Source organism: Triturus cristatus, chromosome 4_1 (assembly GCF_964204655.1).
Source record: "Triturus cristatus chromosome 4_1, aTriCri1.1, whole genome shotgun sequence".
In the NCBI taxonomy this organism is placed as follows: domain Eukaryota; kingdom Metazoa; phylum Chordata; class Amphibia; order Caudata; family Salamandridae; genus Triturus; species Triturus cristatus.
Window position 1 is genome coordinate 581886543 of NC_140585.1, and position 72089 is coordinate 581958631.

Sequence of the window (72089 nt, forward strand, 5' to 3'; positions counted from 1 at the left end):
GAGTAGTAGCCCGGGGTGCAGCAGGCACACAGGATCGCAGGCAACACCGCTCATGGTGACAGCCTGGTGGCGGGGTGGGAGGCACCGCCCTGGCAGACACGTTGCGCATTCCGGAAGAGAACCACGCCCAGAGCTATGGGCTTTTTATTCACACCTCTATGCTGGCCTGGCATACGCCTGGCCAGCCCACTCTGCACACGCTTATAGGGGGGACGTCACAAGCTACATTTCCACAATCTTCATCACTGGCTGAGGTGACATAGTTGGGTCCACTGTCCACTACACTCCAAACACCAGCAGTGCATGTAGATATAGATATGTCTGTGGTCTGCCAACTGCAGTCTGTCCAGCACATCTCCACCACACTTGGCATTGTATACATTCTTATTCATGGGTCGCTTGCCTCATTCGCACATGCCTGGTTCCCACCTCTCCCCACATTCTGCTATTGTGTGGCTGAGGTGCCATGCCATTGATGGCTCATGTACATGGCTAGCCCAGGTTGCCACAGTAAGTTGTGCTGTCGTGTCTGGTGGGTGGGCATGTTGTTTGGAATGTTGTATGTGATTTTGTAATGTGTGCATTGCCAGAGTTGTGAGTTGCATGATTGTGGAGTGGAGGTGTGTGGTGTGTTGATTTGGTACTTACCAATGAGCAGTGCATTCCCATAGGTGCCATCCTGGAAGCCCTGGTTAATGATGGACTGTCGGAAGATGTAGGAATCATGCACACTACCTGGGTAGTTGGAGACGACATTGGTGAAGAGTCCCCAGTGGTCCACTATTGCCTGCACATTGATGGCATGCGTGTGCTTTCTGTTGCGGTAATTCTGTGCAGTGTCGGCAGGGGGCACAAGTAGGACATGTGTGCAGCCGATTGCCCCCAACATGTGTGGGAATCCAGCTATGGGGTATAGTCCTTGCTTGGTCTCCAGCTGTTACTGCACATTGTGGGGGACGTATAGGTACTGGGGTACCAAGCTGATGATGGCATCCAGGACAGGTGTGAGGAACTTGGATGGGGCTGGCTGTGAGACTCCTCTGACTCTGGCGGTTGTTGGTTGGGAGGTACTAGAGGCCAACAGGTGCAGCACAGCCAGCAGCTTTGTCTGAGGTGGGATGTTAGTTGTCCGCTGTGTTGGTACCGTCAGCCTGTTGGCAATGATATTCAGGATGTGGAGGAATGGTTGTCCTTTTGAGCCTGTAGTGGGCAATGACATTGTCTGGTGTTAGGTCTGTGAGGCTGGTCCGTTTCCCGAAGGTCCGCTGTCTTTATCTGCACTGCCTCTGTGGTGGTCCGGGGGGCAGGGAGGGTCCGGGGGGGATGGCGGTCCTGGGGGTGGTGGCGGTGGGTGTTGTGGCCCTGTTGGGGCTCCAAGCTGCATGATCAGTGGCTCCATGGCATCTGTTGGTCTTCAGGTATGGCTGTGGGCTGGACTCCCTTTTCTGGTGCAGGTTGTCGTCCGACTTTGCACCAGGTCAGAGCAGGAGTTAATTTCCTGCTTCTAACGCACCTTATTGCCTGTTTTGTGGTCTTAGCGCCAATCTGGCTGGTCGTTTAGAATGTTGAGGTGTGGTGTTGTCGCGGCTTTTTGCTCAGGAGCTCTTACTCTGCATCTCATTAGTGAAAGTTACCGGGGTCATCTGTGGCGATGTTTTTTGCGGATGATATCGCAGGTAAACTGGTGGTAACGGCTGTTAGCACTAGCTTGTGAATGGGGTGAAACTGTTATCTCGACTTTGGCTGTGATAAAGCGCCGATAACTCGGCGATTGATCCTTGAGAATATGCCACAATATATTTTGCAGGTCCATCTGTGATTATGTTCCAGTTAGACTTCCAGTGTCCCTCTGAAAAGTGCAGGTTTAGAACAATTTATAAACCTGAAATGATTGTGACCCACTTACTTCTCACTATTTACTAAGAAACATAAAGTATATCTGGTAATGATCAATCCTGATAGAGACTGCCAAGAATACATTTAAATATGCACTCAAGAATTTGCCACTACAAGATTTAAAAGGAATTATTAACTATTAAAGCCCAGTTTTAATGCAGATTTGTAAAAGTGCGTGTTTGTATATGTAAAAATAATAATGAAACTATTAAATGAAATGCACGAAAAAAAGATTGACAATTGACAACGCATTAGATGGCAATCATTAAATTCAGCCAATGTTGGAATAAATCTTCGTTAGAATCCCTCCCTTCTTAATCTCAAGCCAATGTCTACATTACCACCAACATGCTGTAACACTGAGTTTCCTAGATGGTCTTTAGCATGAATACCACCTGTTATCCACAGTTAGTCACTGTTTTCTCAATCTCTGTAGTTGTTATGCTGTAATGCTCCTGAGAAGGAGACAGATAGCACCAGCCCAATGCCAGTGCATTAACTTCAAGCCGACTGTTTGTGACTTTGGTGCATCCTCAAATTGAAGACACTTGTCTCACCCCAGAAACACCGTTATTGAGCTGATATACTGATTCACAACATTACTGAGAGAAAAGCATGCCTCGTGACTTGTGATGTAAGGTGTAGCAAGAAAAATGTTGATTCTCTTGAACATTTGTCTTAAATTGTTGTGTTTCTTTCTTTATTATATTTCAGGAATAAATAACACATGAACCATTAATGCAATATAGACTTTTATCAAATCATCATCATACTGTATGTAGGAAAGTGAATTTATGTTGCAGTAACCCTCCCACTTTTTGCCAGACTACTGATGTACTTTGACTTGATGTGCCCTGGATCCCTGCCAATCAGGTTCCCAGGGCCTATGTTTTTTCCCCAAAACTAATCCAATTGGCATCTCTGGCCTCAGGTCAGCCCCTGGTAAATGGTACTACAGGTACCCAGGGCACTGTGACCAGGGAAGACCTCTAAGGGCTGCAGCACTTATTGCGCCTCCCTTAGAGGCTCTGTCCCTTTACACACACTCACTGCCTTTGCAGGCTGCGTGTTTTGATGCAGAACAAAGTGAAAAGCCGAAATAGCACACATCCCTGGGTACCATACCTACAACCCACTGCCCTGGCATAGATCAGTCACCCCTCGAGCTGGGTGCCTTATACCAGTGATGAGGGTAGGGGTACATGAGCCCTGTACCCCTACAGTGTCTAAGTCCATTCTTAGACATTGTACAAGTACAGTGCTGCCATTAAGAGTATATGGTGCTGGGAGCTTGTCATTACAAACACCACAGCACCATAATGGCTACACTGAAAACTGGGAATATTGGTATCAAACTTCTCAGCACACAGAGGGCATTTTAGAGATGCCCCCTGAAAAACCACCAACCTTTGGTGGGTTCCCTGACTGCTACAACCCAGCCTGCTACCACAAGACATGTTTCTGGACCCCTAGCGTGGGAGCCTTCACTCCCTGAGCCCAGAAACAAAGCCTTTCCTGGGCAGAGGTCTTCACACCTTCCCCAGTCCAGGAAGAGCCATCTGTGGCAGGGGAGCTTCAAAGGCCTGGCAGCCTTTGTAATGCGACCCACAGCCTCTCCTGCTATCAGGAGCAGGCCCCCTTCCTGTCTCCCCTCCTTTTCGGAGGGAAGACAGGCGGGAAAAACTGGCCAGCCCAGAAGGTGTGCCCATCTCTGCCAACTCCACCCCTCAGGTGGGGGAGACGAGGTAAAGTACTCTCTTTTTTGCCCATCATCTCGCAGAGGACAGGCACTCCCCGGTTAGGATTAGAGATTGTGCTCATTCCCCCACGAGGGGGTGAGCACACCAAGGGTGTTGTCACAGTCAGGTCAGTAGCCTATTGGCTACTAACCTCGAGATCCCTAAAATGCCCCTAAATACAGTATTTAGGGGGCAGCCCTGAACCAAGAAAGCAGATTCCCGCAACCTAAGAAGAAAAAGGACGAAAGAAGACGCCCAGCAGAGTAGACTGCAGAGAACAACTGACTTGGCCCCAGCCCTACCGGCCTGTCTGCATTTTCCAGAGATCAAGCATCAAAAATAGTCTTGTCCTGCAGCCAGCGACCTCCAGAACCCTGAACCGGATCTCTTGTGAACAGCAGCTCTGTTCAAAAGAAATACCAAACAAAGACTCCGAGCCTGCTGAGGAAAAAGAAACCCGACACCTGTAACCACCACTGCACCCATCACCTACAGCCCGAGTTCAAGTGGCCCACCAGTCCCAGTGAGGTCCCCCAGCACTCCAGAGTCTGAGTCCACCATGGGTCGACCCTTCCAGGACTCCACGACGTCGACTGCAGCCTCTGCACGGAGACCCCCCAACCGCGAGTGGCATCAGTAAGGTGAAATCCTACCTAAAAAAAACACCCCTGCATCCAGCCGCCCTGCGCCCTGGAGGAAGGAACCCGAGGTGCACCTACGTCCCCGAGCACTCCAACTTACCTGCCCAGCTGTTGGTGCCTCCCGGAAGTCTTCCTGGACCGAGCCTGCAGCTAAAAACCAAAACCGAAAATCCCCATTGAAAACAACAGGGCACCCAATGCCAAAAAAAAGCACCCTGCACCCAGCTGCCCCTGTGCCGCTGTGGATGCACTTTGTGTGCTAAACCGGATCCTCCTTTGCCCTGATCTTCACATCACAAGCTTGGCTCCCACAACCTTGTCGCCTGCTCACCAGCAGCCACCAACTTGAGGCCCCTTATCCCTCATTGGATAACATTGGGCCTCAGCACTCTGCACACAGCCGCCCTAGTGCCGCTGAGGGTGTACCTAGAGTACATCCTTGACCCTGGGGATCCCTGAGTCTACCCCCAGAAACTCAACTCCCACTACCACATTCTTACCTCAAAACCGATAACACTATTTTCCACCATAGGATCACATTGACTGTTTTTCTTGGAAAAGTTTCCAAGTGTGGAGCTTGAAAACCTAAAGATATTCTTTAAAATTGTACTATTTACCCAAACTGATTTTACTTACCTGTTAACAGAAAATGTCCCAGAGTAGTATCCAGGCATACTACTCTGAGTAAGAAAAGTAATTTAAAAAGTAACTTACCTGGTTTTTTAATGAAAAGACCATTCAAGTCTAGGTACTGTATTTACAGAGTATTGCATTTCTCTGCAACCATCATGTAAGTTAAAACAAAGTGCATGTACAATTTCAATTCAAATTGTTTACAAACTGCATTACTACTGTAAAGTATGTATTGCTTACCTGTGTCAGGCTTGCTGGGTTCTAGAAAATAAAATAACTAAAAGGATATTTTTATACAAAAACAATTGGTCTGAAGTTCAGTCTTTGAGTGTGTGAATTCATTTGCTGGCTAAGTGTGTACAACAAATGCTTAACACTGTCCTCTGATACTGCCTTACTGTTCGACCACACTACCACAAATAGAGAGTGAGGTGCTATCTAACATTACCTCTGCCTACCTTTTGGGGATCCACTGGACTCTGTGCACACTATACCTCACTTTGGTATAGTATATACAGAGCCAGCTTGCTACACTGTACAAAAACACACATTTTAAAATATGTAAATAAAGACAAAATTTTTTTTTAAAAAAGAATAAATCTTTGCATTGAGGGTACAAAAAGCAAGAAAATGACAAATAGCATGAAATACTGGAGTAACTTAATTATGTTGAACACCATGCTTGCTATGATTGTTCTTAAACTGGGTTTCCCTGATTCCATTTACTGTTATATGCTAACGTTCGAGGTGATAACCTAGCATTCAACTGAAGCTGGTGAATAGTGGCACATCTCAGCACCATCATATTTTTCTATGGCCCATTGCCTCCCCAATCAATGCATCTGCCTTTACTTGACCCTTCATGTCTCAAATAACCTTGTGATGCTATATCTCATAGGTATTCCATTTCTTCTGTTTGAAAAGTTATACTAATTACCTTATCATGAGTTGCCTAGTACACCCCTGATGATACTGGACGCGGCATTACTGATGAAAAATGGCATACTTGTACCTGTATCAGTTAATTACCGGTTTCTATAAAATGCAACATTACATGGGAAAACTGGTGTTCCTGACAAATTCCTACATCTTATTCTCTATTTTGGTCAGATTTCCAACTGGACATTTAGCCTGCTTGTAGCAGGTAAAACAATCTTGTCTTACTGCCGAACTTCAGCTGATGATTTCAGTTACTGACCAAACTGGGATTATGGTCCGCTCGTGATGGAGTCATTTATGTGAACTATATGATATTATTCTCCCTTCATGTAGCAGAGTGGGTTCTACCCATGGGCATCCTCTTCTATTTATTTAGACCTCTGGTTTTTAAACCTCTGTTGTGAAATGGGGCCCCTAATGGAGTCTTACCTTCTTAAATGTTCTGTTAAAAAGATTTGAACAGAAGCTTTCCGTGTCCAACATTTAGTATACGGTCATCTGCTGTGGACAGCAGGATAAGGGTCTCTGAAGAGGCTGCATATGACACATTTACACACAGGAATATATATGTAAGCTGAGTGAAGAAGACCTTTCCTGACCCACCCTGGAGTCTTTGCACAGACAGATGATAGAGGCTAAACGGAATTACAACATTCCTGTAATAAATTGGGTTATTAGTTAAGAGGGATAGAAACTCCTCTCAAATAATAAACACAATCCTTGTCAGAGTAAACCACAAAAAGTCACTAAACTAACTTGTGCCTAACACTCTGGTATCTTGGCACAAAAGCAGTCAGGCTTAAATTAGAGACGAAACGTCAAGCATTCATGCAGCTCATTAATGGTAATAAAGTGAAAATACAACACAAGAAAAAGCTCAAACCAATTTAGGAAATTAGAATAAATGTTAATACATAAAATAACAACAAAACAAATTAAATCCAATCAGTGTAACCAGAGATATGATTTTTAAAACTTTTTAAGTGAAAATTAGCAACTAAAAAATCAAAGCGTCATTCGTGGGTATTAAGTCGCACAAGACCGGATCAAAGTCAGAAGTTAAGGCCACTGTGATGGAGCGTGGGCCAGATGTAAGGATTGGGCCTGGTCCCGGGTTATCTTTTGACATAGATTAAATTTAGGAAAAAGTTCCTACAATGGTACAGTTTCACCAGGGCAAGGAACCAGGCTGTATCCGAGGACAAGTCGTCAATGATGAAGAGACGCTGGACAAGATTTGGTGAATCCTTTGATGAGGGCAGGAAAGGCTCCCAGTGGGTGAAGCTTAATTTTCATGCCAAGGAAGTCATTATCATCAATGGGTTGCTGCTTGTCGTTGAGCATGTTAAAGATTTCTACCTTTGGACTTAGAAGTTTTTCTGGAATTCAGATTCACACAGCGGGACAAGGCTGCAACTGCATAGGGCTCCACGGTGTCGGATACTGTAATCAGGAGCTCTTACTGAGGAGGATTTGCTGCTGTGAAGAAGAATGTAGCAGGACCTGCAGCATAATCAATCCCACTGGTGATGGTCCTTTGTGGTATCGGCTTGCAGGTAGGTCCCAGTCTTTGGTCAGTTCTCAGAGCAGTTTTTCCTGAAAAATTATTCAGTGTTATTTTGGTAAGAGGAGGCCACATTTAGCACCAAACCAAGGGTTCAGGAACTGATGGGCACCACTTGAGATTAGAATTCACTCCATCAGGGGCCAACAGCAGCATGCAGGTAAGTTGCAGGGTCTCTTGAGTTTGCTCACACAGGATGCCAGCAATCTAGCTCTTGGAATCACTCTGGTGATCTGATTCCAGGAGCAGTCATCCTTCCTTAGGCAGCAGGGCAGTCCTTCCAAAAACAGGGCAGTCCTTCCAACAGCAGGGAAGCTCTTCTTCTGAATCTTCTACAGGTCCTGAAGTGATTGGAAGAATGGTTCCCGGGGTCCAATATTTAGACAAGGTTCCAGCCTTTGTGTGTTGGGGAACACCCTGTCCTGCTCCTACATCTGGTTCTGGTTCTGGAAAGTTCTTGCAAAGCTCTTTGAAGTGTAAGTGTAAGTGGGGCAGGGCACAAGTCTGCCCCAGACATCCTGGCAAGGTGGCCCATCCTGTCCATGCCTAGTTCCCTTTGTGTCACTGTCAGGGAGGAATACACAAACGCCAACAGCTGAGTCATTCACAGTTACGTGACCCTTGGACACTGGCAGAAGGCCTAATTGGTGAGGCAAGAAATTCCAACTTTTTAAAAGTGGCATTTTCATAAGTGGGACTTAATATCCGTGGAGCGCGAATCAGGGGAAAGACTCACCCAGTGACCTGTCCAGTGTGCTGCTGACATCGCCGTTCTCCCTCCCGCTGCCGCAACCGGACATCCAGCGGCCGTCACGTGGAGGGAGACTACATTACCCAGCCTGCCCTGGTATTCAGTGACGCTTTTCCCGCGCCCGGAGGAGAGATTTAAGCCTGCACAGCACCGCGTCGCGGGATCGCGCGCGGGTCGCGCCGGGCGAAGCCCGGGCAAAGGGCGGGCCCTCTGTGGCCCTCCGAGGCCCGAAGAGACTGGACTGGGCCAGGTACTTTGCAGCTGTGTTCCGTACAACAATTATAACTCATAGCTGTTTATTATTACATGTTCTGGTAGTCTATTTGAGGGGGTTATTTATCCCACTATATTTGTGGGCTTAGCGGGCTTGCCTTGGGTGCAGTCCCTCTCTTCTCTTGCCTGATTGTAATGACTGACGTCGGCAAATTACCTGCCCTGATGACTAAGGGCAAAGACGAGAGGCATTTGCACACCACAGGCCCTATGGATAGCTATCTTATTAAAAAAGTAAGTCAGATTAACATTGATAGGAGGGCCTCCTTGGGCAAGGTGAGTCCCATTAGACTTCTTGAAGACATAACCCCTCCCTTACTGGCTCCGACTATCATGACTAGTAATATCTCTTGTGGAGCAAATAAGAGTACCACGATTACCGCTCAGGTGCATAACGCTAGCCATTCTAGTGCTACTTCACAGCTCCCATTGCCACCTGCCAAAACGGCTAGAAAATATACAAAGGTAAAACGCAGACATAGGGGGAAGCACGCACAACAAAGTTCAGCAACCCTCAAACAAAAAGTTTGCTCCCTAATACAGTCTCCCTTGGATAATAACCCTGCTTCAGGGCATTTGGATGCAGTGCCATTTTTAACGCTCCAATCAAATAATTCTCCTTTATTTCCTACTTCACCTCGTAAATCTGCTGTTGAAGATCTTACAGGGTCAGGCGTGGTTAATTGTTCTGTAACTGATTCCCCCTTAAACACGCCCATCAATGCCTCTGCATCTCTGCTGAGCTTTTGCTCTAGCAGTGTTGATGAAGGCTCTCCAAATTTGCTCAGCTTTTCTCCTGCCTCACCCCCTATATTAACTAATGGGGAATTTAAAGGGGCTAATTGTGACAATGGCTCTGAAGATTCAACTTTAAAATGGCTATCCGAGAACCTGAAGAAAATTATCACCCCAATTTTGATGGATACGATGGCCCAAGTGTCTGTTCTTAATCTGCCTCTAAAGACCAATTATGGTTGCACGACTGCGACCGACACTTTGGCCGAAATCGACCAAGTGATGAAACCCCTAATACAGCCCCTTCTGGATAATATTTCATTATTAAACACTCGCTTGGATTCTATAGAGAAAAAGCTGGCAGATAATACTCTTGCTATTTCGGGCTGCGTGTCAGGTTTAAAAAACATCACTTCTTTTTATACACCCGCTAAAGCCTTGACAAACACTAGCTCTGGACCTCCAAGCCATCCTACTATTTTACCATCTACTCAGAAGGGTTACTTGCCATCTCATCCTCTTTCCCCTATAATACCCACACTAACGAATAACATTGCACACAGTAAGACATCTGATAATTCAAAAGTCAATCCAAGTCTAGACTCAAAATCAGTCCCACCACAAAGTCTTGATAATCCAGCCACTAAAAACTTTGGGATTGGAAGTGACCTTAATAAAGACTGGCAAAATAGCGCAATAGTGGACCTTCCTCCTGAAGCTGCCCCGTACGTAATCATTTTAGCTGGCGTTCCCAAGCTCCCTATTGGGACTAGGGAAGATTATCAAGGTCTTCGGAACAAAGTTGTTTACTGGTTGCGTAAAAACAGATCCTTGCCTGCTTATATTAATGGGGAAATATTGCACGTGAGGCGTTGTGAATGGGTGGGGGTGCGTCCCAAAGACAAAAAAGGGGACGTAATTATTGTGAATTTTAAAGATCATAGGGCAGTTAGGCACATTGGGGACTGGTATGTCCACAGTAGTAGTGATGCTATTTCTACACATTACTTGAATTATTTTTATCCATATGTGCCAACTCCATCCCCTATGAACCAGGCGGATAGATGGCAGACAGTCACTAGGTCTGCTCGTATTCATCATGGTCATAGCTGGACTCCCTTTGTACAACCTCGTGGTCCATACAATCACCATCAGTACTTCAGACACCCTTACTCCTTGCATAGAGGCCCGAATAATTATACATGGGACGGGAATGACATTGCCCCGTCCATTTATAATTTGCCTACTCAAAATCATTTTGATGTTTTTTCAGGTTTGGAATTTGTGGATTGACATAGGAAAACTGTATGTGACAATTTTTCCATTAGGCTAGGGCCTAAACTCGATAATGTCCCGTTGATCCCCAAAGTTCAGGCCCCCTTACCTCTTACTGAGGACGCTACTCCGGTACAAATTACCCAGACTTTGATTAATGACAACATAAGTGAGGTTAGCTGTAGTAACACTCACAAGGCTCTCTTCTTACTCAAACCAAACGTTGAGGGACCTATTGGTGCCTCTACTTGTACTCAACCTGAGGAAACAAAGGTATCTTCCTCCCAAAGTAATCAAGGTACTAAAGTAATCAGGAAAGCCTGTACATTCTTATTCTGGAATTTGGCCGGTTTAAGGGAGAAAATCAACAATCCATCATGGGGCTCCATTATTGAGGGCCATGATATCCTGGCTTTCCAGGAAACCTGGTCCTTGGATCCGGTAAATATTAATGGATACAGAAGTTTTTTCACCCCGGCTGTGGGGAGCACCCATGGAAGAGCTAAGGGGGGTCTACTAACCTTAGTTTCCAATCAGCTTAAATACGAGGTCATCCGGTTTTCTTCTAAATCTAGTTTTTATCATTTAATAATTTTAAGGAATAGCAAGGGACTAAATGTCGCTGTAATTAATTTCTATAATAATATACCAAGGAAAGAAATCCCCAGCGTTCTATCCACGCTGAGGGATGATATACATTATGAAATAGACAAAACCGATAGAGAAGTTATGTTTGTTTGGGGGGGGGATTTTAACTGTAAACTCTGCACTAAAGGTAAACAGGGTTTATGCGGTTTAACTATCGAACAGGAAACAAAATCAACTCATTTTGAACATTCTCTGATTGGGCATTTACTAAATGACATATTGTTTATGTATGATTTAGGTTTTGTAAATGAAATTGCTCAAATGCCCTCTATCTTTGTGCCAACTTTTGTCGGTAGAGGAGCACTGTCTATTATTGATTTTATTATTGCCTCTAATAGCTGTCGCCACAATATTATCAAGTTCAATATTATAGACCAGCCAGTGAGTGACCATCTGCCTCAGATTATGGAAATTGAAAATCTTTTTTTGGACCAACAAACGGACGCGCCTTCGCTTCATGTAGTTTCGGACGTGGTCCTTGGTAGACAAAACGGGTATAGCTTAAAATGGAATAAGGTGGTCCCGGAAAGGTTTTTAGATAAATTACTGGGTATCTGCTCTACCAGTTTCGCCACATGCTTGGACGATAATTCTAGTCCTGATTCTATAATTGAACATTTTAACTTAATAGCTCTCACTATTAAGGAAGATTTATGGGTTGTGGCAAATGATAGGGCAAAGGGTAAAAGGAGCTGGTTTGACAACGCTTGCACCAGCTCCTTAACCTCCCTGAAAAGAGCTATCCACCAAGTACCACGTAATACTACTGAAATAAGAATCTGCAGGAAAGCATATAATGAAGCCCTAACAAATAGGAAAATGGTTATAAAAAAGGAGGCCCTGGAAGCGCTATGCGAAGCGTCACAACAGAAGGATGCGTCTGCCTTCTGGAAGGCTGTTAATACCCCTCTTCTTTATGATAACACCAAGGCGCGTATAGAAAATGCCATCACTGAGGAGGATTGGGTTATGCATTTTTCTTGTCTTTATACACCGCATGACAATCTTCATATTACTGATATTTCTCCCGGGGTCCATATAGCGGACAAGGTAGTTAAACTGGTTGTTAATTTGGAGGAAGTCAACTTGGCTTTGAATGCAACGAAGGGTGGCAAGGCTGCAGGGCCTGATGGTATCCCTGCTGACCTGTTTAAAGATAATGTTGAGCTCTGGGGCCCCATGCTTGTGCAATTATTTAATGCAGCTCTGGCTAGGGGCCTAAATCCGTCCTGGTTCACCTCCGTGATTGTACCTATCTATAAGAAGGGCGACAGGCAATCCTGCGCCTGCTACAGACCAATTTCTCTATTAGATTCGTCCGTCAAGATTCTTGGGAGAATCATTTTGGTCAGACTGCAAACCTGGGCAGAAGAAAATAAAATAATGAGCGATTTACAATATGGTTTCCAAAAGGGTATTGGAACTCAAGAACAGTGCCTAAACTTAATGATTATACAATCAAAATACCTGAGGATCAAGGGGGAGCGCCTCTATCTCACATTCATCGACCTTTCATCGGCGTTTGACTGCGTCTCCCATGCTAAATTATGGACCATTTTAAGAGAGATAGGCGTGGAAGATTCCATTGTTTGTTTCTTGAAGAATCTTTATTCAGGTGCCTCAGCTTCGGTCCGCTACGGCCGTGAGGGTCAATGTACAAGGTCATTCCAGGTTGGCCGGGGCGTTCGCCAGGGCTGCGTCCTGGCACCCTTTTTATTTTTGTTGTATATTAATGGCCTTGAGCGTCATCTTCTGCGTGATCGCGGGGACATACCTAGGGTTGGGGGGAGGTTTATCCCCGCACTCCTGTATGCGGATGACGCGGTTTTAATGGCCCGCACTCCCGTGGCTTTACAAAATTTGATAAAATCTTTTGAGTGCTTTATGTCTAGTCTAGACTTAAAAGTTAATTGCACTAAAACTTTTTCAATGAACTGTGGCACTAAATCTGGTAATCATGCAAAAAGAATGTTTTTAAATAACGTTCCATTGGAATCTACCTCTATCTTCCCATACCTTGGCGTACTGTTCCATGAAACTGGGGCATGGTCTCACGCGGTAAAGGCAAGAACTCTCCTGTTTCAAAAAACTACAATGGCCCTAATGAATTTTATTAAAAAACTGGGAAAGAAACCAATTAAGGAAATTTTAACTATTTATAAAGCTACATGTACCTCGGTTGCTATGTATGGCTCGGGCCTCTGGGGCCACACTAACATTGATCTACTTCAGAAAGCTGAGAATAGGTTTCTGAGACATGTTTTGAGAGTCCCCCAAAGTGTCGCGACCTATATTTGTCATTCTGAACTTGGCCTAAACTATATATCTGATTTGATCAGAATTCAACCTATTCTTCTGTGGCACAGGGTTTGGACAACTGATGAGTGTTCCCTGAATCGAGCCATCCTTCAGGATGTTATAAAACTGGAAAACGTGGACCGTTTAGATTGGCTAAACTACATCAAATCATTTTTTGCCAAAATTGGTCGCCAACACCATTTTGCAGATCCATCCTCAATGGAAGGTTTATCCAGGAATCTTCTGTCCAAACTATCCCTGGATTACCTTATAGAAAATAGAAGCCAAGAGGAATTGAAGAAAAAAACTGTGTCTCTGCATTTTCCCCTTCTAACGAGCAGTAGCCTGCAGCCTTACTTAACTTTGCCGATGTCTAATTATGAACGTTTTATCCTGACTCGTTTTAGATTGTCTATTGTTTTTAGATCATTGTCTTTTCCAGTTATGAATTCTTGGCCATCGAGCCTACCACTATGTCCGTGTGATGACTTTTCATCCCAGTCAGATATTCATATTCTGTTTTTCTGCACCTTTTATACCTTACCTCGTAAGACATATATTATTCCACTCCTCAAAGAATGGAAAATTAACAAATGTCGCTTGGCTTTCTTAGAGCTTCAGAGAATGGACACTGTTCTTACTGTTACCGCAGTTTTAACTTATTTAAAAAACGTTTTTAAACTTAGGAAATCACTGAGTCTAGATGTATTTTAAGTTTACCTTTCTCCCTTTTATATCTTCTTGTGTCTGTATCTAAATTGTAATTTAATGCTGTAACTTTCATGGTTTTTTGTCTTTAAAACCGAATAAAGTATTCTTGACTTGACTTGAATATCCGAGTTTACAGTTAAAGAGGACTTTAAAATAAAATGTATTTAAGTCCAAACAGCAGATCTCTTTTTGCCCCCAATTCAAAGTTAGCACTTATTAAATGCAATAAGGAAACCCAGTGTTACTCAATGGGAGAGATAGGCCTTAAATCAGTAAAAAACAACTTTAGGAATTTTTCACTGCCACAACATGTAAAGCTTAAGTATCCATGTCCTATGCTTTAAATACCATCCACCCTGCCTTAGGAGCTGTTAGGGACCTACCTAGTGCATAACGATTAAAAAGGAAGGTTTAGGCTTGTTGAAGGGTTAATTTTGCCAGATCGAATTGACAGATTAAAACTCTACCACAGGCTGCAGTGGCAAGCCTGAGGCATGTTTTTAGGAGCTACTTTAAGTGGGTGGCGCAATGAATAATGCAGGTCCATTGGTAGCATTTAACCGACAGGCCCTGGATACATATAATATTATGTGCTAGTGACTTACAGGTATATTAACCCGTTTACCGCGGCGCAAATTCTGCCGAGGTGAGGGTGAAATAATGAGTGGGCGTAGTTCAGTCGGCCCCCGGCCGTCCTTTGCACACGCCCACCGTGACGTCGGACGGCCGGGGGCCGGCCGATGCATTGAACAGGTTAATAACCAGTACCCATCTAGAAATCAACCCAGGAAGAACAAGAGTATGCACAATGGTTGATGTTGGAAAATGGCCCTCTCTGAAGGGTGACCTCAACATTTTCTACCTTCCTACTCCTCTTTTTCTTACCTCATTTTTGTTGGTTTCAGGACTCTGAGTACTTTATCCCTGCTAACCAGTGCTAAAGTGCATGCTCTATCTCCTCTAAACATGGTATCATCTGCTCACACCCCATTGGCATATTTACTTTACTTATAAGTCCCTAGTAAAGTGCATATCATGTGCCCAGGGCCTGTAAATTACGTGCTACTAGTGGGCCTGCAGCACTGATTGTGTAACCCACTTAAGTATCCCCTTAACCATTTCTCAGGCCTGCCACTGCAGACTCAGTGCGTGCAGTTTTAAACTGACATGTTAATCAGGCAAGTTATGTCTCTTGCCAGGCTCACACCTTCCTTTTTAAAACATATGTCACCCCTAAGGTAAGCCCTGGACAGCACAAGGACAGGGAGTAGTGTATTTAGGACATGTACTTTTAGGTTTTACATGTCCTAGTAGTGAGAACATTTTACATTTGTGTTTTACTTCTGCAAGGCCTATCTCTCTCATAGGATAACATTAGGATTAACTTATTACATTTTATAAGTGCAATTTCCATTTGGAAAGAGATTGAAACACAATTCTGTTGTCTCCGGAATCACAATTTAAAATCTCAATTTATGGTGAAGGCGGATTTTAAATAGTAATTCTCAAAATGCCACTTTTATCTTACCTTAGTCATTTGGTGCCTCCTGCCTGTCTCTGAATACATGTCTATGGTGGGTGACAGCTGGTCTTTGTGCATTCCCTCTAGACAGTCACACACAATGGGGACTTAGGTTTGACTTGATGGGCCTTGGGCCATTGACTGGCTTGATGGGGGGATAAGCACTGACTCACATCTGAATAGGCTGTGTCCTGTCCACACACAAAAGGGTTGCATACTCCCCTGTAGTGTGCCTGGAACTAGGGCAGGATTGTTGAGAAATCTGTGCACTTCAAAGACATCTCTTTGAAGTCAACCCCCACTTCAAAGGCACCACTGGGTATAAGTACTAGACCTCTGACCCTACAAACTCTGCAACTACTGCACCTGTGAAGAAACTCTGCCAGAAGGAAGGACACCTGTGTTGCTACAAGGACTGCCACTCTGCTGGAGTGCTGCTCTGGAAGAAATTATTTTTTGCTGTGCTGCTCTGCTGCCGGCTACCCTCTGCCCCGCTGAGGAAGAACAGGACTCTTCAACGTGAACCCAGACTGATCTATAAGGGCATGCTGGCTTGCCTCCTGTTTTAAGATTCAAGGATATCAAAGTCTAATCTCCTGTGCCTGCTCCATTGGAAGTGGCTCCAGGTGCTTGCTTCAGTGGAACTGATGCATCCTCTGCTGCGTGAGCAGAATCGACAAATCGCTGCTGTTGCAGAAACAGAACCGGCACATCGCACTTGAAACCAGCACATCTCCATTGGAACTGACGCTTGGAACCACTGCATCAGCGCAGCTGCAGTTTGAGACGATCGACACATCCCTCGACTGCATGTAGAAACCTAGCGTATCGGCTTCGTAACCAACGCATCTCCAACCCTGCGCTTTGTCTTTGGAACCGGCACATCACGATCATTGCATGTAGCAAATTGATGCAGCACCTTGACTGCGGGATCGACAACAACAACTTTTGTTCTGTGGGCGATGCGTGTCTCCTGTATCAAACATGCAGTAGATCACGATTGGCCTGAACTCTTGACTTTGCCCCCATCCAGTATGACCAGATCACCCCATAGGTACTTATTTATTCTAAGCGCTACTTTTCACTTTTAATCTTTAGAAATTCATATCTCGAATTATACTTATTGGAATTTTTGTCATTTTAGACATGTTTTATTCATAAAATCATAACATATTTTTCAAAACTGATGTGGAGTCTTTTGTGTTTTCACTGTGTTACTGTTTGAAGTGTTGCACCAATGCTTTACACATTGCCTCTTAAGTTAAGCTGGACTGCTCTGTGCCAAGCTACCAGAGGGTGAGCATGAGTTATTATAGGGTGTGTATCGGACTTACCCAGTCTAGGATTGTGGTTCCTGTTTGGACAGGGCGCATACCACTTCCATCCAGAAAATCAATTTTCAACAGTGATGGATAGAATGCTTAAATTATTCTGAGACACTCATAACTAATTGTGGCTGCATCCTCCTTCTTCATTATTTTGGACGCCATACCATCCTGGTTTGGACCCAGTCATGTACAATCAGCCTTGACCTTCCTCCAATGGGAACAGTACAGCCTGAACTGCCAGGCCAGGCCTCCATGAACTGGAATGCAAACAATCTAAGACTGGTTTAAGCTTTAACAAGTGCTCCTCAGATGGGTTTAGCTTTGTTTCGATGGCACAGTGTGTATGGTACCCAGGTCTAGGCATACCCATCCACTTAGGGTGTCACACTGAAGTATATAAAAAAGTTTTGAATGGTAGGCTTGAATTAATCTCGGACAGTGTCAATTACTAGGCATCACATCCCAGTCCATTGTTATTTTACACACCATGCCAGTTTGTCATCATTTTTTATATGCTTCAAATTCATTCCAAGATTGTCATTTAGGATTTGAGAGATCACACTAAATTGGGTTCTTACTTCACCAGTTACAGAAAGCTCTACTTCCTTTTCTAATCCCAAATAGGAAAAATGAGAAGAAGTCTGCAAAAAAACACAGGGAAGATCAGTGTAGCTACTGACCCCCTGCCAGGATTGACGAGGTGAACTTACTCCAGATTTACAGATTTATGACTAAACTCATTGGGATCTACTGATGTTCTGTGCATTCTTTCCAATGCCATTTCCTTCCTCAGGATGTCACAACCATGGAATTTTATGCACAGAGAAAAACCCATATGTCTGTTAGACAAGCATAGTTGATGAAACTGGAACAAATGCACCTACTACACATGGTCTGGAGTTTCCTGTTTTCACTCACTGTGCAAGTGCAGTTATATAAATGCAGAAAATACTGTGGCACAGATTTGCAAAGATTTTGCGTCAGGCTTGTGTTACTTTTTAATGCATACTTGAATGAAAATCCACATTGGTATATACAAACCAATGTAAATGGTGATTTGCATTAGTTGTAACCAAAAGTACTGTAACATAGTGCAATGCACTGCCCTGCATTACTCTGCGTCAAGGAGGCATTCCATGGTTGGTGCATGGGAATTCCTCTACATCAACCCATAAATTTTGATGCAAGTTCATATCTGCAAGAACTTGTAGACATTGATATGTGCAAAATCCTACGCCTCCCTAATTTTTGTTTCTCCTCTTTTGTAACTCTTTGTATATGGGTTGCATTCTGAAGGAGACATACAAATTGGAAATTGCCTTTAGACATAGTTTTTTGTGGAGGAATGGCCGCCTTAGTGTACAAAAACCATGCTGAACACAACACACACCCTTGCACTGTGGCGCAAGAGTGTCTGTGTTGGAGCATGGCTGCAGTAAGTGCAACAGCTCAGGGAGAGAGTAAAACTGTGCCAATTCTTTGTAGATAATTGGAGTTCTGCTCTCTCCTGTAGACACAATGTAGTCCAGCAACATTGCTTGTGTTCTTCATAGCGTCAAAGCTTTGTAAACCTGGGTCTGCAGGTCTCCATGAATGGCCCATCCCTGATTTGCCAGAAACGGTGGCAAAAAAGTTGGTCTCGCTATAATTAGGTGGGCGTCCTCCCTACTACTAAGGTCGGCCCATCTCTCACTTGTTCATTATCTTGACAAAACAAAATAGGATTTAGTATTATGATGTGTCCGCAAGGTACTACACTAATCTTTCACATTGCAACTCTCTTGAGGACAATCATTTTGACAGACAGTTCACTGCATATTCTGGTGTCAACATGGGCTTCTATTGGAATTCTCAAGGGCATATTATCAAGCCCATTATTGCCGCTTTAGCGGCAGTTTTCTGCCGCTAAAGCGGCGATAATTTATAATTTTAACGCCGTGCTTGATAATATGCCCCTTGGCCCGAAGGCATTGGAGTGCTTTACCTGAGCACTGGTTACGTTACACCTGAGCACCAGTTACCTTACACAAGGGCACACACATTTTTGGTCGGCACTGGGTGAGTTGCCCAGAATCGCAGGATGTTGAGCCACATCCTCTGGATGCAGCGATGATTGCTGTTTTTCACTGGATTAGAAATAGGCATTTTGAAATAAAGTATTACAGTGCAGATTTGGGGCCATATTATCAAGGAAGGGCGATAACATTATCGCCGCTTTAGCGGCAGGAAACTGCCGCTAAAGCGGCGATAATGGGCTTGATGATATGCCCTTGTGAATTCCCATAGAAGCCCATGTTCTGGTGTGAACCTGGGCTTCTATTGGAATTCTCTGCGGCATATTATCAAGCCCATTATTGCCGTTCCTTGATAATATGGCCCTCAGTTTTTACACAATGTGGCGCTAGTATCATAATAATTTGATAGGGACTAAACTCCCTTTACTGATCATTTTTGTCAAAGATTCATCAAATCTGGTCCAGTTATGCTCCTAAAAGAAAAAAAAATAAATAATAAAGCGCTAGGTGTGACCTGGAGCGGTATTACAATAAGGGCATTGTCAGGCTCAAAGTAGCCGTTTATTTTCCAAGCAGCGTCTGCCAAGTTTTTTTTCAGCCGTTCAGACACACTGGGAACCTGTGTTTAGAACATGCTTTCTGCCAATAGCCCAGCTTCCTGATTTAATTGAATTAATCCTTGACAAGCAGGGGTCTTCTTTGAAGTCTTGAAATTAAAAACAGCTCACGTGAGAGCTAAATTGTATGGTCTCTCTTGTTTAATAACCTGAAAATCGCATGGTTAATCACTTGCTTATTATTTCACCCCATGAAAAGTCTCTTTTCTCAGACACAGGTCATCAAAATAGATTTAAGTAAACCCAGGATCCTTGACAACCAATTGTTCTTTAAATATTTACAAGTATAATTTTTTGGACTGATAAAGACAAGTTTCGGTAGCGAACTTGACTATATCAGTGCGAGTTGCAGTTGCACGTGGTTATTGATCACATCAAAACAACAAGTATTGGCAAAGGCAATAGATTTTACCTTTAAAATGCATGTGCCCACTTTTTGGGAAGCCTTATGTTTTTTTTTGCATTGGTGTTGTGATGCTCATCATCTTTCATTTTTACTTTACCATTCTAAAATGGCTGTTGGCCAACTTGGAACGTCAGTGTAAAAAAAACCAAAATAGCCACCTGTGTGTCACGAGGCATGTATGCGCTTATATGCAAAAATCAGCCATCTTGGAAAGGTCCGAAAATACATCTTTATAGTCCTGCAGCCATTTTAAAATAGCCAATGGCAATTCTACATAAGTCAAACCCTATATTTGACTAAACTTACACATGCTCAGCACTAGCATGCCCTCCCAGGTGATTGTGTGCTCTATAAATCTGCATAAAATATCATATTTATGAATGTTGAAGAACGGGTGGGGTGCACTGGATGAGTGAGTGGGAGGAAGTGGGAATTGAAGCCAGGGTATGTGAACGAAGAAAGACATTATTTTTAGAATATCCACATCTGCAAATTGCTACAGGCTTATATCAATGCTGAAGGGCAGCTCTGTTAGCCTGTGCCTAAAGCCAATTAATCGACAGTAGCCAATGGCTGGAAGGAGCTGGCCAAAAGCCCTATTCTGTATATTCATCTGTATTTATATGTATGTTTTGTCTTGTATATTTTGCGGTATATGATATTGGATGACAAAGCTTTTCACTAGACCTCTAAATCTGCCAGTAGGTTAGACCTGAAAAGGAGCCTGGGGAGACTGACAAGTAAATATTGCAACCAGAGACGATCACAGTCCCACTGAGCCTTAGCCAATATAACAGAGCATTTCATCTCAATGGGGGGCAGCATTACAGTCCCAGAACACGCTAATCTAGTCACATCAACAATGTACAACAAAGCATTACCCGAAAAGAAATAAAAACTGTATTAGGTGATTGTGACAAACTGGGTTTCTGGTTGAGGGGGGTGAAACCCTACCCAAGCAAAACCACAGTCCTTGCCAGGGTGAACCACTAAAAGTCACTAAATTAACCTGTGCTTAACTCTCTAGTAGCTTGACACAAAAGCTGTCAAGCTTAACTTAGAGGCAATGGTTAAAGTATTTATACAGCAATCAAACAGTAGTAAACTGCACACACAAAACAAAACAAAATCCCAAACTAATTAAAACAAATATGTATCAATTTTAAAAAATTGAGACCAAAACAACAAAAATCAAACTAGTAGAACTGTGATATGCAATTTTAAAGATTTAAGAGAAAATGGCCCTTAGAAGTAAAGATGGCCATCTGGTTACTCTTTACCTGGATCAAATCGTAAGTTTAGACCTGCTGCTATGGAGTCCAGGCCAGGTACAGGACAACGTCTGGTCAACTGAGATAGTACATTGTGTCCTTGGAATCAAGATGCAAAGTCTGTGTCTGTGTCTGTGTCAGCCTGCTCCATAGTGTGTCAAGGAGCCATCGAACAGGAGGTCGGTGGTGTCGAAGCCATGGATCAGAAGCTGTGATGTGGGCATTGCATAGGGATGATGAAGCCATTGGGGCTGTGTTTGAGAGACTTGTCATGTTGCATCGGTTCATATGAAGCCACTGAGCTGGAGCTGGCACTGTGGGGTTTTTTGCTTGACTGGTGTATAAGCTCTGGTCAAGCAGCAATTACAATCAGGGTAAGGCACAAGCAAAACGCAAATTAACCTGTGCTCACCCCTTTGGTAGCTTGGCATAGAGCAGTCAGGCTTAACTTAGAGGCAATGTATAAAGTATTTGTACAGCATTTCAAACAGCGCCACAGTGAAAACACACCACAAAAAGGAGCCCACAACAGTGTTAGGAAAATAGAGTAAGTTTTAATGTATAAATTACGACTAAAACGAGAAAAATCTAATCAGTAGAACTTGAGATATTGAATTTTAAAGTGTTTAGTAAATTTGGCGCCAGAAAGCACAGAGTGCTATTGGGGTATCTGGTCGCGCCAGACCAGGTTAAAGTCACAAGTTTAGGCCGACCATGATGGAGCATTGGCCAGCTACATGGGACCAAGTTAGGCCCATTGAAGTACCTCAAATCCTGGTTGCGGTGCATTGCATGGATCCACATCGAAGCTGCTTCATGCAGCCAAGGCAATGGATCAGTTTTGGGATGTGGCAAGGCTGCGCTGTGACGTCCTGTTGTATCGACGTCAAGGATCTTGACAACACTTATAAAATGTAATAAGGTAACTCCAATGTTATCCTATTTGAGAGATAAGCCTTGCAGTAGTGAAAAACAAATGTAAACGTTTAGAACTACCAGGACATGTAAAGCTTAAAATTACATGTCCTACTTTTTAAATACATTGCACTCTGCCCTCTGGGTTGTTCAAGGCCTACACCATGGGTGACATTTGTGTACTAAAATGGAAGGTTTGGGCCTGGCAAAAGGATTATTTTGCCAGTTCGTAAAAGGCAGTTTAAAACTTCACAATAGTAGGCCTGAGGCATATTTAAAGGGCTACTGAAATGGGTGGCACAATCAATGATGCAGGCTTACTAGTTCAAGAAACAAAAAGAAAGGTGGCTGCATTGATTCAATTCAATTTACTCAAGGACAAGTTACTCAATAAACTCAGCATGTGTATTAATTTCACAATTCAGTAGACATAAGTATTGTATTTTTAACGTCATAGAAAAGAAAACTACTCATCTTTAACATCAATCAGATGTACCACACAAAAGACAAAACACGATGACAGTACATTCCTATGCTTGATAATAACAATGGTGTAACAAACACAGTGCAATAATTATTGTACATTCATTCCTAACATAACTAAGGGTGCTTTAAATTCAACAAAAAAGTGGTGAAAAGTGCTGGTTTATGTAGAAACACACATTGAAGTCAATTGTTTTAACCAGTCCAAAACTTTTTGGCCAGAGGGTTATATCATTTTTACTCTAAAATATTGTGACTCTCTTGGTACTTTCATTGGGGTTCCAAGATCGTGTAATATAGATGGATTAATGATTTTACACTCTCTTTTCCACTGTCCACACTGATGAAAAATTAATTAAATCCACGAAGCGTTTCGAACCATTGATGGCTGGGGTTCTCATCAGGACTAGGGCGGGTGATATCCTTGTGTTACTTGTATTGTCAAAGGAAGGTCAATTACATCCTTGGATACATTGTACACATTGGAAAATTCTACTCAGAATTCAGCAGATGTCCTTAGTTTTAGGTACTTTAGTTCCTGGATCGCAGGTGCCCTCATTTTGCAGAGTGGAATTGCCAGTAGCATTTAATTTACAGGCCCTGGGCTCATGCTGTGCACATTAGGAGGGACATATAAGTAAGTTAAATATGCTAATTGGGGATAAGCCAAATATTATCATGTTAAGAGGAAAGAGCACATGCACTTTAGCACAGGTTTTCAGTGGTAAAACGTCTGGAGTCTTAATACCAGCAAAAATAAAGTCAAAAAAGGGGAGAAGGAGGGCAAGAAGCTGGCATGAAACCCACCCCAATCTGACCGGACTAACAGTTGGGATGCTTTGAGTTGCGTTGGTTCCAATGAAACTGCCCTTCAGGAACCTCTTGTATCTTGACTTCCCCCACATCTTGTTCTGGAATGTCTTTTCTTCCACTGCCATGGCTCTGAGGGGTCTGGGCTAGACTAATGTGAAGTCTTTTGTGAGGGTTCCGAAGTAGCCCCTTTAAAGTGCAAATGTGATAGGTGATAGCTCTCCCCCTCCCATGCTGACAAGAAGGCCCATCCTGGCAGTACCTAGCTCCCCTTTCTGTGACTGTCTGAGAGAAATGCACAAAGGCCAACTGCTAACTACACATAGTCATGTGACCCATGATACATACTGCAGGCACCAAACGGTTAGGTCAAGAAAATGCCAGATTTCTAAAAGTGGCATTTACAGCTTTGTGATTTAAAATTTGATGTTATCATTAAAGAGGGTTTTAAATTCATTAGACACCAAACATGGCATTCCTACGTGTTCCCCCCAAAAGTTATATTTTATTAAATGTAATAAGGTAACCCAATGTTATCCTATGTGTTAGAAATGAGGGTCTCTAGTTGGCAGATGTAGGTACCTTTGTCCAAGTAGGGACCCTTCCTCCCCTCCAGGTTAAGAGGGGCACACTTCTAAAATAACCCCTGCTCAAACCCTTGGTGGCTTGGCACAAGCAGATAGGCTTATCTCAGAGGCAGTGTGTAAAGCATTTGTGCACACATACAATAATACAGTGAAAATTCTACAAATGGACACCACACCAGTTTAGAAAAATGAGTAATCATTATCTAAACCAAAACAAGACCAAATACAACAAAAATTCACAATACAATACTGTAAAAATAGTTACTTTGCAAGATAACCTATAAATTGCAGAAATAGCTGAAAAACACAGTTCCTCTGAGCCGGTGCTCTGTGTGGGGCTACTTTGATGCTGGAAACAACAGAGTCTAACAAATCCGGCTAACTGTATCAGTGCGGGGTCAGCTACAGTGTAGACAGACTCGATAATAGTACCTTTACTCATTGCGGCCTGCACAAATGTACGAGCCAGTCAGGGGCAACTGTTGTGGTTGTGTGGTGAGATGGAAGCATTGTAGCGTGTGGTGTCCTCACAGCTCGGTGCAGGCAGCGGCTCATTGACAAAGTTGTATGACCAAGGCTTGCGTTGCAGAGTGAGACGGTGGTCAATACAGTGCTAGCAGGTCACGATGTAGAGACGGACCCAGTTGATGTGTGAGTTAGGCAGCTACAGAGTCGGTGACGTCTGTGCACCCTGTAGTGAAGTGGTGCCCACAGTACATGGTGCAAGCAGCAGCTCGTTGATCGAGTCGGTGAGACCAGGGTTGCATTGCGAAGCAAGGCAATGCTTCTGCGGGGCCTTCAAGACACAGAATCATACGACGGAGTCAGTGGCAGAGCTGGTTGCCTTTGTCTTTTGCGGCAACTGAAACCAGCGGTTTCGGAGACAGTGCCCAGAAGGATGGTGAGGTCTTTGCAGTTCCTGAGACCTCTTGAACAGGGGGCAAGCTCCACTTCAAGACCTTGAAGATACATTCTAAAGCAGGATACACACACAGTTTCTCTCCGTGGCAGAAACAGCCACTGCAGGCCAACCCCAGACAGCACACAGCAAAGGGGCAGTACACCTCGTCTAGTTTCTCCAGGTCCTCTCCTTGGCAGAGTTTTTCTCGAAGTTCAAAAGTGATCTAAAAGTCTGGGATCAGGGCCCCTCTTTTTATACAGTAAAATCCTTTGTTCTCTGTGGCAGAGAAGCTCTTTGCCCAGTCAAAAGCAGTTCTGTCCTCTCTGGTGCAGCTTGCTGGCAGGAGGTGGAGACAGCATTGTCCTTGGCAGACCAGGCTCATTCAGGTGTGAAAGGAATCTCTTCCCCCTACTCTAAATGCAGCACACGTCTATTCAGCGCACCCCTAACTCACCCTGGAAAGGCATGACACACCTAATGCCCCCAAGTGTCTGAACAGAATACACATCCCCAACCTGTCACTCCAAAGCCAGACAGTCAATACTCCTCCTAGCAGAGGCACACTGGATGGCTAAGCGAGAAAATACCTACTTTCTAAAAGTGGTATTTTCGAACACAGAATGTAATAATCACCCTCACTAAAAGATGCCCATTCTATCCTATGGGGACAGATAGTCTTACAATAGTGAAAAACGAATTTGGCAGTAGTTCACTATCTGGACATGCCACATACACCAGGGCATGTCCTACCTTTCACATACACTGCAACCTGCCCACAAGGGTACCCTTGGCCTACCTTAGAGGTGACTAACATGTAAGAAAAGGGAATGTTAGGGCCTGACAAGTGCGTGCACTTGCCAAGTCGACATGGCAGTACCAAACTGCGCAAAGATCCTGCAGTGGCAGATCTGAGTTACAGTCACAGGCTGCTGATGTGGGTGGGACAATCAGTGCTGAAGGCCCACTAGCAGCATTTGATTTACAGGGCCTTGGCACACACAGTGCACTGTACTAGGGACTGACTAGTAAATCAAATATGCCAATCATGGAATCACGAAGTCATAACAACAATTTACAGGGAGCACTTGCACTTTGGCACTGAACAGCAGTGGCAAAGTGCCCAAAGCAACTAGACCAGCAAAAACAAAGTCCAACATAAAGCAAAATAAGAGGAAGCAAAGGCAAAAACTACAGGGGAAACCCACATCAATGGTGCTATGTGTAACAATATGGAAGAGGTAGGTCTTATGGTAGTGAAAAACCAATGCAAAAGGTTTTCACTACCAGGACATGTTAAGCATAAAAGTACATGTTCAACTTTTCAAATACACTGCACCCTGCCCTACGAGCTGTTTAGGACATACTGCAGGGGTGACTTATATGAATTAAAAAGCAAGGTTTAGGACTGTCAATAGCTTTACTTTGCCAGATCGAAATGGCAGCTTAAAACCGCACACAGGCTGCAATGGCAGACCTGAGACATTTTTGAAGGGGTCTTTAAGTGGGTGGCACAATACATGCTGCAAGCCCACTAGTAATATTTAATTTGCAGGCCTTGCGTACATGTAGTGCCAGTTTACAAGGGACTTACAAGTAAATTAAATGTGCCAATTGGGTGCAAGCCAACTTTACCATATTTAGAGGAGAAAGCATAAGAATTTTAGTGCTGGTTAGAAGTGGTAAAGTGTTCAGAGTCCCAAGACCAGCAAAAATTATTTGGCAAAACAGGAGTAGGGAAGGCAAATTATTTGAGGAAAAATCATGCCACGGATGTCATAACACTCAAAAAACTAGAAGAACAGGTAGACCCTTGAGGTTTCAGTCCATTGGTGACTCGGATATATGCTGGATGCCTTGACTTTCTGCACCACTTTCTAGCGATTGCCCACTATTTCTGCCTTAGTTAGATGCTTCCCTTTGACGTGACACCTTCAACGATCCTGACTCGGACTGGCAGCTCTTAGTTTTATGACAAGCCCTCTTTCAGTATACTGCTGTTGCATTTACGTTTTTGCAGATTTACTACTGGATATTCTCCTCAATGAAGATATCTTCTGCTTTACCCTCAAGTACAGCTCTGAACACTTATTGTTTCTCCTCAACTCAGATTTGATGGGTATTTGATCCTCATGTCCTGTATTCATTATCTCTAGTGCAGTTCTAATAACAGAGGCATAGGATTCCCAGGTAAACTCAGCTCAATTATCATTGGTCCTGATGATGACCTGTTAATTCCTCTGAGAGTCAAAACGCTGTCCACATCATCACGGTAACAAAGACTACTTTTGGAAGTTGTCTTCTGTTGCAGAGTACAACCTAAAGAATTACGTGGACTTAAGTAAGTTTATGTACTATTCTGATAACGTTGTGCTGTCTCTTGCTGTACAGTTCAGGGTGATCATGTTTTTCTTGCTATTTACCTCCCTCACTGGCATAGCATGCTTAGGTTTTTCACAATCAGCACATATGCAATTGCCTATTATATTGCTGAATATTTTTTCTTACTCCTTTATTAGTGCCAAAATTAAATAATTATTTGTATATATTTACATGGCCATTTCTTTCTTTAAATGTCCTTTTCATTCATTGAGTGTTGTGATATTGTAAGTGTTTCACCTAATGCTTTTGGTAATTCTTTTCCAATGATGTCTTGTTTGACTTTGTTTATATTACCTGTACTCAAACCTGTCAAAGGTTTGATGCTGCCCCAGTAGTATGGTGTTAGCATTGTGTCACTGCCCTATGTAACAGTAACGAAGAAAAAGAAGCTGAGAATCTTGAAGCTCGAATATATGTTTCTAGCTAGAGGGCACACTGCTGGGAGATAATGGACAGATTTGCCTTGTTTCGTGATTGATAGAGATATTGTCTGACAGGCTGCTCATACATACTATACGAGCCATCAGCGAGGAATATAATGCATCTGTCGGCATCCAACAAGACCATCATAGAGGGCTTAGTTAGTCAATCTGCATCCTCAAGGGCTGACATAGCAAAATTAACATGGGAAGTAGTGTTTGTGGAAGGAATGAACCTATGTTTCATAGGATCAACCAGGGTTGTAATGACAGGCGTGAGGTGATTAGACAGAAAGCATGTATAACCAAAAAAACGAATTAATTAGTGAAATTGGCTGATATGAGCCATATTTTAGAGTCCTAATTTTTTCTTAAAAAGGCTGAAATATAAGTTTTACACATTATGCAGGTAAATCATTCTGAAATGCTACTCAGTTAAGCAAATCAAGCAGCAATGGTATCAGTATTGTAGAAAGCACATGTTACAATTCCATGGGGATTAGATCAGTACTGGCCACTTTGTCAGCTGCCAACTGAGAAATAGCTCTTTCTGTCTCTCAAGACATTATTTGTGAACCCAAAATACCTTGCTGCCTGTCACTTAGCTTTTGTAGCCATACAGTATTTAGATAGTTATCTATTTTCTTGTGAAAGACAGTGTAATATTCTGTGTAAAAGCTAGAGTAAATCTGGACGATTGATTTGCTGCTATTACTGTTCTTTACCTGAAACGCCAGTAGATGGGCCATTTCTTCACTATTCTTAGAGTGTGAGCGCTGATAAGCCTATGTCTTTCAATAAACCCTGTCCAATATTGTCATAATTTCCATTAAGGGCTTATCTGCAGCGGATTTCGCTCTTGCTATGTTCTTCTCCTGATTAAGTGGGGCCTGATGTCGACTGATATCCAATAACGTCGAGCCCTGTTCGGCTACAGCCTGCAACCTTGCCCCCTGAGGAAATCTGCCTTTCAAAAAAGAGTCTAAGTCTGAATGTAGAAATCTTCATTGGGTCCAGCGTCAGGCAGGATCTGATCGGCAGCAACAGCTTCCTGGGGGCGAAATCTGGACTTTTCCCACTTTGAGCTTTTCCCACCTTTATCGATGGCTTCCCCCGAGCCCTTGTGCTTCGTCAGCCTGTCTTTGCCAAACACTTCTTTAGATCCAGCCTGTAGCCTTGCCCCTCTGAGGACTCTACCTTCTCAAAAAATATAGTTAGGTCTGAATGTAACGCTGTGACCGAGTCCAACCTGTTCCTAGTATCCGACCTCTGCTCTATCGCGGTGTGCTTTATGACTTTATTTTATTTATATATTTATATTTATTTTTTTTAAATCACATCTGCGTACCCTATTTTAGATTTTTTTTCCATTTTTGTTGTCATTTTGTTCAATCAATTATTCTTTATTTTTATAAATTGGAGTTTTATTTTTAGTACTATAAATATTTTCCTATGTTAAACCTGGCTGCTGTGTGCCATAGCTATCACAAGCTGAGCTCAGGTTTGAACTAGTGGGACCTGGACTGGACCTAATAAAAATGTTATGTTATGTTATGTTAATTTATTTTTATAATGCGCACAGCTACCCAAAAAGGGTTTCCCAGCGCAGAGCTAGAAGGAGACTCTCAAGAGAAAACATAACGGAATAAAATATGTTATTGATTAAATAACCAAGTTTTTAGTTGTTTACAAAAGTTTAAATACAAAGGTTCCTTTCGCATCGAAAGAGGGAGAGAGTTCCACAATTGTGGGCCAAGATAGGAGAAGGAGCGTCTGCCCATTCTTGCCAGTCTGATTCTGGGAATCTCGAAGACTTACTGAGTGGACGAGCGCAATGCACGGGTGGGTTGATAAAGGCGTACCAGATTTTGCAGATATTTAGGTGCAGTGCCATTCTTGATATTAAACATATAGCTCAAGGCCTTGAACTTTGTTCGATTTTCCACCCTGAGCCAATGCAGATCTCTCACGGCATTAGAGATGGAAGACATTCTAGAAGTTCTGCAAAGAAGTCTCGCTGCAGAGTTCTGTACCATCTGAAGCTTGCGCATCACATCCTTGTTGATACCCAAAAAAAGAATGTTTCCGTAATCCAGTCGTGAACTTACCAGTGCCTGGACTACAGTCTTTTGGGTACCAGCAGGGAGCATCCAGATGATTTTTCTTAACCATCGGAGAATAGTAAAACAGGTGGCTGCCATTTTTACTGCATGTTGTCTCATTGACAACTTATCATCTATGATGCAGCCAAGATTGCGAACCTGAGAAGAGGGCACAGGTAGAGTCCCCATTTCAACAGGCCAATGTTGCGAGCCCCAGAGATCTGTATTTTTTCCCAGAATGAGGACCTCCGTTTTTTACCCGTTGAGCTTGAGCAAATTCGAATGCAACCGAGATGCAATATTGCGCAGGCCCGCTTGCGGGGTAGACGGTCCAGAACTCTTTTCAGCCGATAAGGAAAAGATGATCTGAGTGTCATCGGCATAGGAAAAGAGTGACAGCCCCGCTTCTTCCGCAATCACGGCCAGAGGTTGTACGTAGATATTGAAAAGAAGTGGGCTTAAAACTGAACCTTGTGGTACCCCATAGGACGAGGGATCAATCTTAGAGGAAACCCTAGAAGAATATACTTGAAAAGTTCGGTTGTCTAAAAAAGAAGACAACCAACCAAGTGCCAATCCCGAGATCCCTAGGGATCGTAAAGATTTAATTAATACGGTGTGGGAAACCGTATCAAATGCGGCACTTAAGTCAAGCAAATCAATGCCACTGTATTACCTGCATCCAAACGTTGACGCAGCATTTCAGTTACGCCAAGAAGGGTTGTCTCCATTGAAAACTCTGCTCTGAAACCAGACTGAGAGGGGTGTAAAAATTTAGATGTTTCAACAATCAGAGACAGCTGGGCGTTTACGTGTTTTTCCAGAACTTTAGAGAATACTGGAAGAAGAGAGTTAGGCCTAAAATTGGTAGGCTGGGAAGGATCTGCATTAGCCTTTTTTAACAAGAGAAGGACCATTTCATGTTTCCAAATTGATGGCATCACTGCCTCTCCAAGTGAGGCATTAAGTAATTCCATAACAAGGTTCAAAGATGGCTGTTCAAATTGCAGAAGCACAGAAGCCGAAAGAGGGTCAGAAGGAGTGCCCGATTTAATACTGGCTAGAATGTTTTTAAAAGAACTTATATTAAGAAGCGCCCATTTTTCTAGATTTATATAAGGAACATCCTCAACAAAGGGACCTGAAACAGGAATAACCTGAATAGGGGACGGAGACTTAGTTCCCTCTATCATCAGGTAAATTTGTTCCTCTTTATTTATAAAGAAGTTAGCGAGAGTGTTGCATTGCAATTCATCCAAAACAGCAGAGCAAAGTTGCGTATCCGAGCCTGCTAGCTTCTTAACCATAGAGAACAAGGTACGAGGGCCAATTCTGTGCCCTCGAAATAGAAGAGGCACCATACTCTGCTCGAGCAGTTTTGCATAGAGTTGGGTATCTTTTTAATGCAATTTTATAAGTGCATTTAGATGCAGGGGAGTAGTTCTTCCTCCACTGTCTTTCCATAAACTTGCACTTACTTTTTTCCATTTTCAATAGCTCAGTAAACCAGGGAGCAGGGGATCGGTGTTTTTTTATTTTTTTAATAGAAGGTGGAAGACAGGTGTTAGCTGCCTCTGTGATCCAATTATAAATATTTTCTATGGAGGTGAGTGATATAGAATCAAAATAAGGGGCGCTCTTAGACAATATTCAGCCTCATGCATCAAGCCAAAATCCAGTCGGTAAAATACCGATTCGCTAATAGCTCCCGGTATTGAGTTAAAAATACCCAATCCCAATGCATCAACCCAAAAGCAAAAATCGCTATTTAAGGAATCCTTAAATAGCGATTCCTTAAATAGCGATAGCATTTAAGGAATCCCAAATTGAGATTCCTTAATTTAAGGAATCTCAATTTGGGATTCCTTAAATGCAATGCATGAAAGTTAAAAAATTAGCGAATTCGCTAATAGGGGGAGCAAATTACCATGAAGATGAACTGCGTGGTAATTTGCTAAAAGTTTGAAAAATGCACTTTTGTGCATTTTTCAAAGTTTCATGTTGCGCACACACATGCCCTTAGAGCATGTGTGTGTGCAACATATGTGCACATATCAATTTCAGGGGTGCAATAGGGTGTCATTTTGACACCCTTGCACCCTTGAAATTGCATGAGCAATTTGCAAGAACCTACTGGTACTCGCTATTTGCTCATGCAATCTCCAATTCATTCCTATGGGCCTGGAGGCCCATAGGAATGATTGGGATGGCATTCCTTAATTGCTACTCGCTATTTGCGAGTAGCAATTAAGGAAAGTTAAGGAATCGCTATTTGAATAGCGATTCCTACATGCATAGCCTTTTGCTATTCCTTATTAGCGATTCCTTATTTTTCGCTAATAAGGAATCGCAAATGGCATTGTTGATGCATGTGCCCCATTAAATTTTATTTTTCAATGTCCAGTTTTGCCCAGTTCCTAGATTGGCCATGTGTGCCTATTGGTGGTATGTTCGGGATTACTAAAGTTGTAAATTCAAATTTAACAGCAAAATGATCTGACCAACATAAGGGGAGTGCAGGAGGGCAATTAATGTGTGATAAGTTCGAAACAATGGGGTCCAGTAAATGTCCGGCTGTATGAGTTGGGCCATTATTACAAAAAAGTAAATTCATTGCAGAGAAATCTGCAATCAGTGTCCTACCTGCAATACAGCGGTACAAAAGGGGGTGGTGATGGACGGAGCATCAGAACCAATCAAACACTCACACCCAGTCAACAGATCTGGGTTTAATCCATCACCGTTCTTTAGCCCACTCTGCCACCCCAGTTCAGACATGGCCATTTGCAAATCAGTCTGACCCTGTGCCTCATGGGAACAGTCCAGCCCGAACTGCCAAGCCATGTCTTTCCTGGACCGGAAACACGCTTCCTAGGACCGGTTTCTGGCATTTCAGCTGTCTTCAGCCAGGCTTGCTTGAATCCAGTGGCAAAGTGAGCAAGGGACTCACGTCTGAGCATACCCTGCCACTTATGGCGAACAAAGCGGTACAAAAGGGGGTGGTGATGGACGGAGCATCAGAACCAATCAAACACTCACACCCAGTCAACAGATCTGGGTTTGATCCATCACCGTTCTTTAGCCCACTCTGCCACCCCAGTTCGGACATGGCCATATGCAAATCAGTCTGACCCTATGCCTCATGGGAACAGTCCAGCCCGAACTGCCAAGCCATGTCTTTCCTGGCCCGGAAACAAGCTTCCTAGGACCGGTTTCTGGCATTTCAGCCGTCTTCAGCCAGGCTTGCTTGAATCCAGTGGCAAAGTGAGCAAGGGACTCATATCTGAGCATACCCTGCCAACTTATGGCGAACAAAGCGGTACAAAAGGGGGTGGTGATGGACGGAGCATCAGAACCAATCAAGCACTCACACCCAGTCAACAGATCTGGGTTTGATCCATCACCGTTCTTTAGCCCACTCTGCCACCCCAGTTCAGACATGGCCATATGCAAATCAGTCTGACCCTGTGGCTGAAGACGGCTGAAATGCCAGAAACCGGTCCTAGGAAGCTTGTTTCCGGTCCAGGGAAGGCATGGCTTGGCAGTTCGGGCTGGACTGTTCCCATAAGGCACAGGGTCAGACTGATTTGCATATGGCCATGTCTGAACTGGGGTGGCAGAGTGGGCTAAAGAACGGTGATGGATCAAACCCAGATCTGTTGACTGGGTGTGAGTGTTTGATTGGTTCTGATGCTCCGTCCATCACCACCCCCTTTTGTACTACCTGCAATACATTCATCATTTTCCAGATGAAGATTTAAGTCACCCAAAACTGAGAAATTAGCCATTTTAAGTAAGAAAGGAGCTATCAAATCAGGGAGTAAAGACACCCAGGGACCAGCTGGGCCCGGGAGCCGGTAAATTAATACCCCAAAAAAAGTGAACTGGGCCGTAAGAGTAAGTTTGAAGAGCGCAGCTTCACAATCAACCATAGGGAAATCCTCAAATTTACAGGAATAACTTTTTTAAAAAAATATTGCTATTCCTCCTCCTTTCCTAATAGTTCTATCTTTTCTAACTATAGCATAATTATCTGGTAGAGCAATAGCCACATCCGGCCCTGAACTTTCATTTAGCCAGGTTTCTGTTAAAAATATTACATCCGGCTTTTCACAGTTCAGCAAATCAAATATATCCTCCTTATGTTTAGGGAGGGAACGACAATTAATATTCAAAATATTATAGCTTTTATTTTTGCTTGAGGCGTGACCTGCTTTTCGCTGGAAGTTGGGACAATCATTAGTAGAACTACTGTGACTCCTCTGCTCCAAAGTACTAAAACAGTACTTGCAACACACACATGAAGTATTCTCCTCTAAAGGACAAAGTATGTTGCAATCAGTACCTATCTTACCACGCAATTCAAGCAGTTGTTCGGAGGAATAATGTATCAGATGCGTGTAGGTTGAAGCAATTTGGGCATAATTCCCGGTCCCGGTCGGTCTCGGATGGTCGCAGACGGGCTTGCCTTTGTCGCGCCTTCGTCGCGGCATTGGCACGGCCGCTGCGCGACCGGACCATGGCTTTTAAATGCAGGCAGAGAACGGGCGGCGTGCAGCGAGTGGAGCGCTGACCTCCGTCAGTGCGTGGCAACTCCAAAATGGCCGCCAGGGACTATTCGCCTCCCGAATAAAAGTAAAGTGCAGGCGGGGTACACCCACCCCAAAAATACAGTACACACCAAGAAATTAGCAGCAGAGTAAGTAATTCATGAAGTAAAAAAGTATTTTTAAAAAGATTTCTCCAAGGTTAAAATTGAATAAAAAGTGTCTCCTAAAAACCTATTAGCAGCAAGTATCATCAATTCCCCCAAACAATTCTATTATTTTCTCGTTTCCCAGCAGTTTCAGGAATAATTCAAAAGTTCAGTAGAGCTCCTTACAAGCGCAGCGGGACCAGCCCAAGCCCCTTAAATACAGGCAGAGAACGGGCGGCGTGCAGCGAGTAGAGCGCTGACCTCCGTTAGTGCGTGGTAACTCCAAAATGGCCACCGGGGACGATTCGTGTCCCGAATAAAAGTAAAGTGCAAGTGGGGTACACCCACCCCAAAAATACAGTACACATCAAGAAATTAGCAGCAGAGTAAGTAATTCATGAAGTAAAAAAGTATTTTTAAAAAGATTTCTCCAAGGTTAAAATTGAATAAAAAGCGTCTCCTAAAAACTTATTAGCAGCAAGTATCATCAATTCCCCCAAACAATTCTATTATTTTCTCGTTTCCCAGCACTTTCAGGAATAATTCAAAAGTTTAGTAGAGCTCCTTACAAGCCAAAAATGGTGACATTACTACTTGTGGTGGACTCCCATGGCCCCAACTAATTAACCTCTTTCTCACACTGTATTCATCTTCCCACATTGACAACCCCCAAACCGCAAGACGCCTTAACATCTGCACCAGCCTTACGGTACATAAATGCAGAGTAAGCCATCCCTTTTGGTCACTTATAATACTTAAGAATGTTCCGGCACTTTAAAGTAGTAAGCAAGAAATAGAAAGCAATCTTTCAAGTGGTAACCACCAATCCCCAAAGGTACGGACTTGTCGCCCTCTCTGTTTCTCCGCCACCATGCCATTCTCTCATCAGAGAGTTAGCCCACTCTGCGCCTGTAAGATTCACTCGCGGTTGGTGCCTGCACCAGCTGCACTAGGTTAACATTACACTGCTTTAGTTGTACAACAGTTCCGGATGGTAATTAGCAATGCGTTTTTTAAACATCTTATAAATGACTGTTTTGGCTAAGTAATACATGTTATATGTTCCATTTATGAAAAGAACTAAAACATTACATTCAGCTTGTTTTGGAAATTAAGTAATGTGACTGTTTTCCATAGTAAACACCCAACAACCTAAACATATAAATTACAGGTTAAATTCTTGAACTTGAAATAATGAGGAGAATTCTGGTACACTTTTTGTACAACATACGCCAGAACATCTTTAGGGAGGCAAAGTACATGCCCTAATGACAGATCCATAAAAACATTCGGTCCTATGTTTTTTGTTCTACTTTGATCGGCCAAAAAGCAAATAAATAACCGGTGCAAGCAATAGGATTCCTTGCCAATGTATAGCTTGCTATGCCTCACAAAGGTTAGACGGGTGCCTCTCATTACTGACAGCTGAGTATTGTTGTCTACACATGTGCAGCCGTTCTAGTATTCACGCTGCAATGCCATAAAAACACGAGACCGAAAGAAAACGTTTAGGCAGCGAGAGAACAAAGAAACGTCAGTATTTTTCAGTGAGATTCAGGGAGATCTCGCTAAGGTGTTTGCTGAGGATGGTAATCGCTGCATGTCGGCCAAATATTCTAATTTGTAAAAGATAAGACTGTAAACAAAGAACAGGATGCTGACACACGTTTTTAGAAACGAATTTGGAAGGACTTCTAAGAAATGACAACATGAAAGAATCACAACACATCAGACAATAATCTAGTTTATATGTTAATTGCTTTTGACAGACAAATCGATGCATGTCAATCTATATAAATCCTAGTCTAAATCCATGCAGCGAAGTGTTAACATTTTATCATGCTATAACAGCCTTGGTGGGAACTCGACATTTGCAAGTCTGTGGAGTAAAAGCAGAAGGATTACAAGCAGCCTTGGTGTAAAAACAGAAGGGTTACTGTCGTAATCAGACCCACAGTTGGTATGCCCGAATCTAGCTCAACATTTTTACAGTATATTTGTTTTGCTACCAATTGGGAAGCTTTCCAACATTCCAATCTTAGTTATGCATTGTTAGGTTGTGAATCTATTTTCAAATAATGTTTCCACCGTTGCACGCAAAAGGCCTCCAAAGATGAGCCGTACCGAAGGATAGTTTCATTTCGTAAAGGTAAGTATAATGCAAAAGTACTTTTTCGAATTTCGATTTTGGAAATTGTATGATATTTCCAAATGTTAAGGAACACGCGTTAAATCCAAAAGAATGTAGAGCGATAATGAAGTTAAAATTGATATTAGACTTCAAGTAGATCCAGATGAGTTTTAGAAATTGCCCAAATAAAATGTACTACAAATGCATGTTATTGCGTGAGTCATTCCACTAAGAAAATGCTGAAGTAACTGAGGGCCAGATGTACAAAAAAGTCAGTTTGCGATTTCCTAATTGTGAATTTCTGCTACTCACAATTAGGAAATCGCAAACACCCATGTACAAATGTGTCTTAGACACATTTTGCAGATTCCCAGCGGGTCGCAAATAGACCTACCTCATTAATATTCATGAGGTAGGTCTCGCTTTGCGACCCATTTGGGAATGGCCTTCACTTGCAGGGATGGTGGACTGCGGTCACCACTATGTCTGTGATTGCTTTTCAAATAAAGCAGTTTTGTTTGTGATGCAGCCCGTTTTCCAAAAAGGAATATGGGATGCATTAAAAAAATTAATATGAATAGCTACCATTTCATTTTCTAGGAGCAGGCAGTGAGCCATGGGACCACTGCCTGCTCCTAAAAAATGTTGGCAACCACATTGCAAGAAGAATGTGTCCCTTCAGCACTCCTTCCCATTTGCGAATGGCTTGCCACCATCTTGAAGTAGGTGGCAGCTGCCGATGTTTTGCGACCGAGAATGTGGTTTTACATATCAGTGCGCCTCGTTATTAGCAGTAGCGGCTCGTGGAGCCAAATGCGATGCAGCGCGCACAACGAAATTAGTTTTATTTATTTATTTGTTTACTTACCTCTGTTCTGCCGTATTCCGTAGTTTACTACCCCCCCCCCCTGCTCCTCCCTCGCCCCGCCCACCACCCCGCAGCACTCCCTCCATGAGTCGCTACTGGTTATTAGGAACTTTTATATGGGATCACTGCAATTTGAACTATGCCTCACAGTCCAACTACACACATTTTAAGCTGCTTGTGCTTTCTACTGGTGACAGTGTTTCACACTGCTAATCTCACTGACACCAGGCTATGTTATGTTATGTTATGTTAAACACTTTTATAAAGCGCACAGCTGCCCCAACGAAGGGGCGTCCCGGCGCTAGCACAGAATCCAGAGGAGGGAAGATGAGATTAAGCCATAGGGAAGAGAACAGTCTTGATAGCTTTGCGGAATGAGGTCAGACAGTCCAGACTGTGGATTGTCAACGGCAGGGAGTTCCAAAGCTTGGGTGCCAAGAGACGGAAAGACTTGCCACCAGCTCTTGATCTCTTAACTCTGGGGACAGCAGCCAGCATCAATTCAGAAGAGCGCAGCGTACGCTTGGGGATGTAGGGGGTGATCAGGTCAGACAGGATCTCGGGGGTAGCAAATTTAAGAATTTTGAAGGTGAGACAGAGGGATTTATATTCAATTCTTTTTGAGATCGGTAGCCAATGAAGGCGACGGATAGCCCCTGTTCCAGAGCATGATCTAGAAAGGCCAAGGATGGCGCGAGCTGCGGAGTTTTGAGTACGCTGAAGACGGTTAAGTTCCGCTTTATTAGCCCCTAGCAGCAAAGAGTTGGCATAGTCTAATCTTGAAAGAATGGTGGCTTGGATTATAAGTTGGCGTGTAGCTGAGTCAAAGAAGCGGAGCGTAGGTCTTAAGGCACGTAAAAGACCAAAGCAGGTGCCAGCTATTTTTTTGGTATGCTCTTGAAAGCTTAAGGTCGAGTCGAACAGAAAACCGAGGTTCTTCACCACCAGTTTGGGGGGGGGGGGCAGGTCCCAGGTGATGTGTACAGGCCCCAGCTAGGACCGCAAGGCACAAGGGTTCGCTCTCCTGTAACGGAATCTATAAGGAAGTTGGCACGGAAACTGCAAAGTACAAAAACAAGGTTTATTAACCCTTAAGGGTGGTCCTACAATCCATACAATACCCTTCAGCATTGCATAGAGTAGCACAAAGAACTTGCGTACACAGTCCCCTTTTATACACACCAGAGGGGCTCATAAGTGGGTGGATACAACATGAGGCCGAAGAACATTACCATTTATGGTCATTCTCGATACTGAATCAATACATAGGCGGAGCCAACACACTTCTTAAGCCCGCGAAACACATGGTCAAGCAAGGCTAATTATAACAGATGTGGTCAAGTCTGGGCATGCGCCAAATGGACAAGAGAGAGCTATTTATAAACTGTTACTAGGCAGATTACAAGAGCAACTAACACAAAGGTCGGACTCTCCTCGTGGCGAACACGTGGCAGCATGACAATACAAAATGGAGTCCAAACTTCGGTCAACATAACGGAGAAAACATGATCTAAAGGGAAAGCATTAATGTCGTCAGTAAATGCTTAATCACATTGCTGTTCTAATTACAACAGACGACCCTTTCAGCATTTACTGAAGACATCCGGCTTCCAAAAATCATCATATATATCAATTATCATCATTCCTTTAACCTCTTTAGCTAGACGCTTCTGATGAGCAACATCGGCAATAGCTTTCTTATCCGGAATGCAGAATGAAATGCATACAGAACAGAACAATGGTCCACATTGAACACACATACAGAAAAAGAACAGAATTGCTATAATAATACAGAGACCAGTTAAGACCTTCCATCCCCAGGCAGTAACCAATGCCCAAAACCATCCAGAAAAGGACCAAGTGCCGTTTTCTGTGTGGATTTCAGCTGCTATTTTATGCAACTTGTTAATGGCATTATAAACGGATGGCGTATGATCAGGGATGAACACACAGCAACTGCTTCCAATAATTTTACAGGCTCCACCTCGATCAGCTAGCATTACATCTAATACCATACGATTCTGCAATGCAACAATCCTAGTTATTTGTAACTCTTCTGTAAGATTCCCAAGAGCAGCAGCAGTCTGATTTGTTACAGCTTCTACCACCCTTGTTAATCTTCGGATCTTCCTACTATTCAAAGCGGCTCCAACAAAGAAAAACAGTCCTAAGTTAAAATCAATATACTGCTGCAAGCTGGTATCAGTTTGATCCACATCATCAATCGATAAAGTACGTTTATACCTATTTACAGTCACATTATTCAACAATTTCAAGTCCTTATGGTAAGATGCTGGTGCTAGGAATACAGGAGGTAATAGGAAGGATACATAACATACCCCAGACCACCCAGCCGGCAAACGGTAATAACCTTTATTTCCGCATACAAAATAGGTATTATGGGACGCTAGGAAGGTACTGTTGTTCAACCCATCAATGTTCAAGACGGTTAGGCAATCACTAACACCAACAGGGATAAAACCCACACTCTGGACACACAGGTCCGCTTGAGCCTGTGCCACTTGGATCACGAATTTGTCCTTCCCCACAGTGTCTCTGGTGTTCGTGAAGATGTAGGGAATGGATTCATTGTCTGGTCGGTACTCTTCCCACTCCCAAATTGTCCCATTCGCTTGTGGATACCCATTCTTGTCTTGATGGCATTCTTTATTAAGTCTAAAAAGCAATCGTCCCACTGTCGGTTTCCGAGTGGCAAACAGTAAGGTGTACCATGCTCTACAAGAGCCATTATGAGAGAAAGGAAGTGGTATGAATGGCGTACCTCCTTTCTTCTGATGGGCCGGCATCATCCCACATATCCAACAGTTCGTAGCGTTTGTAGCAACGTGGGTATGATGCAGCATCTGAATGAAAGTGTTATTCAAATAAGACTGTCGATGCTTCAACTCTTGATACGGCAATGTATAGAAGTAGTGCTCCGCAGGCACCGGAGTCGTCAACACAAGTGTTTTCCGAGCAGGAGTTACCTCCTCTACAAACCATGTTGTTATCCCAACAATAGCTACTGTTAGCATGAACCCCAACGCACAAAGGATTTTCTTCTTCTCCATGTCAAAGGAAACAATACCCTGATATCTTCCTGAAACTAAAAAGTCTGTCAGAACTCTTCCCCTTGGGCAGCGGTTGATTTCTTCACCAGCGGGCCAAGACGGGTGTCGCTACACTAATGCAGGGCTGATCCCCCCCCCTTGCCTCATCGGCTCTCCGTTTCACTAACCCAAGGGCCGTTCTGACAGTGTGTCCCGGTGCTGGAAAACTCACTTCCGTGGTCGAAGATGATATCGCTTTCCTCCAGAAGTCGCGTGGTCCGGAAAGAGCTCCTCAGTGTCACTTGGCTCTGCAGCACGGCCTGTCTCTGCTGCCAGAATTTCTCGTTGATCGGTCAGCACGGCAGACTCCACCAATCCGGGCGGTACCTTTCGACAATGCAAGGAATGGATCCAATTCTTCCTGTTCGAGACTCGCACAGCCGTCCTCGTTGCAAGGAGGACTTGCTCAGGGCCCACCCATCTCGGTTCCAAGCTGTTCGTTCTGTCAAAGACTTTCACCATCACATGGTCACCAGGCCGGAGACCATGTCCTTCACCGGTAGACCGATCAGGGAGCGCCTCTCGGACCTGTTGATGAATAGAAACCAAGTTATCCGTTAACTGTGCCAGATAATCACTCATCATTACACAAGGTACATCATACACAGCCTTAGGCCTTGGTAGACCCCAAATATTCATTGGGCGTCCGAATACCACTTCATACGGCGTAAGGCCAGTTCGAGAGTGCGGTACTGATCTAATTGACAATAACGCCAGTGGCAGGGCGTCTGGCCAAGTCAAAGACGTCGAAGCTTGAATTTTGGCTATTTTAAGCTTCAGTGTACCATTATACTTCTCGACTAGGCCTGCAGACTGAGGGTGAAACACGGCGTGGAACTTCTGAGTGATGCCTAGACCCTTCAAGACATACTTTATAACATCAGCTACAAAGTGAGGGCCATTATCACTCCACAGAAGTCTACAAACGCCATATCGGGGGAAAAACTCCTTCAGCAGCAGCTTCGCAGTAGTCATTGCAGTATTGTCTTTCGTAGGGTACGCTTCAACCCATTTGCTGAAAGCGCAGACCACTACTAGAACATACTTCAAATTATTACAGCGCTCGAGCTGGATGTAATCCATCTGCAGAACCTCAAAGGGTGCAGTAGGTGTCGCAAATCCTCCTGCTGGAGTTCGAGTACCCTTTCCTGGGTTATACTTCAGACAGATCATACAAGTCTGCACCACCCTCTTTGCCGTGCTAGCAATCTCTGGATGCTCCCAAACTTGAGTAAGCAATTTCACTATTGCGGAAGCTCCAACATGTGCTAGCCCATGTGCCATCTGAACCATAGGTTGTACAAAGGCCGTGGGTAATTTCCATCTATCCATTTGCTTATTCCTCCAGCAACCCTCGTCATCCAACTCTCCCTCGCTAGCCCATTGCTCCCGCTCTTTATCAGAAGCGGTCCTTTGCATTTCTCGCACTTCCTCCTTCGCATCACGCCATCTTTCCACCTGTGACTTTACTACATACATGGCAGTAGCACCGGGCTGCATCGCAGTCTCCCGTGCTACTCGATCTGCTAACGCATTCCCTTCTCCAACTTTATCAACTATTTTCCTATGGGCGCTACACTTAACAATGGCAATTTTCTCTGGGTATGTCAATGCGGTTAAAAGATTGTGAACTAACTCTCCATGCATTATCTGCGCCCCATGTGACGTTAAAAACCCTCTCTCCTTCCAGAGTAGGCCGAAGTCATGCGCTACTCCGAAGGCATAGCGGCTATCTGTATAAACATTCACACATAATCCTGTACTGAGCTCACATGCTCGTGTTAATGCTATCAGTTCCGCTGCTTGAGCTGATTTCTGTGGTATGCGTGCTGTCTCCACTATCGTTTGTAATGTGGTAATTGCATATGCTGCTGAAGTCGTACCATCTGGTAGCTTCAGACAGGATCCATCCACCCACAGTTCTCCATCTACATCTGGAAAGGGCGTATCCTGGAGATCAATACGACCCTTTGTTTGTTCCTCAGTCACAAGAATACAATCATGCGCTTTCCCCGCCTCAGGCTGGGTTTCGGGGTATGGCAACAATGTTGCCGGGTTTAGTGTTACGCACCTTTTCAACGTAATATGAGGAGCCAAAAGCGTCAACTCATATCCCGTCAAACGGGCACTGGTCAAATGCTGCGTCTTTGTTTGATTAAGCAGGGCATCAACAGCATGGGGGACTAATACCAACAGCTTATGAGATAACACAATTCCCTCGCTTTGGCGTATTGACACAGCTGTCGCCGCAACCGAGCGAAAACACCCTGGTAATGCTCGGGCGACAGGATCAAGTACAGCCGAAAAATATGCACACGGGCGCTGCTTGTCGCCGTGCATCTGTACTAAAACTGACAATGCACATCCATCTTTCTCATGCACATACAACGAAAAGGGTTTTGCATAATCAGGGGTCCCTAACACTGGTGCTGAACAAAGGGCCTGTCGCAGTTGCTGAAAAGCAGCATCACACTCATCTGACCAAGGGATTGGGATAGGTGTATCCTTTGTCAAAAGGGCTAACAATGGCTTAGCTATGTGTGAAAACCCCAATATCCACTGTCTACAAAAAGAAACGAGGCCCAAAAATGCACGGACATCCTTCTGTGTGGACGGTCTCGGTGTATCCAAAATTACTTGGATACGATCCGGTGTGAGTGCCCGTCCCTCCTTAGACAAAAGGTGACCCAAATAAGTCACCTTTGGTCTACAGAATTGCAATTTCTTCCGAGATACCTTATGATTGTGGGAGGCTAAAAAGGAAAGTAAGGATAGCGTGCTTTTCTCACACAGCTCCAGGGTGTCAGCCGCCAACAAGATGTCATCGACATATTGAATGAGGGCGACCCCCTCGAGTAAAACAAAGGAATCCAACTGTCGTTTCAAAGCCTGACTGTAAATACTAGGGCTTTCTGTGTAGCCCTGGGGAATTCTACAAAAACGATAAGATCTATTGTTTAATGTGAACCCAAAAAGAAATCGGCTATCGGGGTGAATGGGAATAGAAAAGAAGGCATTTTTCAAATCAATCACTGAGAACATGGTCGCCGTAGGCGGGACCAAGGTAAGCAACGTCGTGATATCGGAAACCACCGGGTACTGAGGTATCACGATCTTGTTTACCTCCCTCAAATCAATTATGAACCGATAGACCTTTGCATCCGTGTCCTTTTTCAGAATAGGGAGAATCGGACTGTTACAGATATTATAGGGAACTTCTTCCACTACTCCCACTGCGATCAAATCTTGCACAATCTGTATGAGAGCCTCCTCGCCCTCCTGGGAAATACGATACTGCGGGAGGCGCGGCAACACCGCCCCCTCCTGGACACTAATGTGGACCGGAGGAATCACCATTTGTCCCACATCTGTGTCCGAAGTCGCCCATAAAGCTCGAGGGAGGGTGGCCAACAACGCATCCTCTGATATCGTACACATCCGCTCTGACCGGGGGTAGTTGTCATTTAAGATCACCCTCACACCCTCAGGGGAGCAGCGGATCGTAGCCCTAAAGTGCTTTAACATATCAAGGCCCATAATGTTATCCGGTGTATACGGAGCAAGCAGAAACGGACAGGGCGCAGAAAAAGAATCAACCTTAAATATAAGGGGCTGTGAAAGAGGGCTTCGGGAGAGTGTACCGTCAAACCCTACCGATGTAACCACTGAGCCGGATGGGGGAGCCCCCGGAACCAAGTACCTAGACAATGCACTACGTGTCGCTCCTGTATCTACTAGGAACTGATCAGTAGAACCTAAAACCTCAGCCGATACATAAGGACCCGTCTGATCGACCGGCACCTCAACTGATTCAGACCCCCATCCAACGCATTCCTATGCATGCTGAGAATCATGATATCCTGATCGATCAATCTCCGATACGTGATACTGATGCTGGCGATCAAAAACATTTGAGCTATCTCGGTGCTGCCCAGCGGTATCGAAACGAACATGATCGTTAGAATTCCCTCTAAAGTTCGAGGAACCCCCTTTACCTCTCGGGCCACCCGGAGTATGCCCCTGACGCGAAGCACGCAACACTGGGCAATCCCTGGCCCAATGGCCCAATTGCTTACAATACGCACACTGGTTCCTATTCAAATCAGATCGGCCCGAAGGGGGACCATAAGATCCTCCCCTTCCTCTATTATTACCCCGTCGGGGCGGGCCATAAACTTGTGCCAACATTACCTTAGTCTTAAGATCTTTCGATTTCTTTTCCTCCTGGCCCTTCGCCTCGTGCTCCTGACGCTCATAATACTGAGCGATAGTCAGAAGGGCCATCGGCGTCGCGGAGGACCAGGAACTCTCGCTCGCTTTTAAACGGGCCGCAACTGCCGGTAACAGATTAGCCACATATTTGTCCGCGAAAAGGTGGCGGCCAGTGTCGTCAGTAAGCGACTGGCCACTAAAATCATGAAACGTTTCCTCAAAGCGCGTGAAGAAATCTGCAACTGACTCGTCAACTTTCTGTTTACATGCGGCTAACATATTCCAGTCAATCTTTTTAGGGGGGATAATCGTCTTCAGCTTAGTCACAATAGCAGCAGGGAGATCTAAAATACTCTGCGGCGGTTTCTGCGCGGGCTTCCTCTCCCTGTCTTCATCCTCAAGCTCAGACCACCGGGCCTTAAAGGCAACTATATCATCTACCTTTCGTACAGATCGCCACATATCCGGTGGTAGAATAAGGCCAAAGAACAGGTCTATGTCTGCTAAAGTCATAACGCAAGAATTCAAGGCCCCCTCAACTTCTTCATAGAAGGCCGCTGGATTCTTGCGAGGGTCGGGCAGCGCATTCTTCAGTGCCATAACATCAGCCCTATGCCACGGAGTGTAAACCCAATTATACACGAAATATCCCCTAGCATCGGCGGAGGTAATGTCCGAGCTAGTCCCTGCTCCTTTAGGAGGAACATACAAAGGCGCTGCCTCTCGCATTGGTTTAGCATGCACTACGTCATCCTTATCTGACTGGGAGGTGGATGAGTGGCCCCCTGCTGCAAACGAATCCGACTGCTTCTCCTCCTCCGTTTGTTGGCGTGCTTTCTCTCTAAGGGCCAGCACCTCGTCCCGCAAAGCGAACAACCGTCGAGCCGCCTCAGGAGCCTTAGGGGGAGAAAAAACACCATTACGTAATGCTCCGGCATCCGAAGACACTTCGTCAGGCTCAAGGACACTAGAATATTTTCGGAAAGCAGTAATTACTTCATCCGCGAAATGAGACAGAAAATACACCCTCTCTCTATCTTGCCACGACCCCCAAGTATGGAACAACTCCTCCTTAGACATCTTGCCCTTAAGTGCACGGAGGGAAAGTTTCCGAAGCTCAGCCATATGCTCGGCCGATAACATGGACCGTGTGTCTACCTTACCCGAGGCCGGGCCAGAATCTTGCGGCCGCGGAGCAGATGCGCCAACATAAGGGGGCGGAGAGCGATCTAGCAAATAAAAATCATCATCAGGATTATTAAGGACAGGATAAAGTGGCTGGCGAACAACATATTGACCCGAAACTTGGAGCCTACGCTCTTTCTCTTGTCTGTCCGCCTGCTCTTTGTCCTCCCGACGCTTCGCTTCCTGTGCTCGCACATGATCATTCTTTCGTTGGTCTTTATCATACAGCGCTTTCTCACGCTTCTCTCGCTCACGCACTTCCTTCACCCATAATCGCACACACTCAAACATATCCTGACGAGCACGTCGCTTACACATACACTGTTCCACATACTCAATCTTACGTATATCAAACGATCCATACAAAGGCCATCGCAACTCAGGATCCTTCTTTGTGTATTTCCTCCATACTGTGCTGTACATTATGGAAGAAAGACCATGCTTCACAAACATATCCCTATTAGGCGTCCCCTCTGGGGGAGCCGGAGCAGATTCCTCGAGGTTCAACCGGTTTCCGAAACAGCAGCACCACTTACGGAGTGCGCTGAAAGCAGGCATGCTCAGAAATAATGCAAAATATGCAATATTATAAAAAATGGCACTTAATCGTTGCGCCGTTCAAAGTTACACAACTCTGGAGAAATCTCTCCACATCACCTGCCTATATGTGTTGCAACGCATATATATTCACAAAGACAAATCCAAAATATGACTAGTCATCATCAATCAAACTCAAATAGCCAACCCAGGCTTCAAAAACTCGGAGCAAGTACCGTACAACGGTTCTTACCAATCAAGAGTCCAGATTCCAACTGCCAAGCTCCACAATCGCCCAAACGGCTCTCACGGCAGGACCGACAGAAGAGGTCTCAGTCGATGACCGGCGCCACCCAGACGGTCAGCTCGGAAGGGAAGGAAGAAAAACCTCGGGATGCCAGGGCTAAAACGCCGCTGGCAGTGATCACGTCCCCGGCCAAACTCCTCACCTTCGTCGCGACCAGTCCTTCGAGCATCCGAGTCGCCGATGAGCCCCACGTGACGGGCGCCAATTGATGTGTACAGGCCCCAGCTAGGCCCGCAAGGCACAAGGGTTCGCTCTCCTGTAACGGAATCTATAAGGAAGTTGGCACGGAAACTGCAAAGTACAAAAACAAGGTTTATTAACCCTTAAGGGTGGTCCTACAATCCATACAATACCCTTCAGCATTGCATAGAGTAGCACAAAGAACTTGCGTACACAGTCCCCTTTTATACACACCAGAGGGGCTCATAAGTGGGTGGATACAACATGAGGCCGAAGAACATTACCATTTATGGTCATTCTCGATACTGAATCAATACATAGGCGGAGCCAACACACTTCTTAAGCCCGCGAAACACATGGTCAAGCAAGGCTAATTATAACAGATGTGGTCAAGTCTGGGCATGCGCCAAATGGACAAGAGAGAGCTATTTATAAACTGTTACTAGGCAGATTACAAGAGCAACTAACACAAAGGTCGGACTCTCCTCGTGGCGAACACGTGGCAGCATGACAATACAAAATGGAGTCCAAACTTCGGTCAACATAACGGAGAAAACATGATCTAAAGGGAAAGCATTAATGTCGTCAGTAAATGCTTAATCACATTGCTGTTCTAATTACAACACAGGGATGGAGGCCACCAGTGGGAGTTCCAGAGCTCCCTGTCCTGCCTATGGTTGCACAAAGCGTCTTAAAGTGCCTAGCACTCACAACAATGTCTGCCTGTACATCTTAGCTTAACCACACCATTTTTTCTCTTCCAACTGACATGTTCCAAGCTAGTGGTAAATGTGATCAGTTTTTTTATGTTAATTTTCACAGATGGGGGAAAAGATGAAGAGTTAGCCCTGTTATTCCTGGGTCCCTGTGTTTTTCCCCATTGCAAGGGAAGTAACGAGAAATCCCGGCATTTTTGGAGATTCTGTACCCCGGGAAATTCCACACAGGACTTGCAATGAGGGCCTTAGAGTTACCTGTTGTTGCATACTTTGAATTGGGCAGCAGAGGTTCTCACTTTGTCTATAGCATTCGGTGGCTATCTGTTCTCCATGAATGGACTGAACACCTTCTGTTTGTTTTTTCCAGTATTGTCCTAGCAACATGCAGCTTCACACATCAGTGAATAATGTGAGTTGAGGTTTGGAGCGTCAGAGAAGGACTGAGGAAATGGAAAGAAACTAGTGGGTAGAAGTCAAGAGCGGCAAATCAATAAGACACAGCATAAGCCAGCCAATGAAGAGGAGAGGAAGTGCATGCACATGTTACTAAGCAAACTATAGATTGATAGCTTTCAGACGCACTAGAGATGACAGGGAATGTAAAGGGGGTATAACAGGATGAGACACAGTAATAGAGTGTAAGAGAGTGATGTATGAAAGAAGTGGAAGAGTGATGAGAAGGGAAAACAGTGACAAGCAAAGAAAAGAAGGCACATAGAGTGACATGGAAAGACAAAAGAAAATGGCATGGTAGCCTTGCTGGCAACAGGAAACTGAGACTCAGGATGACAGAAAAGGACAAACAAAGGGATGTCGACAGTTTCAGTGAGAACAAGCATTTGCAATGCAATAGGTCTCGCATTTTTTAGAGATGGGGCATCTTCACTGCAATGCAATGCAAAGGTTTTCAACTTAAGACCATTACAGCTTATTAAAACGTTTAAATATGCAAAGCAAAATCCGTCCTTTAGGAGGGCTGGTTGATTTTGCTCCTGTGATGCTGTGCCAACGATGTAATGCATTCGGCACAGGGTGTGCGATTTAAACCTGAGCTTTTTAAAACAAACACTTCTGGAACTGGAAACTTGAGGGAGGCAATAAGAAGACCCTGGTTCATAAAGCATATGGGTGTAGCTGTATAAGCACTTTTTGGAGTGGTACCAGTTGTGAGACAACAGGCAGTGAGTGGGCGGGGCTGAAGTAAGGTCCGTACCCTATAGTGTGTGCAGTGGTCGAAGTGGGGGGGGAAAAAATGTAGGGGAACTGTGGGCGGAGAATCAGAGGGCGGGAATACCCTGAGGATTGGATCATTGGGCGGAGTTAGAGGTGTGGACAGGATTGGCAAAACATCCCAATCTTTAGTATATGTTTGGCATTTCACTTACCAGCTACAGCTTATTATGTTATGTAATACAACCAAAGGATACACATGATTATTTAATGATTAATATGAAATTCATCAGTGGGATATGTTTCTAATCACAGAATGTCCCAAATATGCTTAAAAGTGGAAGCACAAGCCATTTGTTTCCGAGCTATCGAGTTTCTGTCGTCAGCAATATACACAGAGACAATCAATTTTACGTGTGTAAATCACTGTATAGGAAATTACAGAAGACAAAGGACTACAAGGTGTAGGAGTCACATGACAACCATATTAGTAGGCAGTATAGTTTAATAGTGATTGATCTGGAGAAACACTAACTCAGAATTTACAACTTAATTCCATGATTGGGGGTTCTCTTTAATAATCATTTTCATTTCTATCCAAATGAACACTTTTTGCAACATTAGGATAATCAAAGGCTTAGGGAAAAAACCATAAAGCTCTAGTTTATACCTTGCAGTTTGTATGCAGCTCTTATATGAAAGTTAACATCTCACTGTTCTTTGTTAGGATTTTAACTTATAAACTGTAAGTAGCAAAATGATCTTACTGACAAAAGCAGTAACCCACTGACCTATTTTAAATATGTGCACTTTGTGATGGGCATGGTACATTTTCTTTGCAGCAGGCACATTAACCCTCTGCGGTATCTTTCCATGAGTCAAAACTTCCACTAGAAAAAACTCCGATCTCGCTCTAGGAAGAAGTTTATTCACCGGAGTTAACATGACATTTTTATTATTGCCGAAAATTGCTGTAGGCCAGAAAGGAGGCAGCAAGTGCTTTTAAAACCATAATTTACAACGCCCCCACTCAAAGTCAGCACCGTTGCAGTCACACCGGTCGCACCGCCCTAGAGCCAGCTCTTCTCAGGGGTCCTGTGACCTCAGTGACAGAATCACTGCTGCTCTAGGGTCTGCTACTTCATAGGCCTGCCTGCAAGACTGAAGGTGAACTTCAGCATAGATTGTGGTGGGCAAGCCTTCAAGGTGAACCCACACTTGCCACTGCTAGGGTCCACCTGCTTGTGTTAAGACACCAGGGCTTTTACGGATTTGCGGGGCCTTCTAAGGTCTAGCATGGGAATGTGATACCTCAGGAGAGTGGTGTGGGGGATTATTCATGCATGCTGAACCTGGTTCCCTAGTTCTAAATTTGGCAGCTCTACCCACAGCCCACAGCTCCACTCCCTCACTGAACACCATACTGCCCCACTGAGAGAAATTCACACTGCCTTCAACTACAATCCAATTTGACCTGCTATAAACAACTGGATGCCACTCAATTCAAATTACGCACGAGGCAAGAGCAATATGCTGCCTAAAGGAAAAAGTAACAACATCCAGAAAAAAGCAAACACTCATAGGAAATGAAAGATTAAATAAAGCATGTGAAATGTAAGCAGAAACAACATGGTGAACTTAACGCTTTTACATTTATGCAGAAATCAACGAGTATTTTTGCCTGAAAACTACAGGGCCCAGAAAGGACCCATTTCAATGTCCACTGCTTATATGCTTACAAAACGTAAGCAGCATGGTTTACAAAGACCACATTCGTGAACACAAAGCCGCCGTACACATTTTGTTTTCCAATACACCCATCAACCAGGTATTGCAATACCTCCGGGTTTGGCGCACTTCCCCGGGGGGAGGGGGGTGGGACAGCATCTCACTGGCAAACTCGGTAAAGTGACGCTAATGTTTTTGGCGTTTGAATAAAACCATTCTGGCCACTTTAAGAACACTCCATCCTGCTTTATTTAGTAATTGATTTTCATATTATGAACCTTTTTATTTCAGAGGCCGCACTTCGGAATAGAAAAATGTCAAAACGGCATTTCCAGCAAAAGTTTTTGGTAAGTGGGGAGGAGTTAGACAGACAGAGAGGGAATAAGGGTAAGAAATGGGGGGGCAGCTGCCAACGGCAGAGCAGAATTGAAAACCTTCCCTGTCTTGTCTGGGTAGGAAGCAAGAGACGGAGACCTTTTCCTTCCCTGCTTCCCGCCCGTCCCCGAACAGCCACTAATGCCGAGCCTTCTCTGCAGGCTTTGGATATTTCCTACGTCCAGGGACGTATGTTCAAAATAAAAAAGTAGGGGAACGGAATCTATAGAATTAAAGAAGTAGGGGCACGCCGTGCCCTGCTGATCCCGCCCACTTTGACCACTGAGTGCGTGCACACGTGCTGCACCGTGCAAAACAAAGGCACGCACCAGCGCACTAAGGGGCATATTTACACGGGCTTTATCTCCTCTTTTTTGGCTTAAAACTGTTGCCCTATTTACAAAAGGGTGCTAACATGCATAATCGCATGTTAGCACCCTGTTTCCCTCTAATGAGATGCAAAGTGGGCGTCACTGGGCGTACCCCGGATGGACTACCTTGCAAAAATCGCTGATGTTCACATCGCGATATTTACAAGGCTGTCCCAGCATTTTAGCACACGTTAGTTTTTGGAGAAAAACGCTGTTTTCTCCAAAAACTAACATCTGCTAAAATGCAGGCTTGCCTATCCCTAACATTGGGGTGGATTATGCTGATACGACCCTGTGGGTCGTATCAGCAAGGTTATCGCCATTTTGCAGGGAACATCACTGGAAGACCAGCGATGTTCCCTGCAAAACGGCGATAACCTCGCTATCTCTGGAATTTTTATCGCCCTGGAGAAACGCGTTGTTAATAACGCGCTACCCGGGTGATAAATTCCAGAGATAGCCTGCGATAACAAAATTATCGCTTATCACGGCCAGCGATAATTATCGCTGGCCATTGATAATATGCCCCCAAATGTGGGATTGTGTGTGATATTGTTGCTACAGTAACTTTTTCCCCATGCATTTGCTGAATCTGCAGGTAATAATGATAATTTTTTTGCACATTCTTTTAAACAATCAAATTGATCCTGCTTCAGATGGCTTGCTTTCTCTGGTCACTATTGCCTACTGGATCCACTACTCCGCTTCTGCTGTTCCTCGCTCAGGCATATAGACAATACTATGGGTAAAGTATTAAACACCTCACATTTTCACCTATTAGACAGGCCCAACCTGCTTTGCTCCTGAAAAATTAATTCCAGAGGAGGACAAGCCAATCAGATTTTCTCAACAGGCCAGGTTACTGAATTTACCCTAATTTCCCTACAGCCCAGTCTGCCTCTTCTTTTCACAGGCAACTAAAAGCTTAGTTGAGGCCGAAGTAGTAACCAAGCAAAAACCTAGAATTACAATGAGAACGTGAATGAGACAAACACACCAGCAGCAAATGTAGCATCATCTTCAGTGTCCCCAGGCTGATGCCACCAATTAAGGTAACCCAATAATAATAATGGAGTGTCCCAAGGCCAAGCAGAACCTGGGCAATTAGGAGAGTATATATTAACAATGGGCTCTGCCGTACCCTTACAGCGAGGTGTAGGATTATTTTATTATTCAACTAAGAGAGCCATTAAATGGTGTAAAATAATCAACAATGATACCCACAAAGACAATAAGAAATAGATTGACACTGAATATTTCAATTTTGCACAATATATTAATGTTCATATGCCGTGCTGGACAGTAAATAAACTTTGTGGACAGACGACTGCTACATAACACATGTGGTTAAATACATAAGTGCCATATACAACCTGCATCACATAGAACACAATCCGAAAGAAAAAATCATAAGACACTTGACATTATCAACAAACACAGAAAAGGTATTTCAATTGGGCATCCTTAAATCCTTGGTTACATGTTCAAACGTAAGTCTAAGGGATGTCAGCCCTTAGAATAGATAATCCCTAGAGGGGCTGGTCTCCACAAAAAGAAGCTGACAGTCTTGTGAGGTCTTGGATGTGGCAGTTTGACTCACAAGGGGGTAAGGGACACTCATGGGAGGGTAGAGGGAAAGGTAGACTCTCCGGGGGTTGAAGGTGAAGGCAGGCTCAAGGGGGGTTGAAAGGTAAGGCAGGCTTACAGGGGAGTGAAGGGGAAGGCAGACTCACAGGAGGGTTGAAGGGGAAGGCAGACTCATGGGGGAGTGAAGAGGAAGGCAGACTCAAAGGGGGTTGAAGGGGAAGGTAAGCTCACTGGGTAGTGAAGGGGAAGGCAGACTAACGGGGGAGTGAAGAAGAAGGCAGACTTATGGGAGACGGTGAGATGGAAGGCAGACTTGGAGGGGTGCAAATCCTGGAGTGAGGGCGGAAGGCAGTCACGGAGGGAAGTAAAGTGCAGAAGGAGGATAGGCAGGCTCTTGCGGGGGAGGGAGGCAGGTTTGTGTGAGCAGGGGGAGAGGCGAGCTTGGGGAGAAGTTACTATTATTGGGGGGCGGTGGTCTCAGAGGCAAGGGGCCTTTAAGGATGACATTCTCAACGGCATTGTCCCTCGCGGAGTAGGCATAATCGAGGTGGCACCTTTTTGGCGTGTGGTGAGCAGTGACTGGTCTGGGAAGCAGTGTTTGTGGTGACAGGGGGTCATCCTCACCCTGCAGCGAACAGGTGCAGAAAGGTATCCCGCTTGCTCATGATTCCTCTTAGCTCTTTCAGCCGGACTCCTGTAGCTCATGCTCCTCTAGATGTTTGATCCTCACTTCTTTGGGTCTCTGCTACCTCTTCTTGTCGTTTCCCTCAGTGTGGAACCGACTCTTTCCAGCATCAACTAAAACGTCGATTGGGAGAGGCAAGGCTTCTGACGTTAGAGGAGGTGTGCACGCTGGGCACTGTTTGTCGAAACACTCTTCACGATCAGACGCAGCTGGGCGTGGTCTGTGACATTTCAGAGGTGTGCTAGGCAGCTCCGCCCCTCATGAAACATGCACTTATCCCCTGCACTCCTAGGTCAGCACTGCACTTAGGGACTGTATGCGGGTCGCTGGTCAAACCCACAGCAATACTCCATGGGAGAGAACTTCTCAAAAAAGATGGGACATGCACCCATGACTTAGCCATTTGCAGGCTACGATTTTTAAATGACACACACAAAAGACGATCTAAAGCAAGGGAGTCAGACCCAGAAACTACAGACAACAGACCGCCTAACTGTTCAAGCGCTACCTAGACTTGACCTAAAAATGAGAGGATGAGTGTCAGGAATGGAACTGACTGAAAGGGTGATAGAGAAGGAGAATGTGAAGTTTTTTTTGTATGAGGGAAAATATAAATCAACCACAGTTAGGGCGAGGAATGCAATGACAGCAAAAAGAGTAAGTAATGTCTACAACAGCAGAAAGAGGCAGTGATGGTGTTGAAAACTAAAACAGCGATATGATTAAGCATTCACTAAAGACATGAATTCTCTCTAGTTAAAACATGTTTCTTGTCTTATGTTGACTAATGTCCGGACTCCATTTTGTATTGTCATGTCTCCACGTGCTTTGCACGAGAAGAGTCCTACCTTTTCGCTAGTTGCTCTTGTAATCTGCCTAGTAACAGTCTATAAATAGCTCCTTTGTCCGTCTGGCGCATGTCCAGACTTGACCACATCTGTTATCAGTTAGTCTTTGTTTGACCATGTTTTCGCGGGCTCAGGAAATTGTTAACTCCGCCCATATATTGATCCTGTATCGAAAATGTCCATAAACGGTAATGAATTTTGCTCTATGTTGTATCCACCCACTTATGAGCCCCTCTGTTGTGTAGAAAAGGGGACCGCGTACGCAAGTTCTTTGTGCTACTCTATGCAATACTGAAGAGTGTTGTGTAGGTTGTAGGACCACCCTTAAGGGTTAATAAACTCTGTCTTTGTATTTGCAGTTTCCGTGCCAACTTCCTTCTAGCTTTTGTTACAGGAGAGTGAACCCTTGTATTCTGCGGGCCTAGCTGGGGCCTGTACTCATCAATTGGCGCCCGTCACGTGGGGCTCATCGGCGACTCGGATGCTCGAAGGACTGGTCGTGACAAAGGTGAGGAATTAGGCCGGGGATGTGATCACTGCCAGCGGCGTCTTTTAGCCTGGCATCCCGAGGTTTCTTCCTTCCCTTCCGAGCTGACCATCTAGGTGGTGCCGGTCCTCGACTGAGACCTCTTCTGTCAGTTTGCCGTGTGACAGCCGTTTGGGCAAATTTTGGAACTTGGCAGTTGGAAACTGGACACTCTTGATTGGTAAGAATCGCTCTCCGCCCCCTTATGTTGGCGCGTCTGCCCCGAGGTCACAGGATTCTGGATCGGTTTCGGATAAGGTAGACACGCGGTCCATGTTATCAACTGATCGTATGGGTGAGCTTCGGAAAATTTCTTTTCGTGCGCTTAAAGGCAAGCTATCTCTTACTGAATTATTGGAATTTTTGGACAATTGGCAGGATAGAGAAAAGTTGTATTTTGTTGAAACTTTTTCTGATGAAGTGATTACTGCCTTTCGGAAATATTCTGATGTTTTTGAGCCTGATGATGTAGTATCAGATTCTAAAGCATTACGTAATGGTGTCTTTTCTCCCTCTAAGGTACCCGATGCAGTCCGACGGCTGTTTGCATTGCGGGACGCGGCGTTTGAACTTAAAGAGAGAGCGCGCCAAAAGACAGGGGAGAAGGAGCCATCGGATTCACACGTCGGCGGGAAACAATCGTCTACCTCCCATTCAGATAAGAGCGAACTAGTGCATGCTAAACCGATGCGAGAGGCGGCACCTTTGTATGTTCCTCCTAAAGGAGCAGGAACTAGTCCAGACATGTCTTCCCCCGATGCTAGGGGATATTTTGTGTATAATTGGGTTTATACTCCCTGGCATAGGACTGATGTTATGGCATTAAAGAATGCATTGCCTGACCCCCGCAAGAATCCAGCGGCCTTTTATGAAGAGGTCGAAGGGGCCTTGAATTCTTGTACTATGACTTTAGCAGATATAGATTTGTTCTTTGGGCTCATTTTACCACCGGATATGTGGCGATCTGTGCGGAAGGTGGATGATCAAGCCGCTTTTAAGGCTAAGTGGTCTGAGATTGAGGATGAGGATAGGGAGAGAAAACCCGCGCAAAAACCGCCCCAGATTATTTTAGATCTCCCTGCCGCTATCTTGACCAAGTTGAAAACGATTATTCCCCCTAAAAAGATTGACTGGAATATGTTAGCCTCGTGTAAACAGAAGGTTGATGAATCAGTTTCAGACTTCTTTACACGCTTTGAGGAAACATTTCATGATTTCAGTGGTCAGTCACTTACGGATGATACGGGTCGACATCTTTTTGTTGATAAATATGTGGAGAATTTATTACCGGGAATAGCAGCTCGATTAAAGGCGAGTGAAAGTTCTTGGTCCACCTCGTCTCCGGCATCCCTCCTGACTATGGCTCAGTATTATGAGCGTCAGGAACAAGAAGCGAAGGGGAATGAGGAGAAGAAATCGACAGATTTGAAAACTAAGGTGATGTTAGCACAAGTGTATGGTCCGCCTCGTCGGGGTGTTGAGAGAGGTAGAGGAGGATTCTATGGTCCCCCTTCGGGTCGGTCAGATGTTAATAGAAATCAATGTGCGTATTGTAAACAGTTGGGTCATTGGGCCAGGGATTGTCCGGTACTATATGCACCCCGTCAGGGACGTGGTCAGGGACCGCTGAGAGGTAGAGGGAGCTTTTCGAATTTCAGAGGGAATTCCAATGATCGTGCTCGATTTGAGCCTCACGTGCAGCAACGAGATAGGCCTAATGTATTCGATCGGCAAAATCAGTATCAAATGTCTGGGAATGACCGTTCTGGGTACCATGATTCGCAGCATGCATAGGATTGCGTTGGATGGGGGTTGGAATCAGTTGAAGTGCCGGTTGATCAGAGGGGTCCTTATGTTTCAGCAAATGTTCTGGGTTCTACTGATCGGTTCCTAGTTGATACAGGAGCTACTCGCAGTGCGCTGTCTAAACAATTGGTTCCGAGGGCTCCCCATCTGGCTTGATGGTTACATCGGTAGGGTTTGATGGTACACTCTCTCGAAGCCCTCTATCCCGACCCCTTGCATTTCGTGTTGACCAACTTTCTGCACCTTGTCCGTTTTTGCTTGCCCCGAACACGCCTGACAACATTATGGGTCTTGATATGCTTAAGTACTTCAGAGCTACGATCCGCTGCTCCCCTACTGGGGTACGTGTGATATTAAATGACAATCACCCTATGTCAGAACGGATGTGTGTGGTTGCAGAGGATACTGTATTAGCTTCTCTCCCTCGTACTTTGTGGGCCACTTCGGATACTGATGTGGGACAGATGGTGATTCCGCCTGTCCACATTAGTGTCCAGGAGGGTGCTGTGTTACCACGCCTCCCTAAGTATCGTATTTCCCAGGAGAGGGAGGAGGCACTCATACAGATTGTGCAGGATTTGATCAAGGAGGGGGAAGTGGAGGAAGTTCCCTACAACGTCTGCAACAGTCCTATTTTACCCATTTTGAAGAAAGATACCGATACTAGGGTTTATCGTTTTATTATTGACTTACGAGAGGTGAATAAGATAGTAATACCTCAGTATCCAGTGGTTTCTGATATCACAACGTTGCTTACTCTGGTCCCACCAACGGCGACCACATTTTCAGTTATCGATTTGAAAAATGCTTTCTTTTTGATTCCCATTCATTCTGATAGCCGGTACCTCTTCGGCTTTACTTTGAATAATCGGTCTTATAGATTTTGTAGAGTCCCTCAGGGTTATACAGAGAGTCCTGGTATTTACAGTCAAGCATTGAAAAGACAATTGGATTCCTTTGTTCTGCCTGATGGTGTCGCCCTTATACAATATGTCGACGACATCTTGTTCGCGGCCGACACTCCTGAGCTGTGTGAGCAGTGCACGTTATCCTTGCTTTCCTTTTTGGCATCTCACAATCACAAAGTGTCGAAAAAGAAATTGCAATTCTGTAGACCAAAGGTGACTTATTTGGGTCACCTTTTGTCTAAGGAGGGGCGTGCACTCACACCAGATCGTATTCAAGCAATTTTGGACACGCCAGTACCTTCCACACAGAAGGATGTGCGTGCATTTTTGGGTCTTGCTTCTTTCTGTAGGCAATGGATATTGGGGTTTTCACACATAGCTAAGCCATTGTTAGCACTTTTGACAAAAGATACCCCAATTCCTCTTCCCTGGTCAAATAGTTGCGAAATTGCCTTTCAGCAATTGCGACAAGCCCTTTGTTCAGCACCAGTGTTAGGTACCCCTGATTATACGAAGCCTTTTACACTGTATGTGCATGAGAAAGATGGATGTGCATTATCAGTTTTAGTGCAGATGCACGGCGACAAGCAGCGCCCTTGTGGATATTTTTCGGCTGTACTTGATCCTGTTTCCCGAGCATTGCCTGGTTGTTTTCGCTCGGTTGCGGCGACAGCTGTGTCAATACGCCAAAGCGAGGGAATTGTGTTATCTCATAAGCTGTTGGTATTAGTTCCCCATGCTGTTGATGCTCTGCTTAATCAGACAAAGACGCAGCATTTGACCAGTGCTCGTTTAACGGGATATGAGTTGACGCTTTTGGCTCCTCATATTACGTTAAAGAGGTGTGCAACGTTAAATCCAGCCACATTGTTGCCGTTCCCGGAAACTCAGTCTGAAGCACGAAAAGCACACGACTGTATTCTTGTGACTGAGGAACAAACAAAGGGTCGTATTGATCTCCAGGATACTCCCTTTACAGATGTAGATGGAGAACTATGGGTGGACGGATCATGCCTGAAGCTACCAGATGGTACGACTTCAGCAGCGTATGCAATTACCACATTACAAACAATAGTGGAGACAGCACGCATACCGCAGAAATCAGCTCAAGCAGCGGAACTGATAGCATTAACACGAGCATGTGAGCTCAGTGCAGGATTGTGTGCGAATGTTTATACAGATAGCCGCAATGCCTTCGGAGTAGCGCACAATTTTGGCCTACTCTGGAAGGTGAGAGGGTTCCTAACGTCACATGGAGCAAAGATAATGTATGGAGAGTTAGTTCACAACCTTTTGACTGCATTAACATATCCAAAGAAGATTGCTATAGTTAAATGTAGTGCCCATAAAAAGGTGGTTGATAAAGTTGGAGAAGGGAATGCTTTGGCAGACCGGGTGGCACGAGAGACTGCGATGCAGCCTGGCTCTACTGCAATGTATGTTGTGAAGTCACAGGCAGAAAGATGGCACGATGCTAGGAGAGAAGTGCTGGAGATACAGAGGACCGCTTCCGATAAGGAACGGGAGCAATGGTCCAATGATGGAGAATTAGATGATGAAGGGTGTTGGAGAAGTAAGCAGATGGATAAATGGAAGTTACCCACAGCTTTCGTACAACCTATGGTTCAGATGGCACATGGACTAGCGCATGTCGGAGCTTCCGCAATTGTCAAATTACTCCGGAGATCGCTAGTACGGCAAAGAGGGTAGTGCAGACTTGCATGATTTGCCTGAGGTATAACCCAGGAAAGGGTACACGAACTCCAGCAGGAGGATTTGCAACACCTACTGCACCCTTTGAGGTTTTGCAGATGGATTACATTCAGCTTGAGCGCTGTAACAATCTGAAGTATGTTCTAGTAGTGGTTTGTGCCTTCAGCAAATGAGTTGAGGCATACCCTACGAAAGACAATACTGCAATGACTACGGCCAAGATGCTATTGAAGGAGTTCTTCCCTCGATATGGTGTTTGTAGATTGTTGTGGAGTGATAACGGACCTCATTTTATAGCAGACGTTATCAAGTATGCCCTGAAAGGACTGGGAATTACCCAGAAATTTCATGCAGTGTTTCACCCTCAGTCTGCGGGATTGGTTGAGAAATATAACAGTACTTTGAAGCTTAAGATCACTAAGATCCAAGCTTCGACTTCTTTGACTTGGCCAGACGCTTTACCGCTGGCATTATTGTCAATTAGATCGATACCGCATTCTCGGACCGGTCTCACGCCATACGAGATCGTGTTTGGACGCCCAATGAATATTTGGGGTCCACCGAAACCGAAGTCAGTGTATGATGTACCTTGTGTAATGATGAATGATTATCTGGCACAGTTAACGGATAATTTGGTTTCTATTCATCAACAGGTTCGAGAAGCGCTCCCTGATCGGTCCACAGGTGAAGGACATAACCTCCGGCCTGGGGACCATGTTATGATCAAGGTGTTTGAAAGGACGAACAGTCTGGAGCCGAGATGGGTTGGTCCTGAGCAAGTCTTGCTCGCAACGAGGACAGCTGTGCGAGTCTCCAATTGGAAGAACTGGATCCACTCCTTGCACTGTCGCAAAGTGCCGCCTGGATTAGTGGAGCCTGCTGTATTGACCGACCATCGAGAAATCCTGACTGCAGAGACAAGCCGTGCTGTGGAACCAAACGACACTAAGGAGCTCTTCCCGGACCAAGCGATTCCTGGAGACAGAAGATATCATCTCAGACCGAGGAAGTGATTTCTTTCTGTATCAGGACACGTTGTCAGAACGGCCCTTAGGTTAGTCAAACGGAGAGCCAATGAGGCAAGGGGGGGGGATCAGCCTTGCATTAGTGTAGTGACACCCGTCTTGGCCCGCTGGTGAAGAAATCAACGGCTGCCTAAGGGGAAGAGTTCTGAAAACCTTTTAGTTTCAGGAAGATATTGACTTTTACTATAAAATGGAGAAGAAAAAGATTTTTTGTGCGATAAGTTTTATTATCATTGTAGCCATTGTCGGTATAACCACGTGGTTTGTTGAGGATGTGACTCCTGCCCGTGAGTTACTTGTTTTGACTACTCCAGTGCCTGAGGAGCACTACTTTTACACCCTTCCGTATCAAGAATTGAAGCATCGCCAGTCTTATCTGAATAATACTTTCATCCAGATGTTGCATCATACCCATGTTGCTACAAATGCTATGAACTGTTGGATATGTGGTATGATGCCAGCTCATCAGAAGAAAGGAGGAACGCCGTTCATACCTCTTCCTTTCTCTCATAATGGCTCTTGTAGAGCATGGTACACTTTGCTTTTTGCCACACGGAAACCTACAGTGGGACGACTACTTTTTAGACTTAATAGGGAATGTCATCAAGATAAAGAAGGCTATCCACAAGCGAATGGGACAATATGGGAGTGGAAAGAATATCGACCAGATAATGAATCGATCCCCTACATCTTCACGAACACCAGAGACACTGCTGGGAATGAACAATTTGTGATTCAAGTGGCACAAGCTCAAGCGGACCTGTGTGTTCAGAGTGTGGGTCATATTCCTGTTGGTGTTAGTGACTGTATTATTGTTTTGAATATAGATGGATTAAATAATAGTACTTTCTTAGCTTCCCATAATACGTATTTCGTATGTGGGAATAAGGGTTATTATCGCTTACCAGCCGGCTGGTCCGGAGTATGTTATGTAGCGTTCTTATTACCCCCTGTATTCTTAGCACCTGCATCCTATCATAAAGACTTGAAGTTATTGAATAATGTAACTGTAAATAGGTATAAACGTACTTTATCTATTGATGATGTTGACCAAACTGACACTAGCTTACAGCAGTATGTTGATTTTAATTTAGGATTGTTTTTCTTTGTTGGAGCTGCCTTAAATAGTAGGAAGGTTTGACGATTAACAAGAGTTGTAGAGGCTGTAACAAATCAAGCTGCTGTTGCTCTTGGGAATCTTACGGAAGAATTGCAAATCACTAGAATTGTTGCATTACAGAATCGTATGGTATTAGATGTTATGTTAGCAGACAGAGGTGGAGCATGTAGGATTATCGGAAGTAGCTGTTGTGTATTTATTCCTGACCACACGCCATCAGTCTATAACGCTATTAATAAATTGCATAAAATCGCAGCTGAAATTCATACAGAAAATGGCACTTGGACCTTTTCTGGATGGTTTTGGGCATTGATCACTACATGGGGATGGAAAGTTTTAACTGCTCTCTGTATTATTGTAGCAGTTCTGTTTTCCTGTTGCATCTGTGTTCAGTGTGGTCCTTTACTCTGTTCTTTATGTGTGTCATTTTGTATTCCTGATAAGAAAGCTATTGCCAATGTCACCTATCAGAAACATTTAAACAAAGAGGTGGAAGAGATGATGAAAATTGACATATATGATGATTATCCTAACAAGCCGAATGTCTTCAGTAAATGCTGAAAGGGTCGTCTGTTGAAAACTAAAACAGCGATATGATTAAGCATTCACTAAAGACATGAATTCTCTCTAGTTAAAACATGTTTCTTGTCTTATGTTGACTAATGTCCGGACTCCATTTTGTATTGTCATGTCTCCACGTGCTTTGCACGAGAAGAGTCCTACCTTTTCACTAGTTGCTCTTGTAATCTGCCTAGTAACAGTCTATAAATAGCTCCTTTGTCCGTCTGGCGCATGTCCAGACTTGACCACATCTGTTATCAGTTAGTCTTTGTTTGACCATGTTTTCGCGGGCTCAGGAAATTGTTAACTCCGCCCATATATTGATCCTGTATCGAAAATGTCCATAAATGGTAATGAATTTTGCTCTATGTTGTATCCACCCACTTATGAGCCCCTCTGTTGTCTATAAAAGGGGACCGCGTACGCAAGTTCTTTGTGCTACTCTATGCAATACTGAAGAGTGTTGTATAGGTTGTAGGACCACCCTTAAGGGTTAATAAACTCTGTCTTTGTATTTGCAGTTTCCGTGCCAACTTCCTTCTAGCTTTTGTTACAGGAGTGCTAACCCTTGTATTCTGCGGGCCTAGCTGGGGCCTGTACTCATCAATGGGCAGACAGGAGAAATGAGGAGTCAAACTTTGCAGACCCTAATGAAATTGTGTATTATTTATGGGTATTACATTATATTTACTTAAAATAATTCAGTTGTCCATATTTTAGCAGTAAATATTTTGGTTCTTGTACACTACTTTTTATATTTTTGCGATAGTTAAAAGTGTTTGTGCGCTATTTATATAAGCAATATTTTTGTAGCCTCTATCTTTGTTATTTACATATCTGGTTAAGAAAGTCCATATTTGGTTTCTCAGTTTATATGGAGTGATATTGTTGTAGTTGATATTGTGACATAGAACCCACTTTTATATCTCTTGCAGTCCTTCATTTTATTATTCAGCTGCTGCGTTGCTGTCCTGTACACCAGGAACTTGCCTTTCAGATAACCTGAAACATCACACTTGCTCAGCAAACTTTCTGTTCCTTTAAATGTGGTGGGAGACAGTCAGACCAGGGTAGTGGACGTAATTACCTCTTCCATCCAGATGGATGACTGACTGCCTGCCATCGTTTAAATGAGGCCTGTAGCCTCTGTATTGGAGGTTGACAACTTCTAACTTGACAAGCCTGGAAGCTGGAGTCTGCCAGTTCACACCAAAGCTGAATACATTAACTGCAAGGGTTTAATTAAGCCTTCTTTTGGGCATTAAAAAGCTCTGAGCAGAGTCAACCTGATATTCTTGCGCAAAGTGGTGTGATTAGAGAGGATGGTCCTGGATGGTTAGACCCAGTCTTTGGCGGGGCGAAATCTTTTCTTCGTTTTGGAGCAATTCCCAGGGTTTATTCTAAGGCTCCCAGGACCTCATGGTCCCTAGAGGCGACTAGCACAGGCAAGTCAGGGTCCACATGTCACTAGTGAATTGATCAATCCATGAAAACGTTTTTAGGAACATTTGATGACGCTCTCTCCACACAGAAAGCATACCAAATGACCCATAGTGTCCACTTTTCCATCCTGTGTACAAGTTAGAGCAGATCCATGACTTCCGGTCTTCACACGGGTCACAACCAGCAAGGTTTGATATGTGTTCTGAGGACGTGGAGATGAAGTGCCACTTTTATACAGTTCATTAGCCAGTGGGATTTAGGTACTCCTGAACACATCCTAACGAATCAGAACATTGGTCCTAGGGGTAAACCCCTCCCTCTTTAGCTCCACATCCTGTATGGCTCACTGTTAACTATCCTACAGTGCATCATGGCTAGTACAATCCAACATGGCAGAACCTTTTACCCATGGGTGAGGCTGGTGGTCTAACTATGGGCGTGTCTAGGGAAAATTAGTAGTTTCCTTCTCTTCAACCACACCGAACTGATAATAGGACCAGCTAACTCTCCCACTAGAGTTGGGATGGTTACTGTGCGCCCTGGTAGCAAAAGGCCCCTCTTTTTCTGGTCTCACTTTAGAAGTAACTGTGAATGGACAGGTTTCACCATGGTCCCTTTCCACTTAATGACGTTACTGAGCCCTCCCCTTCCTGAGTGAAGACGAGTTACATACCTCACACCCAGGCCATCCTGTAAAGGACCCATACTTTTGGCTCTGCTCTAGGGACAGTTTCACACCACTTTGAGGGGAAAGCTCTGACAGAAAGGGCAGGTGGAGGCAGGCTAATGCAAATACACCTACAAGAGCTTCTGCAAGAAAATAACAGCTGCACATTTTACTTTTCATGTAGGTGTATCATTCACAAATACAATATAATCTTCACATGGGATTTAGTCAATATTAAAAAATACTGGTTAAATGGGCTCTGTACTTTATTTTAAATCAAAGTTACAAATACAGCATTTTAATTGTAGTTTGTTAATTTTCCTAGAAACAGCTTCAGTCCTAAACAGAGAAAATAGATTTCGAGGGCTTGTCACTTTAAGAACATGCCAATCTAAAAGTCTTGTATAATTTACTTAGAAATACCAGGCACCCTACCTGGTGGGCCACAAGACATACTTAGGTATGGTTTACCTAATATTTCAAAGTGGGCCCTCTTCCTGTCAAATGGTTAGTTGATAGGTCTCCCTGCAGATGAATAAAGTTGGAGAAGTTAGAATAAACATGGAGGTCTGAAGTCATGTTTCATTGGTTGCCAAGAGGAGGGCAACATGTGTGCTTCAGGTGACCTTTAAGCTTCCATGCCATTTGGTATATTTCCTGTACAATGTCCTAGAACCTTAGGAGAAAGTTGAACATGCCAATTTCGAGCTATCCCTTGGTGTATTGCTTTAGGGGTCAGAGCACATACACTGTGAACTGGACAACAGTGGCCTGGTGTGCAGGGATCAGGTACCGGCAATATCAGTCCATAACAGAAATTAAGGTGACCAGGCCCCTTTTCACAGTAACCGTTACTACTCTTTATTGCAGAAAATGAAAAGTCCTCCTTGACCACAGGCACAACCTGAATGACTCACACAAGGTTATCAATAATAACATGTACAAAATGAGGTCCTGAAACTAGTTTTTGTAACTCAAAGATTTTGTTCTTTATTAAACATTTTGGTGCCGATTCCGATCCTGTAAAACTCGGGTACAAATGGTCGTACGGAGCGTATTCTCCATACGACTCGTACCCGGGAAATCCTCCTTACAAACCAGAAAGTACGATTCGTACAGAAATACCATTTCCGTACGAATCGTAAAAAACCTAGGTGCGGCGAAAAAATACCCACAATTCCGATCCGGGACATCGCGTACATGACGTCCGGACGGAGTCAGGCAGCGTTCTACGGACCAGCAAGTACGATTCGTGCCTACGTCACTCCGCACGGATCATTTTTTACGGCAGCCAAAAACTCCTGGGAAATTGAGGACGACGCGAAGAAGGAGCAGCAGTACGCGACGGACAGCCATGGACCCCATCCTACGTGTCATCCCGGCCCTCCTAGCCTACGACCTGGTGCACCAAAACGGCAGCGCACGCCGCAGAAGGTCAGCACAACACCCAGGGTCAAAGGGGGGGCAAGGGGCAGGAAACATAACCTCTACCTAATTTTAAAAATACCATATACTGTCCATACATTACCTCCAGGGCAGAAGCGGTCCGTGGAGGGTGTTCCGTGGGGCGGTGAGGCGGGGAGGGGGAGGGGCAGGGTGGGGGAATGTAAACACCGCAATATGGATGAACGGAGGTAAGTACACATTTAAATAAATAAAACAAATTTCGTTGCGCGTGCTGCATCGCATTTTGCGATGCAGCGCGCGCAAAGGAATTTGTTTTATTTATTTAAATGTGTACTTACCTCCGTTCATCCATATTCCGGTGTTTACATTCCCCCACCCTGCCCCTCCCCCGCCTCACCGCCCCACCGAACTCCCTCCACGGACCGCTACTGCTCCAGGGTCTGGTCACTTCGGGGGGCGTGTCCACCAATCCCCGCGTACGCGTACCCGTCACCACTACAATGGTGGTACGGGCCGTACCCACGCCCTCAGACCGTGTGTACGGCCCATACCACGCATACCCCTACATCACCACTACAATGGTGGTACAGGCCGTACCCACGCCCTCAAAGCGTGGGTATGGGCCGTACCACCATTGTAGTGGTGATGTAGGGGTACGCGTGGTACGGGCCGTACACACGCTCTGAGGGCGTGGGTATGGCCCGTACCACCATTGTAGTGGTGATGTAGGGGTACGCATGGTATGGGCCGTACACACGCTCTGAGGGCGTGGGTACGGCGCGTACACCTACATCACCACTACAATGCTGGTACGGGCCGTACCCACGCTTTGAGGGCGTGGGTATGGCCCGTACCACCATTGTAGTGGTGATGTAGGGGTACGCGTGGTACGGGCCGTACACACACTCTGAGGGCATGGGTACGGCGCGTACACCTACATCACCACTACAATGCTGGTACAGGCCGTACCCACGCTCTGAGGGCGTGGGTACGGCCCGTACCACCATTGTAGTGGTGATGTAGGGGTACGCGTGGTATGGGCCATACACACACTCTGAGGGCGTGGGTACGGCCCGTACCACCATTGTAGTGGTGATGTAGGGGTACACGTGGTGTGGGCCGTACACATGCTCTGAGGGCGTGGGTACGGCGCGTACACCTACATCACCACTACAATGCTGGTACGGGCCGTACCCATGCCCTCAGAGGGTGTGTACGGCCCGTACCATGCGTACCCCTACATCACCACTACAATGGTGGTACGGGCCGTACCCACGCCCTCAGAGCGTGTGTACGGCCCGTACCACGCGTACCCCTACATCACCACTACAATGGTGGTACGGGCCGTACCCACGCCCTCAGAGCGTGTGTACGGCCCGTACCATGCGTACCCCTACATCACCACTACAATGGTGGTACGGGCCGTACCCACGCCCTCAAAGCGTGGGTACGGCCCGTACCACCATTGTAGTGGTGATGTAGGGGTAGGCGTGGTACAGACCGTACCCAACCTATGAATGCGGGGGTATGGACCGCATCACCCGTACCCCTAGGGCACCAGTACATTAGTGGTACAAGGCGTACACACGCCACGAATGCTGGCTTAAGGCCTGGTGCAGCATATAACCAGCATATTGGGGTGTGATAGATAGATAGATACTGAACTTTATTCGATATGTAACAACAATATCAAAAAAGTACATACATGTAAAATCGATAATACAACAAGAATTGCACATAGTTAATAACATGATTAAAATCACGGGAATTAAAAAAATAAAATAGATACAGTCAGGCAACAAAGTGAGGGGTTGGTTAAGATTGCATTGATAATCTCAGCCTCAACGTCAATTTCAAGTATGATGACATGGCTGCCAGGGCTAGGGGGGTATCTAAGGTTTTCAATTTAAGGTATGCCAATTTACATGAACGTATACCCCAGGATTTCAGCAATAGTTTTAAAAAAGTGGTCCTTGGCGGTTGATAAAATCTGCAGAAAAGAATACAATGGATATTGGATTGGGGCGAAAGGCCATCACAAGGGCATTTTTGAAGGTCAGTGAGCCAGCAGTTTGGGTTAGGAAAAGTTAGAAGTCTAAAAAACGTGTTGGTACGAAAACGGGTCAGAAGCATACGGGTGAATGGAGATGGTTCTAATAATAGATATTGCTGAATGCCAGTGACGGTGATCGAATATTGATATTCAACAATAGTAGGCTTCTGTATATCCAAGAGCCAGCGTTTTTGATACAAATGATTTAAAACGAGTCGCTTTAGCTCAGCTCTGGATATATGAGTTAGGGTAGATGGTTCCTCAAAGAATTCCGGGTGCCCGATGTCATTGGACAGCCTTTTAACATAATTTAACCATTTGATGTTTCTGACCTCTGACAGTTTTAGGCAATCTATAATGATTTCCCTATTGAAAGGGGTTTCCTCGTTAATCCAGACTTTGTGCCATAGGATTAGGGGAGAGGAGTGAATAGTATCTACAATATGAGTAAGGCCCAGTTCGCTATGCGCCATATGAGTAGAGGTGCCAGGCGGGACAGCCAAGAGGTAGCGTAGAAAAGCATTCTCAAGGCGCTGGATTTGTTCGGCCGGTTTGATCCCCCAGATCCCAGAGCCATAAGTGGCGGTTGAGACACACTTCGCGCGATAGAACTGGAGTAAAGGATGTATTGGGCGACCGCCTAGTTTTTTTGAAAAATTTGTAAGTGCGCCTATTGCTTTGGACATTGCTAAGCCTCTGGCTTGAACCGCGGCTCTCCAGGAACCTCTCTTATTGAATGTAATGCCCAGGTAAGCAAAACTGTCGACATTGGTTAGTTTATTACCATTCAAGAAAATGGTGCATGGCTTTTTTCCAATCCCTTGACCGCAGGACATAGTGTAGGTTTTGGAGGTGTTGACTTTTAAGCCTCTCGTCGACATGAATTCAGTGAATTCAGTGACAGCCCTCTGAAGCCCCATGGGGGTCTGGGACATAATTGCCGCATCGTCGGCGTAAAGCAAGATAGGAATCGGTTTACCATTAATTGTAGGGTAATCATGGAAAGTTCTAGAGAGGTGGTAACTGACAGAGTTGATATAAAGCGTGAAAAGTAAAGGAGCTAAGATGCAGCCCTGTCTAACACCTCGTCTAATGACAAATCTATCTGAGCATTCTCCATTGATTCCATACCTCACGCGAGCCGAGGCGTCCCAATACAACTCTTTGATGAATAAAATTATAGTGGGATCTAAGCCAATCTCAGTAAGGGAATCCCCTAACTGTCCATGGTCAACACAATCGAATGCTGAGCTAAAGTCAACAAAAGTTATAAAAAGATTTCTTTTTTTCGCCTGGGTATATTTGGCTATTATAAGGGATAAGTTTAAGCTCTGTTCGATGGTTCCTTTGCCATGTCTAAAACTGTATTGCGTGTCCGAAATAATATCTTGAGTACTAAGCCAGTCGTGTAATCTGTTTAAAATAATTCACCCGGCTACCTTCATGAGGGAGTCTAGGAGTGAAATGGGGCGGTAATTGGCGGGGTTATCCCAACCCGCCTTTTTTAAAAATTGGGACGACAATGGCCTCTGGCCAGGTGGAAATAAAACCAGTGATGTTCATAGAATTCAGTGCGTTAGTGAGCAGAGGGGCCCATAAGTCAAGGTGTGACTTGAAAAGGTCTATAGGGACACAGTCTGGGCCTGGAGCTTTCCCAGAGGGGCTATCTTTCAAGGCCGTAAGAACCTCAGCGTGATCAAAAATAATATTTAAAGGGAACGAGGTGAGAGAAGTAGGGTCAGGGGAGGGATTGGATACAGAGTCAGTCTCAGAAGGTAAATTTTCCAGGTTGGTGGGATTATATAAGGAACTAAAGTGAGTGACCCAGGTTTCAGGAGTGATGGCTAAATCCAAGGTCGGGGGCTGAGAGGGTCGAAAGAAAGGGCATTGACTGCCCTCCAGAAGGCAGTATTGTCTCTCTTTTCGGAGGCCTCCACCAAGGCTGCCCAAGCCATCAGCTTCAGCTGCTTTTTCCTTGCCTGGCGCTTAATGCGGTAAGTGTGTCTGGCGTGCTGGATCTCTTGGCGGTTTCTGGGGTTGGATTTCAGAGCTGCTTTCAGCAGACGTAGGGCTTTGGAGCAGTCCCTATCAAACCAACCGTGGGGGGAGGGAGCAGGTTTCTTCGGGGTTCGCACCAGGAGAGATTTAATTTCTATCAGAATTGCGGAAAAGGAACTAGATATTAACTGTGGGTTTTCCGCCGATGTCAGACAAATTTGAAAATGGTCATAGGTGTTGGTGACCAGCCTTTTAAGAAAAATAGGGGGGACTACTTTGTCCCATTTAAGGGAGAGACCCGTGGTGGTACCCAACTGCAGGGGAGGAGAGTAACTGGTGTTCTGCCTGACTGTGCCATTGGTATTCAAGGTTAACTTTAAAGTGACCTCGATAGGATAGGGATCACTGATAGGAATATCAAGAGTCTCCCAATTAGTGATCAGGCCAGAGTACCTTGAAGAAATGAATGTGTAGTCAATCGTGGTGTGACAACCTCTCCCGTTGTAAGTAGGCTTGAAGGATTTGGGGGGGGAACATAAATCATTAACAAAGGATAAATTAAAATGACATAATAATCCATTTAGCAAATCGCCCAATTTAGTGTGGCAAAAGTGATTGGGGGAATCATCCATTTCGGTCATCCGGCCACAGGCACCACTGATGTTCTGAAGACAAAGCGGACAATTGAAATCACCTACCAAGATGATTAGAGTATCAGAATTAAATTGGGACTCTTTATTTAATAGGTCGAATTTTAAACCATTAAGCACCGTGGCCAGGTGGGCATTAGGTATGTTATTATAGAAGTTAACCAGGACAGCGTTATGAGTAAGACCGCCGGTCAGACTGATTAACTGGTAATAGGGGGACCCTGTGGTATAGGTTGGTGTTAATCTGGTTTCAACAGAAATATAGGTCGTAAGCCCTCCCTTATATCTGCCATGAGGGCTGGGAGAAGCTGGGGTGTGGAAGGTCTGATAACCTAGGAGGTGAAGCTCAGTAGGGGTCCAGGTTTCCTGGAGGCAGATAATGCTGTATCGGGATACGATTTGAGTCCAGGCAGGGTTGGACAACTTGTCGAGGAGACCTGCCACGTTCCAAGACAGCAGGCCATCACCCTGGGTGGGCTCAATCGTGCCGAGTATACCGGACGACAAATCTGTTGGGGCCGTAACGGTTTCTGGGGAATGCAGGGAATTAGTCGGAAGAGAAAAATCGCTATGAGCCGAATAGGAAGGAGGGGGATTAGTGAAGGGGGCTGTCGACGGGGACGGTGACTCTAAAAGTGGTAAATAAGGAACAGTGGCAGAAAATGAATTCCGCCCCGGAGAAATGCCAGAGGGAGAGTAAGTCGTCGTGTTGAGATTATCTAATACTAAGGGGGGTGACGGAATGCTCGTGACAGGTCTATTGTCATACATGGGACCGGGGTGGATAAGTCAATCCTGATCGTTCAGTCCCGAGAGGGGAGCATATCTGTTAAAGGTGGAAATAGTGCGGTGGGATGTCGCAGGAATAGCCCTTAGTAGAGAAAAAGCAGATATGGGATTTAACAGAAGGGAACGAGGGTAAAAGTAGCTTAAATCAACCGTTAGAATTCCAGAGCCCCTAGCTGGGGAATACCAGTCCACTATATAAGGTGCCGCTCTACGGTCACGAAAGTTAATAATAATAACATCTCCCTGTTAGTCCTTAGGTCTGGGGCCCAGCCATTTCAATCTCCTAACATGTAGGATTTCGCCGTTGATTTCAGGGGGGAGCGGTCTGTTCTGTGTCAACCAGTATACTACTTTATTCTTGAGTTCCTGGTGGCTCTCCGTTTTGCCCTGCGCGAGAGCTGGGACACCAATAAGAGAGACTACGTAGGGTGCCGCTTCTGGGGGCAAGTCGATATATGAGCTTTTATCTAAATGGTGGACTGGGGGCGACGGCCTGTTGAAGGTAGTACCCTGGGGCGCTACGGAAATCTGGGTGTGGTCTTCTCTGGATGCTCCTTTGAGAGTGGGATGCGTCTCTAGGTTAGGAAGGAGAGCTTGGGGATTCTGTATGTAAGTTGGTGCGTTGGGCTGAGTTGTCATTTGAGTGAGGGGGAGAGAATGTGTGGCCAGGGGGTTTTTACTTAAGTGAGAGTTCAATGCAGTGTTTGAGTCTAAGAGAGAAGCATGCGTTACTTCTAAGGATGCTAGCTGTGATGCAATATTCTTGACTCTCTCTGTTAAAGGTAAGAGTAAAGATCTTACCAAGTGCTCTATATCGGAAAGTAGGTTGGAATAGGGAGAAATAGGTGGCTGCGTT